Source organism: Elephas maximus, chromosome X (assembly GCF_024166365.1).
Source record: "Elephas maximus indicus isolate mEleMax1 chromosome X, mEleMax1 primary haplotype, whole genome shotgun sequence".
Lineage (NCBI taxonomy): Eukaryota > Metazoa > Chordata > Mammalia > Proboscidea > Elephantidae > Elephas > Elephas maximus.
This window is the reverse complement of record NC_064846.1, coordinates 84,484,288-84,556,376: the sequence shown is the minus strand read 5'-3', so window position 1 is coordinate 84,556,376 and position 72,089 is coordinate 84,484,288. Positions and strand designations below refer to the sequence as shown.

The following is a 72,089-nucleotide window of genomic DNA, read 5'->3' as shown; positions in this document are numbered from 1 at the left end:
AAACAGGGATGGTTTTACTTCTTCCTTACCAATTTGGATTATTTTATTTCTTTTTCTTGCCTATTTTTTTTTTTAATTGCTCTAGCTGGGACGTCAAACACAATGTTAAATAGGATTGGTGATAAAAGGCATCCTTGTTTCTGTTCACAAGGGGAATGTTTTCAGCTCCTCTCTAATAAGAATGATGTTGGTTGTTGGCTTGGTATAGATGCCCTTTTGTATGTTGAGGAGTTTTCCTCCTATGCCTATTTTGAGAGTTTTTATCAGGAATGTGTGTTGCACTTTGTCAAATGCTTTTTCTGAATCGATTGAGATGATCATATGACTCTTTTATTATCGTGGTGGATATGTTGATTGGTTTTCTAATGTTGAACCATTCTTGCATAAAAAAAATTCTTGCATACCTGGTATTAATCCCAGTTGGTCATGCCGTATTATTTTTTTGATATGATGCTGACTTCTATTGGCTAGAAGTTTGTTGAGAATTTTTGTATGTATATCCATGAGAGATATTGGTCTCTAATTTTCTTTTGGGGGGATGTCTTTGCCTGGTTTTGGTATCAGGGTTATGCTGTCTTCTTAAAGTGAGTTCAGAAGTATCCCTTCCTTTTGAATGTTCTGAAATGGTTTGAGTAGTACTCGTGTAAGCTCTTGTCTGAATGCTTGGCAGAATTCTCCAGTGAAGTCATGTGGGCCAGATTTTTATTCGTTTGGAGTTTTTATTTATTATTATTACTTTTTCAATCTCTTCTCTTGTTATGGGTCTGTTCAGATTTTTAACTGCAGTTTGTGTTAGTTTTTATAGGTAGCGTGTTTCTAGAAATTTGTTCATCTCCTCTAGGTTTTCAAATTGGTTGAAGTATAGTTTTTCATAGTGCTCTGTTATGATCCTTTTTGTTTCAGTTGGGTCTGTAAAATGTCCTCCATTTCATTTCTTATTTGGGTTATTTTTGTCCTTTCCCATTTTTCTTTTGTCAATTTGGGCAAATGTTTGTCAATTTTGTTGATTCTTTTAAAGAACCAACTTTAAGTTTTATTTCTTCTTTGTATTATTTTTCTGTGCTCTATTTCATTTATTTCTTCTCTGATCTTTATTACTTACCTCCTTCCTTCTGGTGGCTGTGGGCTTCTTTTGCTGTTCTCTTTCTATTTAAGTTGCATAGCTCATGTTTTGATTTTACTCCTTTTTTGATGTGTGCAGTGACTGCTATAAATTGACCTCTGAGCATTGCCTTTGCTGTCTCCCAAAGATTTTGGCATAACGTATTTTCATTCTTGCTTGATTCTAGGGATTTTTTCATTTCATCTTTGATTTTTTCTATTACCCAGCAGTTTTTAAGCTGGGTGTTATTCAGTTTCCATGTATTTGAATTTTTTCCTTGATCTTCTTGTTGTTAATTTCTACTTTGTTGGCATTGTGATCAGAGAAGATACTTTGTATTATATCAATTTTTTTGTATTTTGCTGAGGGCTGCTTTGTGGCCTAACGTGGTTTATTCTGGGGAACATTCCATGTGCATTGGAAAAGAATGTGTAATTTGCAGCTATTGGGTGTAGTGTTGCATATATGTCTATGAGGTAAAATTGGCTGATTGTGCCCTTTAGATCTTTTGTGTCTTTGCTGGATTTCTTTCTGGATGGTCTGTTCTTTATCAAGACTGATGTGTTGAAGTCTCCTACTATTATTGTGGAACAGTCGATTTCTCTTTTCAGTGCTGTTAGTTTGTTTTATGTACTTTGGAGTTCTGTCTTTGGGTGCATAGATATTTATCATGGTTATGTCCTCTTGGTGGATTTTCCCTTTAATCATTATATAATGCCCTTCTTTGTCTTTTATGATGGATTTTGTTTTAAAATCTATGTTATCTGAGATTAGTATTTCTACTCCTGCTCTTTTTTGTCGGCTGTATGCTTCATATTTTTTCCACCCTTTGATTTTTAACAAATTTATGTCTTTGTTTCTAAGGTGTGTCTCTTGTATACAGCATATTGACAGGTCCTTTTTGATCCATTTTGTCACTCTCTGTCTCTTTGTGAGTGTATTTAGGCCATTTATATTCAGTTTAATTATTGATAGGTATGAGTTTATTGCTGTCATTTTGTAGTGCTTTATTGTGGTGCTGACATTTTCTTTGTTTCTCTTATCCTCTTGCAATGAATTCCTTTTGTTTGTGGGTTTTTTGTTTGTTTGTTTTATTTTTGTAGATTTAGTGTTTACAGAGACTTTATATATTTTTTTCTTTATTTTTATGTGTAGGTTTGTTAACTTTTTTGTGGCTACCTTGAAATTTACCCTTATCTTCCTAAGTTTGAACCAGTCTTTTATTACTTGGCATTGCCTTGACTTCCGATCCATTTGAAAGTTCTGTACCTACACTGTTTATTCCCTCTTTTATTGTTCTGACTTTGTTGTCATTTACAGATTAACCTCTTTGGTTTCTGTTGTAAGTCTTTTAGTTTTGTTTTATCCTTGAGAGTTCATTCCCTAGGTTGGTGAATGGCTGATGTGGACTTGCATCCTAGATTCAGGCTGTTATCTGATGTTGTTGGTTCTCTAACTGAAGGACTCTGTTTATTCTTGTAAGCTGTTTTGGTTTTTATATATTCTCTTAATTTCTGTTTATCTGGAAATATCTTAATTTCACCATCATATTTGAAAGGTAGTTTTGCAGGATATATTATTCTTGGTTTGCAATTTTTTTTCTTTCGAGGTTTTATGTACGTCTTCTCATTGCCTTCTTGTTTGCATGGTTTCTACTGAGTAATTACAGCTTAGTCTTATTGTTTCCTCTCTGTGTGTGACTTTCATTTCTTCTGGAGTTTCAGGATTCTTTCTTTGTCTTTGGTTTTAGCAAGTGTGATTGTGATATGCCTTGTTGGTTCATTTAGCTTCTTGGATGGCCAGCTTTTCATCATTCATAATATTACGGAAGCTTTCTGTCAGCAAATCTTCAATGATCCTGTCTGTGTTTTCCATTTTCTCCTCTTGTTCTGGAACTCTGATCACTCGTGAATTTTTGCTTTTGATTGTATTCCACATCATTCTCAGGGTTTCTTTATTTTTCCTCATTCTTTTCTCTGATTTTTCCTCAAACACAGTGGTATCCAAGGATTTGGGTTAGGTTTTGCTGACCCTGCCTTTCATTGTTTGAAACCTGTTCCTAAAGCCTTCTATGACACTGTCCATTTCTGAAATCACGTTGCTTATTTTTTTTGATTTCTAATTGTTGTTTTTGTATGATTTCTAGTTGTGAGTTTATTTTCACATTTTGTTCCTGTATTATTTTCCTGAATTCTTTCATTGTTTTATCTGTCTTTTCCATGATTTTGTCTATTTTTTCCTTAATTTTGGCTCCTTTTTCCTTCATCTCTTGGATAGCCCTGAATATTAGAGATTTGAATTCCCTATCAGGTAGTTCCAGTGCTTTTCTTCTACTCTAGGGTTATCTGTGTTTTGTTTTGGATGCATATTGGAACCATCCTGTCCTGCATTTTATATGTTTTGATATTGTCTGCATCCTTCAGGACATTCCATAATTATTTTCTTCATTTATTGACAGTAGATTTATTTGTTTCATCCTGCTTCTTAGATTTATTTTGTTATGTCTCAGCAGGCGGCTGTGTGCCCTTTGTTGTTTGCTAGTCTGTGGGCATGATATTTCTCACCACCTTGTCCAATGGTCAGGGCCAGTTGCTCAGCAATGGTTCAGCAGGGCATGTCCAGTAGAGGGGGAGGGGCTGGGATGGGTTGTTTGAAGCACGTACTTGGGCCAACAGGGTGGCGTCTGGGGGCTGTGCACGGCAGGTTCCAGTGGACCATGCCTGGGCTGCTCAGGTATGCAATTCTCAGTGCACAATGCAGATAAGCAGGATGTTTGGGGGATTATGTGGTGTGTCGAGCTATGTCAGTGTGGGAAAGAAGAGGAAGAGGACAAGGAAACAGGAGCTTAAAAAAATTGCTAAGGGAGCCTGCCATTGGAGTTGCATAGACGTGGGGAATCTGTGTGTCAGTGGCTTTCCAGCCAGGCAGTGTGGAACAACCAGTGAAGTGACAGATACAGCACACACAGCTAGATGGGTGGGAGAAAGGAAAGGAAGAAAGGTAGAGAGAGATAAAAAACCTAGATTAAAAAAAGAGAGAGAGAAAGGTACACACTGCCATGTGGTCAGGAGAAAGGAATGGAAGGAAGGTAGAGAGAGACAAGAAACTGAAAAAATAAAAAAATGCAAGGTGGTTGGGAGAAATGAAAAGACAGAAGGTAGAGAGAGACAAGAAATTGAAGGGAAAAAAAATGCCCCAAGTTAGCCCATGGGGAGAGGGTCCCCAACCAAGTGGTGTGGCATAGCCTATCATGAAGCAACAGAGACAACACTCAACATCAGATATTCAGAAGAGTAAAGAAGCAGGTACAGAAAGACAAGTAACTGAGAAAAGAAAAAAAAAGTCCCAAGGTATCCCACTGGTGTGGTGGCACAGATCAGGGAAGGGGCTCCCTAGCCAAGTAGCACTGCACAGCTCATCAAGAAGGAGCAGAGATGTTGCATGGCCCTAGGTGTACAAGTGAGAGGAAAGGAAGGGAGTTAGAGAGAGGCAGTTCTTGGAACATGAGCAAGAGGCTTACCTGCCGATCTTGGAATTCATCATCCTTTGCAGCCTGTGAGCCAGAGGCCTGCTGTTTGACCTGCAAATCTTGGGTTTACCAACCCCTATGAGTCAGGAGCAACCTCCAGCCTGACCCACGCATTTGGGACGTTCCAGGTTCTGCAAACACATGAGCCATTTCCTTGATATAAACCTCTCTCTACATATATTTATATGTGTCACTGGTTTGCTTCTGTAGAGAACCCAGCCTAAGGTATTTGGTACTAAGACTGGTTTTAGTTCTAAATAAACAAAATTGAAAGAAGGACGAGTTTTCCAAATTGGTTCTCAAATCTGGTTAGTCTTAAAAATATTGAGTCTGCTTCCAGTAGTAAAAAGGGCACTGCCTCTCCATGGCATTAGGTGGAAATAGAAATATGCAAAATATCACCACCAATAGATCAGGTATTGGTGAGAGGTTAGGCCCAGTGACCACATGCTTGATACGTTACTATAGTTTTGTCAGAATAAGAAGTATATGGAAGCTGGTTTGTTCATCCTACTTTCACTAGAAAAAGTGGTGAAAGAAAGCGATAAGCTCATGTGTTCAGAGTAGCCACATAAATGACCTCAAAATTTCCACTTGTAGTTTGAATGAAAGCCTTATTTCTTGTAGTAACAGAGCTGATATTGCTGAAAACGAAACCCAGAGTCTTATCATAAGAGTGGGAATTATAATGCCAATTGAATTCACAACTTCAAATGATGTCTGATGTTAAAATGAGGACATTGATTGGGGAAAAATAGGATCCTGAAACTTGGGATGGAGACAGATAGGCAGATAATTAGGAAGCTGGGGTTACTTATCCCCTAAATTCCATTGAATCACTCCTGCCAACATACAACCATCTCATTCCCATTTGATGAGATCACTCAATCTTTGTCTGTTAAGCCACCCTTCCCCAGTAAAACCATTAGCTCCTTCCCCACCCCCATCTGATGAGATTAACCCAGCTGTGTCTGAAGAGGTTTTGTCGGACTTATCCCCTGTGAAGTTTTCTGAGTCATTGCCTGGGGCATAGCCTGAATGTTCTCAGAACACATCCCCACCACTCATTTTTGGTTCTATACCTATATCTTGACTTAAATCCCATTGAACCTCAAAAGGTGATGTAAAAAACATGACCCAGGAAAAGGTAGGGTACATACACTTCAAAAGAACTGCTTTAGTCTTTTTTAATATGTACAAGCAGAAATCTGGGAAATGTGTGTGGGGATGGCTTTTAAGGTTATGGGATAATGGTGCAAGGAACATGAGGCTGAATCAGTCTGAATTTATTGATATGGACCCCCTAAGCACAAATCCGTCATTCAGTGCTTCAGCTTGAGAGGTTAGAAAAGGGTCTAATAGTTTATTTGATTTGTTCGCTGAAGCATGGATTATAAGGTTGCCCACATTAAATCAAATTGCATTGCCAGACCTGCCTTGGTATACTGAAGAAAGAATCCAAAGGTTTAGGAAAATTGGCAAGTTGGAATGGATTTATCAGGTTAGACACACACATCCACATATGAAGTGCAAAGAAGACAGAGTTTCTACCACAACAGTGAGGAACAAATTTGTGAAGGGTGCCCCAACATCCTTGAAGAACTGATGTTATTGCTGTTTTATGTAAGTCAGATTTGACAATGGGAATTGCCATAACTAAATTAAGACACCTAACTACAATGGGGAAACCCTGGCGGCACAGTGGTTGAGAGTTTGGTTGATAACCAAAAATCTACAAGGTGTTCCTTGCAAAACCTATGGGGCAGTTCTACTCTGTCCTATAGAGTCTTTACGAGCTGGAATTGGTTTTTGGGTTTGTCTTAGTCATCTAATTTTGTTATAACAGAAATACCACAAGTGGACAGCTTTAACAAAGAGAAATTTATTGTTTCACAGTCTAGTAGGCTAGAAGCCCAAATTCAGGGTGTCAGCTTCAGGGGAAAGATTTTTCTCTGTGTTGGCTCTGGAGGAAGGTCCTTCTTGTTAATCTTCCCATGGAGTAGGAGCTTCTGTGCTCAGGAATCTCACATTCAGAAGATGCACTCTGCTCCCAGTGCTTCTTTCTTGGTGGTATGAGGTTCCCAACTGTCTGCTTTCTTCCATTTCCTTTTATCTCTTGTAAGATAAAAGGTGGTGCAGGCCACATTCCAGGGAACCTGTCTTTACATTGGATCAGAGATGTGACCTGAGCAAGGGTGTTGTTTTCCACCCTAATCGTCTTTAACCAGAAGCAGAGATTATGATTTATAACACTTAGGAAAATCACAAAATGGAGGACAACCACACAATACTGGGAATCATGGCCTAACCAAGTTGACACATATGTTTGGGGGACACAATTCATTTCCCGACAGGGTTTTTAACTACAATGGGGCGGATTAGCCACCATGATGGTACGGGCCAAGTGACAGCACTCGATCAACAAAGACTAAGTGGGCTTGGTTACCATAATGGACAGTGGAGTCAAAACAGTAATCAGAACAATCTGACTCTTATGTACATATGGCATTGGCTACTTAGTCATGATGTCTGTAAGAGTGAAACAGATGGGAAATCTGCTAAATAATTACTTGATGTGTAAAAGTGGAAGAATTCTGGGTCAAATGGATCGCAGTCTAACTTGAATCTCCAGAAAAGAGAGTCACGGTCCGTCAATAAATTCCCAGACTCGAGCCAGTTTACAGATTTACAACCCCTTCAATAAAGTAGAGACTGGGTCCACTATAGGAGGGACCCTACTAGGCTCTCAAAAATTTATAAGTTAATCTTTTTCCCTGCCTTCCCTAAAGGGATCTGTGGCCTTTTATGAGAGTTACAGTTCACTGGGGAAAAGGAAAAAAAAATAGATTTTCAGGGATTACTGGATTCTGTCTATGAACTGACATTAATTCCAGGAGACCAAAAATGTCACTGTGGCCCACCAGTCAGAGTGGGGGGCATATGGAGATCAGGTTATTAATGAAGCCTCAGCTCATGTCCATCTCACAGTGGGTCCAGTGGGTCTCCAAATTCAACCTATAGAGATTTCCCCAGTTCCAGAATACACAATAAGAATAGACACACTCAGCAACTGACAGAACCCCCATGTTGGATCTCTGACAAGTGGAATAAGGGCTATTATCATAGAAAAAGCCAAGTGGAAGCCATTATACTTGCCTATACCTTGGAAACTAGTAAACAAAAAGCAATACCACATTCCTGGAGTGATTGCAGAGATTACTGCCACCATCAAGGACTTGAAGGATGCAGGAGTGGCAATTCCCACCACATTTCCATTCAATTAGCCTATTTTGGCTGTTCAAAAAAAAAAAAAAAAAAACGGGGAGATAGGGCCAAGGTGGCAGAGTAGTCAGATGCTTCTGGTGGTCCAACTTACAACAAAGACCCAAAAAAACAAGTGAATTGATTATATATGACAACCTAGGAGCCCTGAATATCAAAGGAATCAAACTGAATGGCACGGTGAGGGAGAGATGGTTCAGACGCAGCAAGGAGTTGCCAGAACTGACCCAGGGGAACTGGCACCCAGCAGGCCAGATCGGCTGTTTGCAATGATGCAAGCAGTGGCATTCGGGATGTGTTTTCTGTATCAGGAGAGACTGAGTGGTGAAGAGTCTGCTCAACCCTCCAGAACCAGCGAGAAGTGACCCTCAATTGGCAAAAGATAAGTACATTCTTCTAACCTACCACTTGTTTGGGAAGAACCTCTCTCCGTGCTCCCTCCCTGCTCTGTACCAGGTCCTGGGCCAACTTCTGCAATTGCTGATTGCTGCTTCCCCTGGCCCAGAAGTAGTGCCTGTCATGTGCCCTGAGCCATTCTCCCAGCCTGGGAGAGGGAACAAATTAACAAACAGGGAAATAATAATCTGCCAGCTCCCCTAAGCTGGGAAATCAAGGTAGGTAAAACTCCTTTGTCAAGGTACAAGCATAAGGGGTCCAAGGAATTTGCATACCTTTCACCCCTGCATAGAACTGTGTAGGCTCATTTCAACAGCATAAGCCCTCATTAGTACAGTACAACAGGGTGTACACCTGAAGCCTAAGTTCACTGTATCAACTATATGGTGGAGTGTCAGGTTCATGACATTTCACACTGCTGTGCCTATTAAGCAGGGTCCTCACCTACCCACATCAGGGGCCTGAGGACTGGTGGCTCCACCCACACCACCTAGCCTCCTACAATAGCGGTCCAAGAATGAGTGGTGCCTCTCAGTCCTTAAAGCCAACAGCATTGGGTGCCCATAGTCTGGCTGCAAAACCCACCTACCTATGCACTCTAGGGAACAGGGGCTTGCTTTCTTCCTAGACACTCGGGACAACCATCAGCCCCCTGCCTTGCTCAGCATGTGACCCCCCTATTGCATTCAGATACCTGTGCCTACTCCAATTACCCCTGCCCGTCTTGGACTGTAGATAAGAGACTGCACCACACACTTGGTGACCGACTATCTGGACCCTTGAGCTGAATCCATACAAGAAAAGTAAATGGATTCCTGGGCTCACATACCTAGTAACAAATCTAACCACCAGGTTACAGGAAGTTAGAACTTCAAAGTAGCCAATAATCACACTAGGTCACACGAACAGTCTATTTGGGCATATCAAAACAAGATGCTGGGACACAGTAAGCAAACATAAAATAAATAAATATAATAACTTATTGATGGCTCGGAGACAACAGTCGATATCAAATCACATAAAAAGGCAGCAAGCTTCCAAAACAGAGAATCAAGGAATCTTCCTGAGGAAGATAATTTCCTGGAATTACTGGAGGTAGAATGCAAAAGATTAATGTACAGAACTCTTCAAGAGATCAGGAAGGAGATCAGGCAAAATGCAGACCAAGCCAAGAAACACACAGACAAAGCAATAGAAGAACTTAAGAACATTGTAGAAGAGCACAATGACAAATTTAACAGGCTGCAAGAATCCACAGAGAGACAGCAAACAGAAATCCAGAAGATTTAACAACAGAATTTCAGAATTAGACAACTCAATATAATGTCATAGGAGCAGAATTGAGGCAATGGAAGTCAGAATTAGTGAGACTGAAGATAAAGCACTTGACACCAACTTATTTGAGGAAAAAAATCAGTTAAAATAATTAAAAAAATGAAGAAACTCTGAGAATTATTTGGGACTGTATCAAGAGGAATAACCTTCTAGTGATTAGAGTACCAAAATGGAGGGGGGGAAGGATAACAGAAAATACAGAGGGAATTGTTGAAGTTTTGTTGGCAGAAAACTTCCCTGATACAGTGAAAGATGAGAAGATAGCTATCCAAGATGCTCATTGAACCCCACACAAGGTAGATCTCAAAAGAAAGTCACCAAGACACATTATAATCAAACTTGCTGAAACCAAAGATAAAGAGAGAATTTTAAAAGAGGCTGGGGATAAACAAAAAGTTGTCTACAAAAGGGAGTCAATATGACTAAGCTCAGACTACTCAGCAGAAACCATGCAGGAAAGAAGGCAATGGGATGACATATATAAAGCCTTGAAAGAAAAAAAATGCCAAGGAAGAACTTTATATCCAGCAAAACTGTCTCTCAAATATGAAGGCAAAATTAAGACATTTCCAAATAAATGGAAGTTTAAGGAATTTGTAAAAACCAGACCAAAATTACAAGAACTACTAAAGGGAGTTCTCTGGTTAGAAAATTAATAACATCAGATAACAACCCAAGACTAGAACACAGAACAGAACAACCAGGTGTCAACTCAGAGAGGGAAATCACAAAAATAAATCAAAGTTAAAACGCTGAATAAAGGGAAATAGACACATTATTATGTAAAAAATGACAACATTAAAACAAAACACAACAAAAAAAAAAAACAGGGACTAAAAAATGTAGCTCTTCATCCCACTTTGGTGAATGGCATCCGGGGCCTTAAAAGCTAACAAGAGGCTGCTTAAGTTGCATAAATTAATCTCAACCCACCTGGAGCAAAGGAGAATGAAGAAAACCGAAGACACAAGGAAAAAATTAGCCCAAGAGGCTAAAGGGACCACATGAACCAGACTCCCTCAACCTGAGACTGTAAGAACTATATGATGCCAGGCTACCACCAATGACCACCTTGACTGGGAACACAACAGAGAGTCTCTGACGGAGCAGGAGAAAAACAAGGTGTAGAACTCAAACTCTAGAAAAAGAGCAAGCAGGCTTGGTTGTGTGACTGAGACTGGAGGGACTCCAGGAGACATGGCCCCTGTTCTCTCTGTTAGCCCAGAACTGAAACCATTCCCGAAGCCAACTCTTCAGACAAAGATTAGACTGGACTATAAGAAAATGATACTTATGAAGAGAGTGCTTCTTAGCTCAAATAGCTCAAAAAGATACATGAGACTAAATGCACAGTTCCTGTCTGAAGGCAAGATGAGTAGGCGAAAAAGGACAGAAGCTGGCTGAATAAAAAAAAAAAAGGTTGAATAGACACTGGAAATCCAGGGTGGAAAGGAAGAGTGTACTGTCACATTATAGGGAGAGCAACTAGGGTCACATAACAATGTGTGTATAATTTTTTGTATTAGAAACTAACTTGAACTGTAAACTTTTGTTAAAAGTACAATTTAAAAAAGGGATTCTGGAGAATGACTGTAATATCAAAAACTTAACTAGAGGGTGACTCCAATAGCAGCTGCTGTTACACATGTGACACAATGGTAAAGATCTTGCCTGCTAACCAAAAGGTTGGTAGTTGAAATCCACCAGCCACTTATTGGAAACCCTATGGGGTAGTTCTACTCTATCCTATAGGGTTGCTATGAGTCAGATCAACTTGATGGCAATGGGTTTGTGGTATTACTGTTGTTGTTCCAGAAGTGGTCTCACTGCTTGAGCAAATTAATACATCTACTGGTGCCTGGTATGCAGTTATTGATCTGTCTGATGCTTTTTTCTCCATACCTGTTTTGAAGGACCACTAGAAAGTTTGCTTTCAGGTGGCAAGGGCAGCAATACACCATAATGGTCCTACCTTAGAGGCATCTCGACTCTCCAGCCCTAAGTCATAATTATGTCTGCAGCTAACTTGATCACATTTTTCATCCACAAGGCATCACACTGATTCATTACATTGATGACATAATGCTGCTTGGACCTAGTATGAAGAAGTGTCAATGACTCTGGACTTATGGGTAAAATATTTGCATTCTAGACAGTGAGAATTTAATTCAACAAAAATTCAGGTGCTTTCCACTTCAGTGAAATTTCTAGCAATCCAGTGGTGTGCAGCATGTTGAGATATTCCTTCTAAAGTGAAGGATAAGTTATTACATCTGTCCCTCCCATGACTAAAAAGGAAGCACAATGCCTGGTGGGCCTCTTTGGATTTTGGAGGCAATATATCCCTCATTAAGTGTGTTACTCCAGCCTGTTTATCAAGTTACTCAAAAAGCTGCTAGTTTAGCGTGGAGCCCCATAAAAGAGAAGGCTCTGCAATAGGTTCAGGCTGCTGTGCAAGTGGCTCTGCCGCTTGAGTCATATGACCTGCCTGATCCAGTGTTGCTTGAAGTGTCAGTTGCAGATACAGATGTTGTTTGGAGTCTTTCACAGGCCCCTATTGGTGAATCACAGTGCAGACCATTAGGATTTTGGAACAATGCTCTGCCATCCTCTGAAGATGACTACTTTCCTTTTGAGAAACAGCTTTTGGCTTGTTTCTGGGCCTTAGTAGAGACTGAATGCTTAACCATGGGCCACCAAGTCACCATGTGGCCTGAACTGCACATCATGGATTTGCTGTTGTCTGACCCACAGAGTCATAAAGTCAGGCATGCACAGCGGCACTCCATCATTAAATGGAAGTGGTACGTACAAGATCTGGCCCGAGCAGGACCTGAAGACACAAGTAAGTTGTATGAGGGTGTAGCACAAAAGCCCACGGTCTCCACTCCTGTCATATTATCTACCCTCTCCCAGTTTCTTATGGTCAGTTGGCTGAGGAAGAGAAAACTTGTGCCTGGTTTACAGATGGTCCTGCACGATACGCAGGCACCACTCAAAAACGGAGAGCACTACAGCTTCTTTCTGGGATCTCTCCAAAGTACCTTGCTGAAATAAAATTCTCTCAATGAACATAACTTCGAGCAGTTCACCTGGTTGTTCACTTTGCTTGGAAGGAAAAATGGCCAAACGTGCAATGGTATACTGATTCATGGGCTGTGGCCAATGGTTTGTCTCTATGGTCAGGGACTTGGAAGGAACATGATTGGAAAATTGTTGACAAGGATTTATGGGGAAGGGGTATGTGGGTAGACCTCTCTGAATGAGCCAAAGAAGTGAAGATATCTGTGTCTTATGTAAATGTTCATCAGATGGTTACACTGGCAGAGGAGGATTTTAACAATCAAGTGGATCGGATGGGGCTTTCTGTGAAAATCAGTCATCCTCTATTCCCAGCCACTCCCATCATAGACCAATGAGCTCATGAACGAAGTGTCTATGGTGGCAGGTAGGAAAGTTATGCATGGGCTCGGCAACATGGACTTCCACTCACCAAGGCTGACTTGGCTGCAGCACCTACTGAGTGACCAATCTGCCAGTAGCAGAGACTAACACTGTGTCCCCGATATGCCACACCATTCCTTGAGGTGATCAGTTAGCAACCTGGTGGCAGGTTGATTGCATTGGACCACTTCCATCATGGAAAGGGCTGGGTTTTGTTCGTAATGGAATAGACACTTACTCTGGATATGGATTTGCCTACCCTGCACAAAATGCTTCTGCCAAAACTGCCATCCATGGACTTACAGATTATCTTATTCACCGTTATGGTATCCCACATAGCATTGCCTTGAAACAAGGGACTCACGTGAAGCAAATGAAGTGTGGCAATGGACCCATGCTCATGGAAGTCACTGATCTTACCATGTTCCCCATCATCCTGAAGCAGCTGGCTCAACAAAATGATGGAATGGCCTTCTAAAGACACAATTACAACACCAGCTAGGTGGCAATACCTTGCAGCGTTGGGGCAATGTGCTCCAGGAGGCTATATATGCTCTAAACCAGCATCCAATATATCATCCTGTTTTTCCCATAGCCAGGATTCATTGGTCCAGGAATCAAGGGGTAGAAATGGGAATGTCACCACTCACTATTTTCCCTAGAGACCCAGTCGAAAAATTGTCACTTCCTGTCTCCACGAAGGTCTAGAGGTCTTGGTTCAAAAAGTAGTGTCTAGGAGAATACTCCCACTGGGAGAGAAAACGGTGATTCCATTCAACTGATAGTTAAAAATGCCACCCGGCCACTTTGGGCACTTCATACCTCTAGATCAAAAGACAAAGAAAAGAGTTACTCTATTGGCTGGTGGAAACGCTGGTGATGTAGTGGTTAAGTGCTACGGCTGCTAACCAAAAGGTCAGCAGTTCAAATCCACCAGTCGCTCCTTGTAAACTCTATGGGGCAGCTCTACTCTGTGCTATAGAGCTGTTATGGGTCAGAATCGACTCAACAGTAATGGGATTGGCTGGTGTGATTGATTCTGATTACCAAGGGGAAATTGGATTGATCTTACATAATGGTGGTAAAGAAGAGTATGTCTGGAATACAGGAGATCCCTTAGGAGGTGTCTTAGTACTACCATGCTCTGTGATTAAAGTCAAAGGGAAACTCCAGTAACTCAATTCCAATATAACTGCTAATGGCCCAGATTTTTCAGGAATGAAGGTTTGGGCCATCCCACCAGGCAAAGAACCATGACCAGCTGAGATGCTTGCTGAGGGCAAAGGGAATACGGAATGGGTGATGGAAGAAGGTAATTCTAAATACCAGCTACCACCACTTGACCAGCTGCAAAAATGAGGATTATAATTGTTATGATTATTTGTGCCTTGTATGTGTGCATCAAATATTTTTGTTTTCTTCATTTATAAAATATAAGATGTAAACAGGACTAGTGCATTTTCGGTTGTATGCATGTTAGTTGTATCATGTTAGTGCAATTATGACTTCATAATTTTCTTTATTTAGACATGTATATATATATTTTTTTATGGGTGCCAAGTTTGCAAGGTGCCAAGTTTACAAGGGGTGGACTATGATGGTTAAGATTGTGTGTCAACTTGACTGGGCCATGACTCTCAGTGGTTTGACAGTTATGATGTGGTTTGGCAGCTATGTAATGATGCAATCACCTCCATAATGAGATCTAATATAATGAAATTGTCTCCATGATGAGATCTGTTATGAGCAGCCAATCAGTTGAAAGGGAGTTTCCTTGGTGTTGTGGCCTGCATCCAATATAGGTGGGATTTCTGGCAAAGCTCACTGGCTTTTGCTTGCTCTGGATCTTTCAGCTGGCTCCTGTTCCTCTGATCTCTGATTTTGGGAACTTGAGCTACCATCTTACCTGTTGATCTTGGGATTCACCAGTCTCCACAGCCTGTGAGCCAGAGGTCTGATGTCTGCCTCCCAATCTTTGGTTCACCAGCTGCTGCTGCTATGTGAGTCAGGAGAAGCCTACAGCCTGACTCATGGACTTGGGACTTTCCAGCGTCTAAAATCATGTGAGCCATCTCCTTGTTATCTCTCTCTATATATACATATTTATACGCATCACTGGTCTTGCTTCTATAGAGAACCCATTCTAAGAGAGGGCTCAAATATGGCTCTCTTTCAGTTGGTTGGCCAGCTAGCTGTCTTCCAAATTTCTTGGCATAGATGAGAGCTTCCAGTATTACATCTTCATCTTATTGAGGATCCCTTTTATGTTATAGTAGCCCAGGTGGTGCAGTGGTTAAGCTCTAGGTTGCTAACTGAAAAGTTTGAGGTTCAAATCCACCAGTAACTCTGTGGAAGAAGGGTATGGCATTCTGCTTTCAGCCTTGGAAACCTCATGGGCAGTTCTACTCTGTCCTACAGGGTCATTATGAATTGCAATTGACTTGAGTGTTTTTTTTTGGGGGGGGGGTGTTTTATACTTGGCTTTTCTCTTGCTCCTTTCAGAGCTTTCTTCTTGTCCTTGGTTGTCAGGAGTTTGATTACAATGTGTCTAGGTATAGATTTCTTTGAATTCATTCTACTTGGAGTTTGCCTAGCTTCTTAGATATGCAGGTTCAAGTACTAACTCAAATTTGGAAAGTTGTTTGTCATTATATCTTCATTTCTTTTATTTCTTTCCCTCCATCCAGGATTCCCATAATGCATGTTTGGGTTCGTTTGATGTTATCCCACAAATCCATTTGGCTTTGCTATTTTTTCTTCATTCTTTTCTCTGTAATTTCAAATATGTTGTCCTCTACCTCACTTTTTCTTTTTTCTGTCTGCTCAATTCTATCATTAAACCCCTCTTCTGCATTTTCCACTTTATCTTTCTCAGTCAGAATATTTCCATTGTTTATTTTTTATGTTTTCAATCTCATTCTAGAGATTTTCATATTTTTTCTTTTTTTTTAGTTCCTTGTTTGTGTGTTCTTTAAATCCTTTGATTATATTTAATGTTGTTGATTGACAGTCCTCTATTTTGCACATTATCTGGATTATTTTTTCAATTTTTATTGTGCTTTAAGTGATAAGTTTACAAATCAAGTCAGTCTGTCATGCAAAAATCTATATACACCTTGCTTTGTACTCTTAATTGCTCTCCCCCAGAGACAGCACACTCCTTCCATCCACTCTCTATTTTCCTGTCCATTCCACCAGCTTCTGACCCACTATGTTCTCCTGACAGGAGATGCCAACATATTCTCATGTGTCTACTTGATCCAAGAAGCTCAGTCTTCACCAGTATCATTTTCTATCCCACAGTCCAGTCCAATCTCTGTCTGAAGAGATGGCTTTGGGAATGGTTCCTGTCTTGGGCTGACAGAAGGTCTGGGGACCATGACCTCTGGGGTCTTTCTAGTCTCAGTCAGACCATTAAGTATGGTTTTTTTATGAGAATTTGGGGTCTGCATCCCACTGCTCTCCTGCCCCCTCAAGGGTTCTTTGTTGTGTTCCCTGTCAGGACAGTCATCAGTTGTAGCCAGGCACCATCTAGTTCTTCTGGTCTCAGGCTGATGTAGTCCGTGGTTTATGTGGTCTTTTCTGTCTCTTGGGATCATAATTCCCTGGTGTCTTTGATGTTCTTCATTCTCCTTTGCTCCAGGTGGGTTGAGACCCACTGATGCATCTTAAATGGCCACTTGCTAGTGTTTAAGACCCCAGAAGCCACTCTCCAAAATGGGATGCAGAATGTTTTCTTAATAGATTTTATTATGACAATCGACTTAGATGTCCCCTGAAACCATGGTCCCCAATCTCTCTACCCTGCTACATGAAGCATTCAGTTTATTCAGAAAACTTCTTTGCTTCTGATTTAGTCCAGATGTGCTGAACTCTCCTGTATTGTGTTGTCTTTCCCTTCAGCTAAAATAATTCTTACCTACTATCTAATTAGTGAAAACCCGCCTCGCTCCCTCCTTCCCCCCCTCGTAACCATCAAAGAATATTTTCTTTTCTGTTTAAACTATTTCTCTTGTTCTTATAATAGTGGTCTTATACAATATTTGTCCTTTTGAAACTGACGAATTTCCCTTAGCACAATGCCTTCCAGATTTCTCCATATTATGAAATGTTTCGTGGATTCATCATTGTTCTTTATTGATGTGTAGTATTCCACTGTGCGAATATACCATAATTTATTTATCCATTCATCCGTTGACGGGCACCTTGCTTGCTTCCACATTTTTGCTGTTGTAAACAGTGTTGCAATGAACATGGGTGTGCATATATCTGTTCTTGTAAAGGCTGTTAATTCTCTAGAATACATTCCAAGGAGTGGGATTGCTGAAATGTATGGTAGTTCTATTTCTAGTTTTTTAAGGAAGCACCAAAACAGTTTCCAAAGTGGTTGTACCATTTTACATTCCCAACAGCAGTGTATAAGTGTTCCAGTCTCTCCACGACCTCTCCAACATTTATTATTTGTTTTTTTTTTTGATTAATGACAGCCATGTTGGAGTGAGATGGAATCTCATTGTAGTTTTGATTTTCTTTTTTCTAATGACTAATGTACGCGAGTATTTCCTCATGTATCTGCTAGCCACCTGAATGTCTTCTTTAGCGAAGTACCTGTTCATATCCTTTGCCCATTTGCTAACTAGGTTATTTGTCTTTTAGTTGTTGAGTTTTTGCAGTATCATGTAGATTTAAGAGATAAGATGCCGATCGGAAATGTCATAGCTGAAAACTTTTTCCCAGTCTGTAGGTAATCTTTTTACTCTTTTGGTGAAGTCCTTGGTGGAGCATAGGCGTTTGATTTTTAGGAGCTCCCAGGTATCTAGTTTCTCTTCTGCATTTTTAATAATGTTTTGTATACTGTTTATGTCATGTATTAGAGATCCTAGCATAGTCATATTTTTTTCTTCCATGATCTTTATCATTTTAGATTTTATATTTAGGTCTTTGATCCATTTTGAGTTAGTTTTTGTGCATGGTGTGATGTATGGGTCTTGTTTCCTTTTTTTGCAGATGGATATCAAGCTATGCCAGTACCATTTGTTAAAAACCTTGTCTTTTCCCCATTTAATTGACTTTGGGCCTTTGTCAAATATCAGCTGCTCATGTGTGGATGGATTTGTGTCTAGATTCTCAATTCTGTTCCATTAGTCTATGTATCTGTTGTTGTGCTAGTGCCAGGCTCTTTTGACCACTGTGAAGGTATACTATTGTTGTTAAGTGCCATCGAGTTGGTTCCGACTCATAGTAACCTAATGCACAACATAACCATCCTGAAAATGGTTCTTATGCTTGAGCTCATTGTTGCAGCCACTGTGTCAATCCACCTCATTGAGGGTCTTCCTCTTTTCCGCTGACCCTGTACTTTGCCGAGCATGATGTCCTTCTCCAGGGACTGATCTCTCCTGACAACATGTCTAAAGCATGTAAGACGCAGTCTCTCCATTCTTGCTTACAAGGAGCATTCTCGGAGTACTTCTTCCAAGACAGATTGGTTTGTTCTTTTGGCAGTCCATGTAGAGTCGACCTTAATGACGTGAATGGAGTAAAGCTTTCGGGACCTTCATTTGCTGATTGCACTACTCAAAATGAGAAGAAACAGCTGCAAACATCCATTAATAATCGGAACCTGGAATGTATGAAGTATGAATCTAGGAAAATTGGAAAGCATCAAAAATGTAATGGAACACATAAACATCGATATCCTAGGCATTAGTAAGCTGAAATGGACTGGTATTGGCCATTTTGAATCTGACAATCATATAGTCTACTATGCTGGGAATGACAACTCGAAGAGGAATGGTGTTGCACTCATCGTCAAAAAGAACGTTTCAAGATCTATCCTGAAGTACAACGCTGTCAGTGACAGGAAAATATCCATACGCCTACAAGAAAGACCAGTTAATACGACTATTATTCAAATTTATGCACCAACCACTAGGGCCAAAGATGAAGAAATAGAAGATTTTTATTAGCTGCTGCAGTCTGAAATTGATCAAACAAGCAGTCAAGTTGCATTGATAATTACTGGCGATTGGAATACGAAAGTTGGAAACAAAGAAGAAGGATCAGTAGTTGGAAAATATGGCCTTGGTGATAGAAACAATACCGGAGATCGAATGATAGAATTTTGCAAGACCAACGACTTCTTTATCGCAAACACCTTCTTTCACCAACATAAACGGTGACTATATACATGGACCTCACCAGATGGAACACACAAAAATCAAATTGACTACATGTGTGGAAATAGACAACGGAAAAGCTCAATATCATCAGTCAGAACAAAGCCAGGGGCCGACTGTGGAACAGACCATCAATTGCTCGTATGCAAGTTCAAGCTGAAACTGAAGAAAATCAGAACAAGTCCACGAGAGCCAAAATATGACCTTGAGTATATCCCACCTGAATTTAGAAACTATCTCAAGAATAGATTTGATGAGTTGAACACTAGTGACCGAAGACAAGATGAGTTGTGGAATGACATCAAGGACATCATTCATGAAGAAAGCAGGAGGTCATTGAAAAGACAAGAAAGAAAGACCAAGATGGATGTCAGAGGAGATTCTGAAATTTGCTCTCGAACTTCGAGCACCTAGAGTGAAAGGAAGAATTGATGAAGCAAAAGAACTGAACAGAAGATTTCAAAGGGCATCCTGAGAAGACAAAGTATTATAATGACATATGCAAAGAGCTGGAGATGGAAAACCAAAAGGGAAGAACACACTCGACGTTTCTCAAGCTGAAAGAATTAAAAAAAAATTGAAGCCCCGAGTTGCAATAATGAAGGATTCTATGGGGAAAATATTAAATGACGCAGGAAACATCAAAAGAAGGTGGAAGGAATACACAGAGTCATTATACCAAAAAGAATTAGTCGATGTTCAACCATTTCAAGAGATGGCATATGATCAGGAACCAATGGTACTGAAAGAATTCCAAGCTGCTCTGAAGGCACTGGCAAAAAACAAGGCTCCAAGAATTGATGGAATATCAATTGAGATGTTTCAACAAACAGATGCAGCACTGGAGGTGCTCACCCGTCTATCCCAAGAAATACGGATGACAGGTTCCTGGCCAACTGACTGGTAGAGATCCATATTTATGCCTATTCCCAAGAAAGGTGATCCAACTGAACGTGGAAATTATAGAACAATATCATTAATATCACACTCAAGCAAAATTTTGCTGAAGATCATTCAAAAACGCCTCAGCAGTATATCGAAAAGGAACTGCCAGAAATTCAGGCCGGTTTTAGAAATATGTGGAACCAGGGATAGCATTGCTGATGTCAGATGGAGTCTGGCTGAAAGCAGAGAATACCAGAAGGATATTTACCTGTGTTTTATTGACTATGTAAAGGCATTCGACTGTGAAGGTATAATATGTTTTAAAATTAGGTACTGTGAGGTCTCCCACTTTTTTTGGTTTTCAGTAATGCTATACTTCTCCAGGGCCTCGTTCCCTTCCATATGAAGTTGGTGATTTGTTTCTCCATCTCATTACAAATGTCGGAACCTGAATTGGAATTGCATTGTATCTATACATTGTTTTTGGTAGAATACATATATTTACAATATTATGTCTTCCTATACATGAGCGAGGTATGTAGGTCTCTTGGTTTCTTGCAGTAGTGTCTGGCAGTTTTCTTTATATAGGCCTTATACGTCTCTGGTAAGATTTATTCCTAAGTATTTTATCTTCTTGTGGGCTACTGAAATGGTATTGATTTGGTGATTTCCTCCTTGATATTATTTTTGTTGGTGTAGAGGAATCCAACCGATTTTTGTATGTTTATTTTGTATCCTGATGCTCTGCTGAACTCTTCTACTAGTTTCAGTAGTTTTCTTGAGGGTTCTTTAGGGTTTTCTGTGTATAAGATCATGTCATCTGCAAATAGAGATACTTTTACTTCTTCCTTGCCAATCCGGATGCCCTGTGTTTCTTAATCTAGCCTAATTGATCTGGCGAGGACCTCCAGCACAATGTTGAATAAGACTAGTGATAAAGGGCATCCTTGTCTGGCTCCTGATCTCAAGGGGAATGCTTTCAAACTTTCTCTGTTTAGGATGATGTTGGCTGTTGACTTTGTATGAATACCCTTTATTATATTGAGGAATTTTCCTTCTATTCCTATTTTGCTGAGAGTTTTTATCATGAATGAGTGTTGAATTTTGTCAAATGCCTTTTCTGCATCAATTGATAAAATCATGTGGTTTTTGTCTTTTGTTTTATTTATATGATGGATTACATTAGTTGTTTCTCTAATGTTGAACCATCCCTGCATACTTAGTATGAACTCCACATGGTCATGGTGAATTTTAAATTTTTTTGGATATGTTATTGAATTCTATTGGCTAGAATTTTGAGGATTTTTGCATCTAAGTTCATGAGGAATAGAGGTCTGTAATTTTCTTTTTTCGTGGAGTCCTTACCTGGTTTCGTATCAGGGATATGCTGCCATCATAGAATGAGTTTGGAAGTAGTCAGTCCTTTTCTATGCTCTAAAATACCTTTAGTAGTAGTGGTGTTAACTCTTCTCTGAAAGTTTGGTAGAACTCTGCAGTGAAGCCGTCTGGGCCAGGGCTTTTTGTTGTTGTTGGGATTTTATTTTTTATTACCTTTTCAATCTCTTCTTTTGGTATGGGTTTATTTAGTTGCTCTATGTCTGTGTTAGTTTATGTAGGTAGTGTGCTTCTAGGAATTCACCCATTTCTTCTAGGTTTTCAAATTTGTTAAAGTATAATTTTTCATAGTAATTGGATATGATTCTTTTAATTTCAGTTGGGTCTGTTGTAATATTCCCCATCTCATTTCTTATTTGGGTTATTTGCTTCCTCTCCGGTTTTTCTTTTCTCAGTTTGGCCAATGGTTTATCATTTTTTTCAAAGAATCAGCTTTTGGTCTTGTTAACTCTTTCAATTGTTTTTCTGTTTTCTATTTCATTTAATTCTGCTCTAGTTTTAATTATTTGCTTTCTTCTAGTGCCTGCAGGTTTCTTTTGTTGCTCTCTTTCTATTTGTTCAAGTTGTAGGGATAATTCTTTCATTTTTGGCCCTTTCTTCTTTTTGTATGTGTGCATTTATTAATATAAATTGACCTCCGAACACTGCTTTTGCTGTGTCCCAAAGGTTCTGACAGGAAGTGTTTTCATTCTCATTTGCTTGTATGAATTTCTTTATGCCATCCTTAATATCTCCTATGACCCAGTCGTTTTTGAACAGGGTATTGTTCAGTTTCTAAGTGTTTGATTTCTTTTCCCATTTTTGATTTCTACTTCTACAGACTTATGGTCAGAGAAGATGCCTTGTAATATTTCAATGTTTTGGATTCTGCAAAGGCTTTCTTTATGACCTAATATGTGGTCTATTCTAGAGAACGTTCCATGTGTACTAGAAAAGAAAGTATACTTGGCTGCTGTTGGGTGGAGTGTTCTGTATATGTGTATAAGATCAAGTTGGTTGCTTGTGGCATTGAGATCTTCCGTGTCTTTATTGAGCTTCTTTCTGGATGTCCTGTCCTTCACGGAAAGTGGTGTGTTGAAGTCTTCTGCTATAATTGTGGTGCTGTCTATCTCACTTTTCAATGCTGTTAGAGTTTGTTTTATGTGTCTTGGAGTCCTGTCCTTGGGTGTATAAATATTTAATATGGTTATATTGTCCTGGTATATTGTCCCTTTAGTCATTACATAGTGTCATTCCTTATCCTTTCTGATGGATTTAACTTTAAATTCTATTTTGTTGGAAATTAATACCATCACTCCTGCTCTTTTTCAATTGTTGTTTGCTTGATATATTTTTTCCATCCTTTGAGTTTTAGTTTGTTTGTGTCTCTTTGTCTAAAGTGTGTCTCTTGTAGACTGCATGTAGGCGGATCGTGTTTTTTAATCCGTTCTGCCACTCTCTGTCTCTTTATTGGTGCATTTAGTTCATTTCCATTCAGCATAGTTATAGATAGGTATGAGTTTAGTGCTGTCATTTTGATGTCTTTTTTTGTGTGTGTGTTGTTGATAGTTTCTTTTTCCCACTTAATTTTTTGTGCTAAGTAGTTTATCTTTGTATCTTGTCATTTCCTCTTATTCGTTGTTTGTTGATTTTATTTCTTCTGGGTCTTTTTTTTTGTTCTATTTTATTTTGAAGTGTAGGATAGTTTGCCTTCTTTGTGGTTACCTTAATATTTACCCCTGTTTTTCTAGGTTTAATCCTATCTTTTATTTCTTTTTATCACCTTGTCTTCCTCTCCATATGAAAGATCTATGACTACATTTCTTAGTCCCTCTTTATTGTTTTAATGTTGTCTTCTTTTACTCAATAACATCGCTGTTTCTCTGTTGTGAATGTTTTTGTTTTTTTTTTAATCTTGATTTATTTTTGTGATTTTGCTGTCTGGGTTGGTAGGTGATATTATTGATCTTCTAACCAACGAACTCCATGTAGTATTTCTTGTAGGTTTGGCTTGGTTTTTATGAATTCTCTAAACTTCTGTTTATTTGGAAATGTCCTAATTTCACCTTCATAGCTGAGAGACAGTTTTGCTGGATATATGATTCTTGGCTGGCAATGTTTTTCCTTCAATGCTTTATATAAGTCATTCCATCGCCTTCTTGCCAGCATGGTTTCTGCTGAGTAGTCTGAGCTTATTCTTATTGATTCACCTTTGTAGGTGATTTTTCATTTATCCCTAGCTACTCTTAAAATTCTCTCTTTATCTTTGGTTTTGGCGAGTTTGAGTATAATATGTCTTGGTGACTTTCTTTTAGAATCTACCTTATGTGGAGTTCTACAGGCATCTTGGATAGATATCTTCTCATCTTTCATGATATCAGGGAAATTTTCTGCCAATAAATCTTCAACAATTCTCTCTGTATTTTCTGTTGTCCCTCCCTGTTTGGTACTCTAATCACAGAGCTGCTTCTGTCCTGAGCTTTCCCAGTTAGTGGAGCTGGCAAATTATCTTTTCCACAGTTGTGAATTTATTCCTACTCCAAGGCCAGGAGGATGGCTCTAGGTGCTCAACATGGCCTATCTCAGGCACAGGAAAATCAATAGTCACTGAAGCCAGCTTGGGGTCTGGGGGTGTGGTAAAATACATGCAAGTACGTAGCTTTTGCCAAGAACACTGTCCTTCCCTGGTTCTGGAGGTGTGAGTAGGCTTTGCAGCTGGCTGTTTCTCTCTGAGGAAACTGTGGCTGAATGTTACTACCAGCCCACTGAAGCCTCTCCTGTGAATGGTGCCTGAGGGATCCTGGCAATTCCGGTCTGGTAACTCCTCTCTGCTTCTGAACCATCTCTCCCTCCCCCTGCCACTCAGTCCATTTTCTAACTTTGCCTTTGATGTTCAGGGCTCCTGGCTTATCATAAATATAATCGTTTCACTTGTTTTTTTTAGTCTTTGGTGTAAGAAGGATCACAGGAAGCTTCTGGCTATTCTGCCATCTTGGCCCCACATCCCCAGTATCTGGATTTTTATTGGGCTTATTTGTGTCTCTGTATTGTTGTTTCAATTAGGTCATCATTTCCTGTTTTCTTGTATGTCTTGGAAACCCTGGTGGTCAGCAGTTTGAATCCACTAGACTCTCCTTGGAAACTCTATTGGTGCAGTTCTGCTCTGTCCTGTAGGGTGGCTATGAGTTGGTAATCAACTTGAAGGCAGTGTTTTCTTTTTTGAATGTCTTATAATTTTTTGTTGACTCTGAGGCATCTGAATGTACTACGTGGGTATTTCTGGAACCCAGATTCTTCTCCTACCCAATGGATTGTGATTATGTGTAGGTTTTTCTCTCTGTCTCTCTTCTTACTTCTTTCTCCCCATAAATTTCACTAGAGGATGGCCTAACTCTTTGGTTTTACAGGCACTGACTCAGAGCTATGAAGTGGCCTTATCTCACAAATTGACTTGACCTTTCATGGCACCACTGATCACAACTTTTTTTTAAGAACTGCGGGACCCCCATGCATTGGTGGAGAAGAGGCACGTTTGGTGACAGCTGGCTGTTCAGGGAACACAGGTTATCATTTCCACCTCCACCTCCCTGGCCCCTTAATAGACCAAATATGCATTTCATGAGTTATAGATGGATTTCATCTGCTTTCTAATCCACCATTTTTTTAAATAGTTTAGGGTCTCAGGGGCAGGTTCTTTTCAGAGGTCTAGGATACCTACTGTCATATAATCATTGAATTTAAATAGGTCTCTTTTGTTTCATGGAGGCTGAAGGCAGAAGCAATTTTTTTTCCTCAGTTTTTCCTGGAAGGGAGGGGTAAATGATTTCTCTGCAGCTTTTTTTGCTGCCACCAGACAGCTATGAAAAATATGACACCAAGCAGACCATCAGCAAAAGGTAAGTTCTTTTGCCATTTTCTTGAGCCAAGAGAGAGCAGCTCACAGTTTACATTTTGTGGTTCATGGTCTATGTCTGGGAACTTCGGCCTCACTGCCATGGGGGTTGGGCAGGAGACATTCCCTTGTGATAAAAAAGCTTCCCTACCTTGTCTGCTGGCTTGTACTTCATTCTCCTTTTATCCAGGTGCTTTGTCTCTTGAGCTGGTTTCCAGATTTCAGAATCTGTCTGTTCCACCGTATTATTTACTGTATTATTTTACTTCTTTTTTCTTTAGTTGTTGTCAGGGGATGGAGGCGCTAATGGCCTATCCTGCCATATTGGGAGGAGAGTCCTAATCTTATTTGAGTTGTGACAGTTCATGGCTTTCAAGGAATTTGTCAATTTCTTAGAAGTTGTCACATATTTTAGTGTAAGGTTGTTTGTATTCCTTATTATCATTTGATGGTTGGGAGATTGGAATTAATATCATCTGTTTCATTCCAGATATTGGTGATTTGTCTTCTTTCTCTCCTTTGTCTATCTTGCTAGAGGTTTTTTTTTTTATTATTATATTAACTCTTTGTAAAATCAGTGAAGTGTGTTTTTACAAGAAATTTTATTCTTCTCATTCTTCTGTTTTATGACTGGTTTATGTTCTTCTGCTCTGGTTAGTAGAAATAGCTCTTACTATTAGGGAAGCAGTGCTTCACAATAAAATCGTAATTCGTACTTGTGATTTGGTTGACTTTTTGGTTTCTATTTTTCTGTTTCTTATGAGGATAGCCTGTGCCATACTTATAAAACTCACAATTCTCCACTCATTCAGTCTGATAATGATGTAGTTTTTTTTTTTTTTTAATTATATAGCATGGAAGGATCTCAGGGATTGGACTTTTATTTTTAACTTAAGTGATTAAATATGTGATTCTAAAAAAAAAATCACTACTATGACTACATCTGAGTGAATTATGAAAACTTCAAAATAAAACAGGAAATTCAGAGACTTCCTACTTTCTCTTTTTAAAAGTACGACAACAATTCACTTGACTGGCCATATTACAAATGGCAATATTCTGCATAACTGAGTCTTATAGGTAGATGCAATATTTCTGTCTAAGCAACTGATATTTTTATTTTAACCTTTTGATGGATTTTTAATTACACGCTTCTCTACTTTTTCAAATAAAAGGCACTAAATACAATAGAATATTTTTCTTGATTATTTGATACCACCATCATATTTTCTTTAGTGGACACTTTAGGAAGAGAGTTCTTTGATTTTTTTTTCTATCACTTCAGAGATGGCCCCTGTTTATTGCCCTAAAATTTCCATGTTATATACTTCTTCACAGCAGGTTACATCATTAGCCCAAAGCCTACCAGTGTCAAACTTAAATTCTCATATTTCCATTTACTTTAATCATATTCCAAATAGGTATTCTTTTAGCCCCTTAGAGCCTATCTAAATTATATATCAAGTGAAAATACACCCAGTGTCTGCTAATCATAGATAACACAAACCCTGTATCTCTAGAAGACTTCAAACCACTGAGGTCCTTAGGAGATCTCTGACCAGAGACTCCCCATGTTACTGCTCAGCAACATCATCTAGGCATGCAAGCCCATTCTTTGATTTCCCTTTCTCCTCTGGGAGGTTCCTTGCACTATGCCCCTTCTGGATCGTAGTCTTGTGTTGTTGTCTCTGGAAGTTGTCTTGCTTGGAGTAACTTCCATTCTCATGCAATCCTGTCCAAGTGCTGCCCAATAAAAAAAAGTAGTCATATACTACCGTATACTACTGCCCACCATTTTCCTCTCTTTGATCAACCTCCAAGTCCTCAAATTTACCACAAGTGGCAATGAGGATGAGATTTCAGTAATCATTGATAAATTGGTATGGGGTCTACTCAGTTAGTAGGACAATGAATTGGCAAATCAATCCTGGATGACCTTAAGTGGTTGGGTCTTAAAATTTGAAAAACCTCTGTGACAGTTTGGCATGGCATTGCTCTTTGCCAAACTACACTCTATATTGTTTGTGATCTCCCTCTGTTCCCCAATAGCCTGGGCAAACAGTAGTGCCAGTATTTGCTAAACCCATGCCATTAGAACTGAATTTTGAGGTCAGAGGCACTGAACTTCTTGAGGACAGAAGAATGAACTTGGCTCCCCCACTAAGACTTGTGGCCTAAATAGAAAGAAGGGAGGAGTGCATGCCTCTGTATAAAGGTTGGGCAGCCCCGGCCCAATAAAAAGCTATAGTGAGAGTAGTTTCCCATGGCTGAACCAGTGATTTGGGGTACTCTGAGAGAAGTGGGCATCCTCATTCTTCAGGATTGCTATTTCAGGTAAATGAGCCTATAAGACAGAGAAGTTGGGCTGAGGTTGGTGTTGTAAGCAGAGTTGGGGGAGTTGTCTTTGTAAACAGCTAGCATGTCTCTTATGTTGTGACACTCTGTGAATATAGTCATTCTAGACCCTCCCTGGAAAGATATGGAGTCAAGCTGGCAAAAGCAATACTTACAGTTACTAAAGGGAAGAAAGTTTATATTCTTGCCCTTCCCAAGACTCCAGAGGAGGTCACTGCCTGCCAAAGGAGTGCTCCAAACCACAAGATGCTTTTTGGGCTTTGCTCATGGCTTTGCTCCTGGAGATGAGGTAGGAGCTGAAACTCCTGAGAGAAATGAGACCGTGGGAAGTAATCTAAGGAAGTAGATTGGGACTCTCCAGAGGACGAGGTTGCATGGTATCACCATAATGACTGAGATAATTTACTTTCTGCCTTATCAGTAACCACCTGTAAAGTAATAAAAACTGAAAAGGCAAAAGGGTAGGGACAAGGAGGAAGGGTAGGTTCTTCTTTAGAGAAGGTTCTCCTTTAGAGGAGAAAACACATTCCCTGTCTCACCCAGAGGTTCAGTGTCTCCTTAAGTACCTTGCCAAGGAACCAAATTAAAAAAGGGGCTGCCTGGCTACATAGAATGTGTTTGACCAGGATTGAGCTCCACCTGACAGTAGCTAAAATTAATCAATTTATTACCATAGTTAGGGACAGAAAGATGGCATCCCAGCTAAAAGACCCCACACAAGTGGTGTGGGAACTGACCTTGGAAGGGTGTCTCATAAAGGCCCAGGCAGACTGTCAACAATAAACATTAGCTGAAACCAACAATCTCCTCTGTCAGCTAAGGATGTTAGAGTGGGATTATCCGGCAACAGATGATATGATATGATAACTTAGCAAATCTGGAGAAGGTTGAGTTGAGTACCATGACTAATGCTAAAATAATTCAAGAAGCCATAAATGCCCTAAAATTAATAAAAACCCATGAAAGTAATCAGTCAATTGTTACTTGTTAATTCCACAAGCAATACCCTAAACAAAAATTGTAATCAACAGTTATGCCTTCCCCTTCTAATCCAACCAAACCACCTATAGCCAGGCCACTTCTTAAGCATGAACCTTAAGATGAACAAGACAGGTTATATTGTACCCTAAGGGACAAGGGGGTCACAGATTGAATGATTTCTGGTAAATCAGTAGAGCAATTTCAATACTTAACTCTTGTTGCTGTTGCTGTGTGCTGTCGAGTTGATTCTGACTTACAGTGACCTTATAGGACAGAATAGAACTGCCCCCTTAGGGTTTCCTAGGCTGTAATCTTTATGGGAGCAGATCACCAGGTTTTTTCTCCTGCAGAACCACTGGTCAGTTCAAACCACTGACTTTTTGGTTAGCAGCCAAGTGCTTAACGATTGTGCCAAATCCACGGAAGACTTCATCATCTGAGACAGCCTTCCCTTTTCTGCCTGCCCCTGATATCTGCCAATGGCAAGGGACCCTCTCCCACATAAGGATCAGGTGGTCACAAAAGCAGACCCCCTGCTGGCAGACAATTACCCTTTCACCACACTAACTGTGGTTTGGGCTCCAAAACACACACACACACACACACACACGCACAATAATCTCGGACTCTGTTGAACATGTATATACAAATCTCCCTTATTCCAGGTATCACTTATTGCTTAAAAGGACCTCCCAGCCAAGATGTCACAGGCTTGGGAGACGGATTTATTAAGGAATTCATTCATCTACCTATTAAAATTGGCCCAGTTTTTGCTAAAAAAAAAAAAAAAAAAGCTTCTGTTTTGGTTTTTTCCCCTCGGGATTATCTTTTTATCCTTTTATTGGAATGGACCTGCTCAAACAGCAGGTAATTTCATGGAACAAGCCTAAAGCTTTTATGTTATTGATGGGCACCACCCATTGGGAACTGGTGTCAGTGGTAAATATGCCACAGTACTGGTTAAGGCAAGGAACTGAAGGATTATGGCCTATCATAAACAACTTAGTCAAAGAAGAAGTCCTATTCCCCACAATTTTACGTTTTAACTCCCCAATGTAGCCTGCCCCTAGGTGAACCATCAATGAATTGCAGCTGACTATAGGTTATAGACTATAGGTTATAGACTATAGGGAAACCCTGGTGGTGTAGTGGTTAAGGAGTACGGCTACTAACCAAAAGGTTGGCAGTTCGAATCCACCAGCTGGTTCTTGGAAACTGTATGGGGCAGTTCTTCTCTGTCCTATAGGGTCACCATGAGTCAGAATTGACTCGACAGCAATGGATTTGGTTTGGTTTTGGTACAGGCTATAGGGAGCTCTACTGGCGCAGTGGTAAAGCATTCAGCTGCTAATCAAACTGTTGGCAGTTCAAATCCACCAGCTGCTCCTTGAAAACCCTATGGGGCAGTTCTACTCTGTCCTATAGAGTTGCTATGAGTCAGAATCAATGCAACACCAACAGGTTTGGTTTGGTTTTTATAGGCTATAGAGTATCCCTGGGTGGCACAAATGGTTAAGCACTTGGTTACTAGCCAGAAGTTGGCAGTTTGAGCCCACTCAGAGGTGCCTTAGGAGACAGATCTTCTTTTAAAAGAAACTTTTTAATTGTATTTTTGAAGGTTTATAAGGCGTATTAGGTCCCCATTCAACATTTTTTGCACAAGTTGTTCAGTGACATTGGTTACATTTTTCACAATGCGTGAACATTCTCATTATTTCTGTTCTGATTGTTCTATTTCCACTACTCTAGCTGACCTGCTTCTGAAAGGTCACAGCCCTGAAAACCCTACGGAACAGTTCTACTCTGTACACATGGGGTCACCATGAGTTGGAATTGACTTATGGCAACTAGCAACAATATTTTAGGCTGCAGAAAACTAAACAAGCCTTTTCCTTTTATTACAGAACCACTGCCAGATATTGTCGTCTGGTGAATGATATTAAAAATAACATGGGTAATTGGTTTGGGGTTATTGATTTGGCTAAACTGTTCTATTCAGTGAAAATTTCAAAACAAAATCAACGACAATTCACATTTATCTTTGAAGACCAGACTATGTCTTTACTCAGTTGCCTGAGTAAATAGCCCTGTGATTGTGCATGGGCTTTTCAGGAAAGACTTAGATTCCTGTCTGACGTTCCTACCAAGAATGCAGCTTTGGCATTATATCGGTGATATTCTTGTAACTGACCTGACCAAGACTGTTCTAAAAGCCAACACAAACGTGAGTAAACACCTCCCTGAAATGGAATGGAATGTCACCCTACCCAAGCTACAAGGCCCCTCACAGTCTGTGAAATTTTGGAGTTATGTTTGAAACTCAGAGAATGAATTAATGGAAATTAAAGATAAGCTCCTGTAACTCCATGCACCCATATTGGTAAAAGAGGCCCAACGTGTGGTGGGAATATTTTAATTCGGGTGTCAATACATTCCTTACCTCCAGTACGTACTGGTCCTTATCGAGTCACCTATAAATCCTCCATTTTCAATGGGGACCTGAACAACAACAGGCTCTGGAGAGATTTAAAGAGGTAATCACATTGGTTCTGCCACAAGTGCTTCAAGGGCAAGATTTAAAACTAGGTGCTAGGCCACCCCTATATTTGCCTCTTGGAGCCTCTGAAACAAATGAACAGGTAAAAAATGGTCTATGGGCTTCTGATGTAAACAGCTCCCAGATTAAGCTCAAGGATATTTGCTATTGGAGAAACAATCCTTACTGGCATACTCACTCAGTACTCATTAAAACTAAAGCCTTTACTGGGCCACATAAAATTACCCTATATACCAAGATTCAGTCATGTCTTGGGTAATGGAAAAAGCCCCCTATAACATTGGGACTGCAATAATGGTCTCCTTATTAAAGTGAAAATGGTATTTGCAGAACCGAGTCAAACCTGGCCCTACTAGAATATCACAACTCCTTATAGCCATATATCTTACAACTGAGTTTAAGGTACCAAAGCCCCCAGAAACACCTCCCACTCATTGCACAATGAGGACCAGAGGGAGAATGGTTGGCACTTTCAAAACAATAAAAACTTACCAATGGGGAGAGCACAGAATATAAGGAAGCCAGACAATGGACAGCCACAGCCTATCACCCCTATTCAAATACCCCAATGTCCACATGAGCTGAATTGTGTGCAATACTCCTAGCAATACAGTATGCTTTTGAAAAATATTTTCCTATAGTTCATATCTTTAACAACTTTCTCGGTGGCTAATGGACTAACTACTTGGTTGGGACTCCGGCAAATGCTGGAAAATACAAGGTCAAGATATTTGGAAGATGGGGGAAATTGCTGAACTGATCTTACTCTTCCCGTACTGGTATTCCACACTTCAGTGCACACTAACCAAGACATGGTTGAAGCATGATATGATGGCAAAGCTGACAAAATAACCAAACCATCAAAGCAGCTAAGGAAAGGGGAATGGCTCCAGGACTATGCATAAACCACCCTACCCCTTCTACTGATGAGTACATAAAAGGTGAGATATTTGAGCATCATGGGGCTACAAAAATAGTCAGTAAAGGAGCTGGTCTGACAGAAAGACATTTACACAAAGCCAGTAGGCAGTACCTATATGCCAAAAATACACTTGTTGGTCCTATTGTACGTGGGCATAAGTTCACAGAGGGTAAGGGCTGCACTGTAATTCATTGAGCCTCTCCCTGCAGTGGCAAGAACCACTAAATATGTATTAACAGTGGTAGATACCTGTAGTGATTTCCTTCTGGCTACCCATGCAAAGTGCCAACCTCCGTTAATTTTATAGAGTACTTAAACAACAACACTTATAGCCCTTGAGGTTTCAACAAGTTATACAAACAGATCGAGCTCTCACTTCATTGCAAAGCAGACACAACAATGGACATTACAAAATAATATCGCCTGGGCATTCCACCTTCTGTAACACCCTACAGCCCCCAGTATTATAGAAGGCCACAATAAGGCTTTAAAGCAGGGACTATTGAGAAAACAGGGGTCATCCAAGTAGACAAAATTGCTCCTAATAGTCCTAATCATGCTAAACTCATGTCCCTATGGTATAACCACACTATATTTAAATGCATTACAAGCTAGGAGATCACCGATAGAGATTCTGTGACCCTTGCTGGTGCGTACTCCAATGTTCAACATAATGAAATTACCTGTTTTCACAGACATGGGAACCCTGATATTGCCTCTCACAGCAAAGAAGCAACCACTTTGTACTTTCATGTTTCTTTTCTCCCTTATAGAAAATCCAGAGCCTGACAATTTTTCCCTCAACTTTGAAGGTCTCATATGCACAATTGTTTCTGGGACCATCTTCAGCCTGGGTCCTGTTATCATCCAGTGTAAGCCAGGAAAATAGCCCACCACCATATGGAGAGAAAAAAACTCTCGCTTACATGTTTTGCTCCTTTAAAGGTACTGTGGAACAAAGTGGACCCTGCTCTAAACACCAAAGAGATAGAATTTATCATCCCCAGACCAGGAATCTGGGTGATTCCCAGATCCTTTACTACTGGTTGCTAATGACTTCCAACTTTCACCCTCCCTATTTTTTTTTATACTGTTGAGGTGTCTTTCCTGTACCTGCAGAGGCCATACCTGTAATGAGTTTGAGGGGTTTTGGAGTTGATTTAAAAAAATCTGGCCATGAGGTGGCAATAATACACCATAAGCTTGTGGCACTGACATGTTTCCATGCACAGGAAGTTCATCACAGATCACAGCATGAGACCTTCCAAAGGCAAGTGGTGGGGAAGAGGAAGTATGAAGGGATACAGGGCAAAGTGACTCCCATGGGAGAGGGAGATCAGAAAGAGGGCTTTTGTGTCTATGTGATGTCACTTAGCAACACAGCAGTAAGTCTTTAGGTCAGAAAACTCCAAAGAGCAGCAGCAGGCTTGGGGTCTTTTATAGCTCCAGGGTTTATCTTATCTATGGCTAGCAGATGTCAAATGCAGTTACTGCGGTTATGCAAAACAGGCATGCTATAAAATGCCTAAAAATATACTTGTTTGGGATATATTTAAAACAATAAGATGCAGAAAAATTTGAGTTTGGAACCAGTGGGCTTTTGAGTTAGTGGGTCCTGACCTGTTATGAAAAAATAAATAACCTAGGGGTCAATATCTTTGGCTCATTTATATTGCCAGTGTCAACCACATACACATTAGTGAATTATTCTGACTCTGATAATCTACACCTTATTACTAACCAGTTATGTCTGGAAACACATGCACCTCACAGGGAGATACACCACAAAAGTCAGATTGGGGGCAAAGGGAACCTTGCTTCTTGTTATTCCAGTTGGTAAGCTCTGTAAATACTCTCACCGACATTACCACTAGGGTTAGTGCTTCTCACCCTCTGTCTACCACTGCTAGCAACACCTCTTCCAGCTAAACCAGACTATGATACTGTTTGTGATTCATCAGTATGTTATAACAGCTATGGGTCAACTTTTACCTCATATTAGACAAAAAGCACTAATATTAATTAATGCCATAAAACAAACAGATCAATGGGCTGCTGCTAATCAAGTTTCATTTAAAAACTGCCCCCAAATAGTATTCATCCAATATTGGAATTGGGTTGCTCATGATTGGACTAATCAAACCAAAAGCAGCATAAACCAAAGCCAATACCAGCAGAGCTTATGTGATTACAGGCCTAAATTATTGACCCACACTATCTTAGTCATCTAGTGCTGCTATAACAGATATAACACAAGTGAATGGCTTTAACAAAGAAGTTTATTCTCTCACAGTTCAATACGCTAGAAGTCTGAATTCAGGATGCTATCTCCAGAGGAAGGCTTTCTCTCTCTTTCAGCTCTGGAGGAAGGTCCTTGTGATGTATCAGTCATCCCTTGATCTGGGGGCATCTCAGCGCAGGAACCTCAGGTCTAAATGATGTGCTCTGCTCCCAGTGCTGATTTCTTGGTGGTATGAGGTCCCCAACTCTCTGCTTGCTTCCCTTTCCTTTTATCTCTTATAAGATAAAAGGTGGTGCAACCAATAAAGAGACAGAGAGTCTCAGACTGGATAAAGAAACACGATCCCTCTATAAGCTGCCTACAAGAGACACACCTTAGACTTAGAGACACAAACAAACTAAAACTCAGAGGATGGAAAAAATATATCAAGCAAACAATAAGCAAAAAAGAAGAGGAGTAGCAATATTAATTTCTGACAAAATAGACTTTAAACTTAAATCCACCACAAAGGATAAAGAAGGACACTACACAATGATAAAAGGGACAATTGACCAGGAAGATATAACCATATTAAATATTTATGCACCCAATGACAGGGCTGCAAGATACATAAATCAAATTTTAACAGAACTGAAAAGTGAGATAGACACCTCCACAATTATAGTAGGAGACTTCAACACACCACTTTCGGAGAAGGACAGGACATCCAGTAAGAAGCTCAATAGAGACACGGAAGACCTACTTACAACAATCAACCAACTTGACCTCATTGACTTATACAGAACACTCCACCCAACTGCTGCAAAGTATACTTTTTTTTCTAGCGCACATGGAACATTCTCTAGAAGAGACCACATATTAGGTCATAAAACAAACCTTTGCAGAATCCAAAACATCAAAATATTACAAAGCATCTTCTCAGACCACAAGGCAATAAAACTAGAAATCAATAACAGAAAAACTAGGGAAAAGAAATCAAATTCTTAGAAACTGAACAATACTCTCCTGAAAAAAGACTGGGCTATAGAAGACATCAAGGAGGGAATAAGGAAATTCATAGAACGCAACGAGAATGAAAATACTTCCTATCAAAACCTCTGGGACACAGCAAAAGCAGTGCTCAGAGGCCAATTTATATCAATAAATGTACAAATACAAAAAGAAGAAAGAGCCAAAAGCAGAGAACTGTCCCTACAACTTGAACAAATAGAAAGTGAGCAACAAAAGAATCCATCAGGCACCAGAAGAAAACAATAAAAATTAGAGCTGAACTAAATGAATTAGAGAACAGAAAAACAATTGAAAGAATTAACAAAGCCAAAAGCTGGTTCTTTGAAAAAATTAACAAAATTGATAAACCATTGGCTAGACTGACTAAAGAAATACAGGAAAGGAAACAAATAGCCCGAATAAGAAACGAGAAGGACCACATCACAACAGAACCAAATGAAATTAAAAGAATCATTTCCGATTACTACAAAAAATTGTACTCTAACAAATTTGAAAACCTAGAAGAAATGGATGAATTCCTGGAAAAACATTACCTACCTAAACTAACACATTAGAAGTAGAACAACTAAATAGACCCATAACAAAAAAAAGAGATTGAAACGGTAATCAAAAAACTTCCAACAAAAAAAAGCCCTGGCCCGGACGGCTTCACTGCAGAGTTCTACCAAACTTTCAGAGAAAAGTTAACACCACTACTACTAAAGGTATTTCAAAGCATAGAAAATGACGGAATACTACCCAACTCATTCTATGAAGCCACCATCTCCCTGATACCAAAACCAGGTAAAGACATTACAAAAAAAGAAAATTATAGACCTATATCCCTCATGAACATAGATGCAAAAATCCTCAACAAAGTTCTAGCCAATAGAATCCAACAACACATTAAAAAAATAATTCACCACGATCAAGTGGGATTTATACCAGGTATGCAAGGCTGGTTTAATATCAGAAAAACCATTAATGTAATCCATCACATAAATAAAACAAAAGACAAAAACCACATAATCTTATCAATTGATGCAGAAAAGGCATTTGACAAAGTCCAACACCCATTTATGATAAAAACTCTTACCAAAATAGGAATTGAAGGAAAATTCCTCAACAAAATAAAGGGCATCTATGCAACAGCCAATATCACTCTAAATGGAGAGAACCTGAAAGCATTTCCCTTGAGAACGGGAACCAGACAAGGATGCCCTTTATCACCGCTCTTATTCAACATCGTGCTTGAAGTCCTAGCCAGGGCAATTAGGCTAGACAAAGAAATAAAAGCTATCCGGCTTGGCAAGGAGGAAGTAAAGTTATCACTATTTGCAGATGACATGATCTTATACACAGAAAACCCTAAGGAATCCTCCAGAAAACTACTGAAACTAATAGAAGAGTTTGGCAGAGTCTAAGGTTATCAAATAAACATACAAAAATCACTTGGATTCCTCTACATCAAGAAAAAGAACACCGAAGAGGAAATAACCAAAGCAATAGCATTCACAGTAGCCACCAAGAAGATAAAATGCTTAGGAATAAATCTTACCAAGGATGTAAAATACCTATACAAAGAAAACTGCAAAGCTCTACTACAAGAAATTCAAAAGGACATACTTAAGTGGAAAAACATACCTTGCTCATGGATAGGAAGACTTAACATAGTAAAAATGTCTATTCTACCAAAAGCCATCTATACATATAACGCACTTCCGATCCAAATTCCAATGTCATTTTTTAATGTGATAGGGAAACAAATCACCAACTTCATATGGAAGGGAAAGAAGCCCGGGATAAGCAAAGCATTACTGAAAAAGAAGTGGGAGACCTCACTCTACCTGATTTCAGAAGCTATTATACAGCCACAGTAGTCAAAACAGCCTGGTACTGGTACAACAACAGGCACATAAACCAATGGAACAGAATTGAGAACACAGATATAAATCCATCCACGTATGAGCAGCTGATATTTGACAAAGGCCCAGTGTCAGTTAAGTCGGGAAAAGTCTTTTTAACAAATGGTGCTGGCATAACTGGATATCCATTTGAAAAAAATGAAACAGGACCCATACCTCACACCATGCACAAAAACTAACTCCAAGTGGATCAGAGACCTAAACATAAAGAGTAAAACGATAAAGATCATGGAAGAAAAAATTGGGGCAACCCTAGGAGCCCTAATACAAGGCATAAACAGAATACAAAACATTACCAAAAATGATGAAGAGAAACCCGATAACTGGGAGCTCCTAAAAATCAAACACCTATGCTCATCTAAAGACTTCACCAAAAGAGTAAAAGACCACCTACAGACTGGGAAAGAATTTTCAGCTATGACATCTCAGACCAGCGCCTGATCTCTAAAATCTACATGATTCTGTCAAAACTCAACCACAAAAAGACAAAAACCCAATCAAGAAGTGGGCAAAGGATATGAACACACATTTCACTAAAGAAGATATTCAGGCAGCCAACAGATACATGAGAAAATGCTCTCGATCATTAGCCATTAGAGAAATACCAATTAAAACTACGATGAGATTCCATCTCACTCCAACAAGGCTGGCATTAATCCAAAAAACACAAAAGAATAAATGCTGGAGAGGCTGCGGAGAGATTGGAACTCTTATACACTGCTGGTGGGAATGTAGAATGGTACAAACACTTTGGAAATCTATCTGGCGTTATCTTAAACAGTTAGAAATAGAACTACCATACAACCCAGAAATCCCACTCCTCGGAATATACCCTAGAGAAACAAAGAGCCTTCACACAAACAGATATATGCACACCCACGTTTATTGCAGCTCTGTTTACAATAGCAAAAAGCTGGAAGCAACCAAGGTGCCCATCTACGGATGAATGGTTAAATAAATTGTGGTATATTCACACAATGGAATACTACGCATCGATAAAGAACAGTGACGAATCTGTGAAACATTTCATAACATGGAGGAACCTGGAAGGCATTATGCTGAGCGAAATGAGTCAGAGGCAAAAGGACAAATATTGTATAAGACCACTATTATAAGATCTTGAGAAATAGTAAAAACTGAGAAGAACACATACTTTTGTGGTTACGAAGGGGGGAGGGAGGGAGGGAGGGAGAGGGTTTTTTATTGATTAATCAGTAGATAAGAACTGCTTTAGGTGAAGGGAAAGACAACACTCAATACATGGAAGGTCAGCTCAATTGGACTGGATCAAAAGCAATGAAGTTTCCGGGATAAAATGAATGCTTCAAAGGTCAGCGGAACAAGGGCGGGGGTCTGGGGAACATGGTTTGAGGGGACGTCTAAGTCAATTGGCAAAATAATTCTATTATGAAAACATTTGGCATCCCACTTTGAAATGTGGCATCTGGGGTCTTAAATGCTAACAAGCGGCCATCTAAGATGCATCAATTGGTCTCATTCCACCTGGAGGAAAGGAAAATGAAGAACACCAAGGTCACACGACAACTAAGAGCCCAAGAGACAGAAAGGGCCACATGAACCAGAGACCTACATCATCCTGAAACCAGAAGAACTACTTGGTGCCCGGCCACAATCGATGACTGCCCTGACAGGGAGCACAACAGAGAACTCCTGAGGGAACAGGAGATCAGTGGGATGCAGACCCCAAATTCTCATAAAAAGACCATATTTAATGGTCTGACTGAGACTAGAGGCATCCCGGCAGCCATGGTCCCCAGACCTTCTGTTCGCACAGGACAGATACCATCCCCGAAGACAATTCATCAGACATGAAAGGGACTGGTCAGCGGGTGGGAGAGAGATGCTGATGAAGAGTGAGCTAATTATATCAGGTGGACACTTGAAATTGTGTTGGCAACTCTTGTCTGGAGGGGGAATGGGAGGATAGAGAGAGAGGGAAGCTGGCAAAATTGTCACGAAAGGAGAGACTGAAAGGGTTGACTCAATGGGGGAGAGCAGGTGGGAGTATGGAGTAAGATGCATGTAAACTTATATGTGACAGACCGATTGGATTTGTAAACATTCACTTGAAGCTTAATAAAAGTTAATAAAAAAAAATGGCCAATACCACTCCATTTTAGCTCACTAATTCCTAGGATATCTATGTTTATGTGTTCCATTTCATTTTTGACGATTTCCAATTTTTCTGGATTCATACTTCGTACAATCCAGGTCCTGATTATTAATGGATGTTTGGAGCTGTTTCTTCTCATTTTGAGTAGTACCACATCAGCAAATGAAGGTCCCGAAAGCTTTACCCCATCCACGTCATTAAGGTCAACTGTACTTTGAGGAGGTGTCTCTTCCCCAGTCATCTTTTAAGTGCCTTCCATCCTGGGGGGCTCATCTTCCAGCACTATATCATCAATGTTCCACTGCTATTCATAAGGTTTTCACTGGCTAATGCTTTTCAGAAGTAGATTGCTGGGTACTTCTTCCTAGTCTGTCTTAGTTTGGAAGCTCAGATGAAACCTGTCCTTCATGGGTGACCCTGCTGTTACCTGAATACTGGTGGAATAGCTTCCAGCATCACAGCAACATGAAAGCCCCCACAGTGCGACAAACTGACAGAGTAGAACTGCCCTATACGGTTTTCTTGGCTATAAACTTTTCAGAAGGAGATCACCAGATCTTTCTGCCTCATTGCTGCTGGGTGGATTTAAACAGTCAATCTTTCAGTTAGCAGTCGAGCACTTAACTGTGCTGCCAGTGTTATTGTTCCCCATTATTAACTTTTTATGGACTTTTTTCCACCAAATCCCCACAAACCAGTCTCATCGCACACTATCAGAAATAGAGGAAAAGGCCCTCAGATCTAGAATAAGACTAACCTGGGAGCAAATTTGTTGGTGTAGTCAAACTATAACCTCCCAAGTGGCCACCAATGAAGCTATGAAAAACTATGCAAATAGATTCCGTAGAAACACTCTCCCTATAACACAGACCATGGAACAAGTGGTCCTCCATTGAAAAACAGCAATGTCACAATCAACAATCACAGAAATGAGCTATATGGTTAATACAACTGGTATCTATTTTTTTATTTTTTATTGTGCTTTACACAAATGTTTACAAATCAAGCCAGTCTTTAATACAAAAATTTACACTCACTATATGCTATATACTCCTAGCAGCTCTCCCCCTAATGAGACAGCACACTCTTTCCTTCCACTCTGTATTTTTGTGTCCATTCAGCCAGCTTCTGACCCCCTCTGCCCTCTCATGTCCCCTCCAGAGATAAGCTGCCCACATAGTCTCATATGACTACTTGATTCAAGAAGCTCACTCCTCACCAGTTTCATTTTCTATCCCATAGTCGAGTGCAATCACTGTCTGAAGAGTTGGCTTCAAGAATGGTTCAAGTCTTGGGCTAACAGAAGGTCTGGGGACCATGACCTCCCGGGTCCCTCTGGTCTCAGTCAGACCATGAAGTCTGGTCTTTTTAGGAGAATTTGAGATCTGCATCCCACTGCTCTCCTGCTTTCTCAGGGGTTCTCTGATGTATTCCGTGTCAGGGCAGTCATCAGTTGTAGCCGGGCACCATCTAGTTTTTCTGGTCTCAGGCTGATGTAGTCTCTGGTTTCTGTGACCCTTTCTGTCTCTTGGGGTCATAATTACAAAGTGACTTCGGTGTTCTTCATTATCCTTTGATCCAGTTGGGTTGAGACCAGTTGATGCATCTTAGATGGCCTCTTGGTAGCGTTTAAGACCCCAGATTCTGCTTTCCAAAGTGGGGTATAGAATGTTTTCTTAATAGATTTTATTATGCCAATTGACTTAGATGTCCCCTGAAACCATGGTACCCAACCCCCTCCCTTTATGAATAGCAGCAGAACATTGTCTGATATAGCGCCAGGAGATGAACCCCTCAAGTTGGAAGGCACTCAAAAGACGGCAGGGGAAGAACTGGGTCCTCAAAGTAGAGTTGGCCTTAATAACTTGGATGGAGTTAAACTTTTGGGACTTTCATTTGCTGATGTGTCACAACTCAAAATGAGAAGAAACAGCTGCAAACATCCCTTAGTAGTCAGAACATGAAACGTACAAAGTATGAATCTAGGAAAATTGTAAATTGTCAAAAATGAAATGGAACACATAAACATCAATATCCTAGGCATTAGTGAGCTGAAATGGACTGATATTGGCCATTTTGATTTGGACAATCATATGGTCTCCTACGCTGAGAATAACAACTTGAAGAAAAATGACATTGCATTCATCCTCAAAAAGAACATTTCAAGATCTGTTCTGAAGTACAATGCTATCAATGATAGGATCGTATTCATACACTTTCAAGGAAGACCAGTAATATGACTGTCTTAGTCTAGAGCTGCTATAACAGAAATACCACAAGTAGATGGCTTTAACAAAGAGAAGTTTATTTCCTCACAGTAAAGTAGGCTGAAAGTCCAAATTTAGGGCATCAGCTCCAGCTGGAGGCTTTCTCTCTCTGTCGGTCTACTCATCAATCTTCCCTCAGACTAGGAGCTTCTCCACTCAGGTACCCTGGGTCCAAAGGATACGCTCTACTCCTGGCACTGCTTTCTTGCTGGTATGAGGTCCCCCGTCTCTCTTCTCTCTTTTATATCTCAAAAACAATTGCTTCAAACCTAAATCCAATCTTGTAAATTTAGTCCTGCCTCACTAACACAACTGCTACCCATTCCCCCTCATTAACATCATAGAGGCAGGATTTACAAATTATAGGAAAATCACACAATCCTGGGAATCACGACCAGCCAAACTGATGCACACACTTTTGGGGGAACATAATTCAATCTATGGCAACGACTATTATTCTAATTTACACACCAACTACTAAGGACGAAGGGGAGGAAATTGAAGATTCCAACTTCTGCAGTCTGAAATTGATTGAACATGGAATCAGGATGCATTGATAATTACTGGTGATTGGAATGCAAAAGTTGTAAACAAAGAAGAAGGATAGGTAGTTGGAAAATATGGCCTTGAAAAAGCAAGAGATCCTTAAAAAGACAAGAAAGAAATAAAAAATGAAAATAGATGTCAAAAGAGACATTGAAACTTGCTCTTGAATGTTGAGTAGCTAACATGAAAAGAGGAAACTATGAAGTCAAAGAGCTGAACAGATTTCAACTAGCAGCTTGAGAAGACAGAGTAAAGTATAATAATGACATATGCAAAGAGCTAGAGGTAGGAAAACAAAAGGGAGGAATACACTTGACATTTCTCAAGCTGAAAGAACTAAGGAAAAACTCAAGTCTCAAGTTGTAATATTGAAGAATTCTACCAGGAAAATATTAAACAAAGCAGGAAGCATCAAAAGAAGTGGAAGGCATACAGAGAGTCACTATATCAAAAAGAACTGGTCCACATTCAACCATTTCAGGAGGTAGCATATGATCAGGAACGAACGTACTGAAGGAAGAAGTACAAGCTGCACTGCAGGCATTGGTGAAAAGAAGGCTCCAGGAACTGATAGAATACCAACTGAGATGTTTCAACAAATGGATGCAGGACTGGAGTGTTCACTCCTCCACACCAAGAAACTTGGAAGACAGCTACCTGGCCAGCTGATTGGAAGAGATTCGTATTTATGCATACTCCCAAGAAAGCAGATCTAACTGAATATGGAAATTATTGAACAATGTCATTAATATCACACACAAGTAAAATTTTGCTTAAGATCATTCGAAAGTGGCAGCAGGAGTGTACTGACAGGGAACTGCCAGAAATTTAAGCCAGATTCAGAGGAGGACGTGGAACCAGAGATATCATTGCTGATATTGAATGGATCCAGGTTGAAAGTAGAGTATACCGTAAAGATGTTTACCTGTGTTTTATTGACTATGCAAAGGCATTTGACTGTGTGGATCATAACAAATTATGGATAATATTATGAAGAATACAAATTCCAAAGCACTTAATTGTGCTCATGAGGAACCTTTACATAGATCAAGAGGCAGTCTTTGGAAGAGAACGAGGGGATACTGTGTGACTTAAAATCAGAAAAGGTGTGCATCAGCGTTGTTTACTTTTGCCATACCCATTCAATCTTTATGCTGAGCAAACAATATGAGAAGCTGGAGTGTATGAAGAAACACATGGCATCAGGATTGCAGGAAGACTCATTAACAACCTGCGTTATGCAGATGACACAACATTGCATGATGAAAGTAAAGAGGATGTGAAGCACTTACTGATGAAGATCAAAGACCACAGCCTTCAGAATGGATTACGCCTCAACATAAGCAAAAGAAAAATCCCCACAACTGGATCAATAAGCAACATCATGATAAACGGAGAAAAGACTGAAGTTGTCAAGGATTTCATTTCACTTGAATCCACAATCAACACAGATGAAAGCAGCAGTCAAAAAATCAAAAAACAAATTGTATTGGGCAAATCTGCTGCAAAAGACCTCTTTAAAGTATTGAAAAGCAAAGATGTCACCTTGAAGACTAAGGTATGTATGCCCGAAGCCATGGTGTTTTCAATCGTCTCCTATGCATGTGAAAGCTGGACGATGAATAAAAAAGAGCTAAGAAGAATTGTTGCCTTTGAATTGTGGTGTTGGTGAAGATATTGAATATACCATGGACTGCCAAAAGAATGAACAAATCTGCCTCAGAAGTGCAAACAAAATGCTCCTTGGAGGCAAGGATGGCAGGACTATGTCTCACATACCTTGGACATGTTGTCAGGGGGAATCAGTTCCTGGAGAAGGACATCATGCTTGGTAAAGTAAACGGTTGTCAAAAAAGAGGAAGACCCTCAACGAGATGGATTGACCCAGTGACTGCAACAATGGGCTTAAGCATAACAACAATTGTAAGGATGGTGCAGGACCAGGAAGTGTTTCGTTCTGTTGTACATAGGGTCGATATGAGTTAGAATTGACTCAGTGGCACCTAACAACAACAACATGGAATCTCACCGATGTTATTTACTACTAACAATCAACTCAATCACCAGTACACGCTAATCCAAACGAAAAGAGGTGTACAATTAAGCACCAAACCAGACATGCATATAATCTTACCCACTAAAATAAACAAGATGGCATGCTGGACATGCTTGCCTCTGTCAATTCATTTTTAATACACAAATCATAAAACCTCCTGCATCCCCTGTCATTCTTTTCCATAACCTCACTTAGAAAGATGAGTCTATTTCCCTAACTATTGACATTCAACAACAATATGCAAAGGCTAATATGTGGGCAATGGTGGGATAAGGCCATAATGAATTTAGTTTACCCAGGTGATGAAAACAAAGTGAATAACATGCCAGCTTCATTGACTATAACATTATGTGCTCTTATCAACATCGCCTAGAATTGCACTCCCCCACGTGTCAGTTTGTTGTACCGTGGGGCTTGCTTCTTGCTGTGATACTGGAAGCTATGCTGCAGGTATTCAGATACCAGCAGGGTCACTCACGGTGGACAGCTTTCAGCTGAGCTTCTACACTAAGACAGACTAAAAAGAAGGACTTGCCAGTCTACTTCTGAAAAGAATTAGCCAGTGAAAACCTTATGAATAGCAGCAGAACACTGTCTGATATAGTGCTGGAAGATGAGCCCCCTAGGTTGGAAGACATTCAAAAGATGACTGGGGAAAAGCTGCATCCTCAAAGTAGAGTTGACCTTAATGACAAGAAGGGAGTCAAGCTTTCGAGACCTACATTTGCTGATAGGGCATGCCCGTGAGAAGAAACAGCTGCCAACATCCATTAATAATCAGAACGTGGAATGTACGAAGTATGAATCTAGGAAAATTGGAAATTTTCAAAAATGAAATGGAAGGCATAAACATTGACATCCTAGGCATTAGTGAGCTGAGATGGGCTGGTATTGGCCATTTTGGATCAGATAATCATGTGGTCTACTATGCCAGGAATGACAGGTTGAGGAGGAATGGCATTGCTTTCATCATCAAAAAGAACATTTCAAGATCTGTCATGAAGTACAACACTGTCAGTGATAGGATAATATCCACACACTTACAAGAAAGGCCAGTTAATACAACTATTATTCAAATTTATGCACCAACCACTAAGGCTGCAGATGAAGAAATTGAAGATTTTTACCAGCCTCTGCAGTTTGAAATTGATCAAACATGTGATCAGGATGCATTGATAATTACTGGTGATTGGAATGTAAAAGTTAGAAACAAGAAGGACCAGTAGGTGGAAAATACGGCCTTGGTGATAGACATGATGCCAGAGATCACACAATAGAATTTTGCAAGACAAACATTTTCTTTATTGCAAATACATTTTTTCACCAACAAAAATGGCAACTATACATGTGAACCTCATCAGATGGAATACACAGGAATCAAATCAACTACATCCGTGGAAAGAGATGATGGAAAAGCTCAATATCATCAGTCAGAACAAGGCCAGGGGCCGACTGGGGAGCAGATCATCAATTGCTCATATGCAAGTTCAAGTTGAAGCTGATGAAAATTAGAACAAATCGACGAGAGCCAAAGTAAGACCTTGAGTATATTCCACCTGAATTTAGAGACCAGCTCTAGAATAGATTTGAGACTTTGAACACTAATGACCAAAAACCAGATGAGTTGTGGAATGACATCAAGGACATCATACATGAAGAAAGTAAGAGGTCATTAAAAAGACACAAAGAAAGAAAAGGCCAAAATGGATGTCAGAAAACTCTGAAACTTGCTCTTGAAAGTCAAGTAGCAAAAGCAAAAGGAAGAAATGATGAAGTAAAGGAAAATGAACAGAAGATTCCATAGCGTGGCTTGAGAAGAGAAAGTAAAGTATTATAACTACATGTGCAAAGAGTTGGAGATAGAAAAAACAAAACGAAGAACACGCTGGGCGTTTCTCAAACTGAAAGAACTGAAGAAAACATTCGAGTCTCAAATTGCAATAGAGAAGGATTCTATGGGGAAAATATTAATTGACGTAGGAAGCATCAAAAGAAGATGGAAGGAATACGCAGAGCTATTATACCAAAAAAGAATTGGTTGACGTTGAACCATTCCAAGAGGTAGCATGTGATCAGGAACCAGTGGTACTGAAGAAAGAAATCCAAGCTGCACTGAAGGCATAGATGAAAAACAAGGCTCCAGGAATTAACGGAATATCAATTGAGATGTTTCAACAACCGGATGCAGGGCTGGAATCTCTCACTTGTCTATGCCAAGAAATTTGGAAGACAGCTACCTGAACAACTGACTGGAAGAGACCCATATTTATGCCTATTCACAATAAAGGTGATCTAACCAAATGTGGAAATTATCGAACAATATCATTAATATCACACACAAGTAAAATTTTGCTGAAGATCATTCAAAAGTGGCTACAGCAGTATATAGACAGGGGACTTCCAGAAATTCAAGCAGGATTCAGAAGAGGATGTGGAACCAGGGATATCATCTCTGATGTCAGATGGGTCTGGCCGAAAGCAGAGTATACCACAAAGATGTTTACCTTGTTTTATTGACTGTGCAAAGGCATTTGACTGTGTGGATCATAACAAATTATGGATAATATTGTGAAGAACGAGAATTCTAGAACTTTTCCTGATGAAGATCAAAAACCACAGCCTTCAGTATGGATTACACCTCAACATAAAGAAAACAAAAATCCTCACAACTGGACCAATAAGCAACATCATGATAAATGGAGAAAAGATTGAAGTTGTCAAGGATTTCATTTTACTTGGATCCACAATCAACACACATGGAATCAGCAGTCAAAAATCAAATGACGTATTGTGTTGGGCAAATCTGCTGCAAAGCAGCTCTTTAAAGTGTTGAAAAGCAAAGATGTCACCTTGAAGACTAAGGTGTGCCTGACCCTGGCCATGGTGTTTTCAATTGCCTCCAATGCATGTGAAAGCTGGACTATGAACAAAGAAGATGGAAGGAGAATTGAGGCCTTTGAATTGTGGTGTTGGAGAAGAATATTGAATATAACATGGACTGCCAAAAGAATGAACAAATCTGCCTTGGAAGAAGTACAACCAGAATGCTCCTTAGAAGCAAGGATGGCGAAACTATGTCTCACATACTTTGGGCATGTTGTCAGGTGGGATCAGTCACTGGAGAAGGACATCATGCTCGGTAAAATAGTGGGTCAGGGAAAAAGAGAAAGACCCTCAATAAGATGGATTGACACAGTGGCTGCAATAATAGTCTTAAACATAGCAACGATTGGGAGAATGGAGCAAGACCGGGCAGTGTATAGTTCTGTTGCACATAGGGTCACTATTAGTCAAAACCGAGTCCATGGTGCCTAACAACTACAACTCCTTAAACTCGACTGTGTTTCTTTTGTTCAGTGTTGTCCTGCACACACAATGTTCCTACTGTCCCAGTAATTAGTGATCCTAGGGTAGATACTACCAAGGGATCCACTGGAAGATCTTGTTTGTGGCGTTGGGGAGTTATGGCTAGTGTGTTTTCTTGGTGCAAGTGCTTGGAGAGCTCTTCTGCTGAGTAAAAATCTGTTCAAATTCTGAGTTAAACCCAAGTTCAGGAAATATTGTCCGGGGTAAGACTATGGGATGATTGTGGTAGAGGAAGTCATTTAATTTCCTTACAGGCTCACCAGGCTCCCTATGATGCCTGTATTCCTTATGTACCTAAAAAGGTAAGTTTGTGCGGCTTAGTGCAATTTTATTGTTGTTGTTGCTGTTAGGTGCCATCAAGTAGGTTCCCACTCATAAAAAAAAAAAAACCCAGTGCCATCAACTCATAGCGACCCTATATATCGCAGAACGAAACACTGCCTGGTGCTGCTCCATCCTCACATTCGTTGTCATGCTTGAGCCCATTGTAGCAGCCACTGTATCAATCCATCTTGTTGAGGCTCTAACTGTTTTTCACTGACCCTCTACTTTACCAAGCATGATGTCTGTCTTAGTCATCTAGTGCTGCCATAACAGAAATACCACAAGTGGATGGTTTTAAAAAAGAAAAAATTATTTCCTCACCGTAAAGTAGGCTAAAAGTCCAAATTCAAGGCATCAGCTCCAGGGTAAGGCTTCCTCTCTCTGTCTTCTCTGGAAGAAGGTCCTCGTCCTCAATCTTCCCATGGTCAAGGGAGCTTCTCAGGCACAGGAACCCCGGTCCAAAGGACGTGCTCTGCTCCTAGTGCTGCTTTCTTGGTGGTATGAGGTCCCCCACTCTCTGCTTGCTTCCTTTGAGAGATAAAGGGTGATACAGGCCACAGCCCAGGGAAACTCACTTTATATTGGATCAGGGGTGTGACCTGGTTAAGGGTGGTGTTACTATCCCAACCTAATCGTCTCTAACATAAAATTGCAATCACAATATGGAGGACAACCACGCAATGCTGGAAATCATGGCCTATTTACTTTAAATAAACCACAAAATCACACCCAACATCTGCTAACCATGCATAAGACAAACCCTATAGCTAGAAAATACCCCAAAACCACTGCTACTCTTTGGAGCTCTCTGATCCATAGACTCCTCACCTTGTTGCTGTGCCACATCGCCTGGACAGAGAAACCCACTCTCTGATTTCTCCTTCTCTGGGAGGTTCTTTGCCCTATTCCTCTTCTGGATGGTGACCTTGCACTGCTGTCTCCAGAAATTCGCTTCCTGGGGGACACCTTTCCTCTCATACAACAATATCCAAGCACTGCCCAATAAAGCTTGTTGTGTGCTCCTGCCAGTATCTTCCTTGATGGACCCTGAAATTCTTGAATTTATATAAGGTCATTATGAGTCGGAATCGACTCAACGGCACTGGGTTTGGGTATTCCCAAATACTTCTCATAATATCAAGAATTTTATACTTCCTATAATATCAAGAGCTTCTCTTGCATTTACCATGCCTGCCTACAATCCCTTAATCTCCTCTTCTGATTTGCTACTTAGCTTTGGCAAAATGTAGCTTGTTAAAATTGTACATTAAATAAGATCCAGGGCTATAAGAAAGTGGAGGATTTATTATAGCCATTTCAGATCCACAGAGTCCTGAGAGGTTGTATTTTAAATGCTGGAGGTAATTGCAAAAGTGAGACAGTTCTCTAATATTTGTTGAAAACACATAGTCACATGGTCATTCCTAATCCCCAAATTAATATTCACTATGCTGTATCACATGAATCAGAATCGACTTTACTATAACTAATGGCAACAACAACATATTGTATCACACTTCAGGAATGTGTGAATTACTTGACTTCTAAGGGTATGTTGTATAATGCTCAATATTTGCTGTGGAGATTTACTTGAAGATCTTATTAATAGAAATGAGACTTATAGAATGGTTTAAGAACTTTTTACTATATGTTAAGTAAATAATAATGATGATCGCATGTAGATATTGAAAAAACCCTGAAGGAGGAATTTGAATGACCTAAGAGGAAAACATTGCTCCATTGTACAGAATTTACGTTTCTAAATTTTCTTTAGTATATATAGACAAATTTCTACCTAGTTAAAATTATTAAATGTCTAAAAGAAATCCTGATGGTGAAGAGCAGTCTGAGGTACTTGAACATGACCGATTAGCACATTTTCCCGTCTCTTTCTTTCAGTTATGACACTTATATCCCTCATCTTCTTATTTGTTAACAGCTATTTTGTCTACTAAGATAATTATTACGAATTTTTGCTCACTTGCTAATTAGTATTCATGTAACCCTTCACCTTTCCTCCCCAGGTTATGAAATTAATTCTATATCGATCCTTATAAAAGTAATGATAAGACCCCACGAACTACACAATAAACTAGGAGGTAGAACAGAAACTCAAACACATTATGAGGCCAATTAACTGTGATATCCCATGAAACCATGACCCTAAACATCCAAACCAAAGAACAAAATCCTGTAATTTGTTTCGTTGTATATGAGCAGCCTCAGCAGCTACTCTTTTTTTTTTTTTTGAGTTGTAAATATTTTTGTCACACAACTTTTGCCAATTTTTACAGGTATACAACTTATGGACTGCACATATGATAGTTGGCTGTGCAATCCTACCGTTAATCAATGCAGTTATTGCTCCATAGCAATAACCCCACTTTCCCACTCCCTCCCACCCTTGGTAACCACTAAAAAACTTTGGTCTCTGTATATGTTTTTTTCTTGTCTATATAACTGATGCCGTAAAATATTTGTCTTTTTGTGATTGACTTATGTCACTCAGCATGTCTTCAAGCTCCATCTATATTGTAGCATGTATCAAGACTAAAAAAAAAATTTTTTTTTTTTTTTATCGAGACTATATTTCTTGAGTATTCCATGTCCACCCCTTTTGGGTTCCATGTTCCATTTGTGCCTCCCTGATATCTGAGGAGAAATCCAGAAATCCTGCCGGAAAGATGGGAGGTGAAGAGAAGCCGGTAGGTGCTGAGGAGAAGAACTGAAAAGAAGAAGGGAAGAAGAAGAATAACGAAGGATCTGGGGATGTAGGTAGAGCAGAGTTGAATCCTTAGCCTGAATATATTAACACACTTCTTGAGATGCGTAATAAACTAAAAGCAGAGCGTGATTCCATTCTGGCAGAAAAAGACAGCAAGCCAACTAAAGTCACTCTACCTGATGGCAAACAGGTTGATACGGAATCTTGGAAAACTGACAACACTTACTACTAAAATGAATAAAGTTGTTTGGGACCTAGACCACCCTCTGGAAGAAGAATATACCTTGGGGCTTTTCAAGTTTGAGGATGAAGAAGCTCAAGCAATATATTAGCACTCAAGTGCTCACATAATGGGTGAAGCTATAGAAAGAGTCTGTGGTGGATGTTCTTGTTATGGTCCACCCATAGAGGGATTCTATTATGACATAAGCCAAGCCAAAGCCAGTGCCGTCGATACACCTTGAAAAAGGAGGTGTGTCCAGCAATGATTTTTCTTCTTTGGAAGCTTTATGTAAGAAAATCATTAAAGAAAAACAAACTTTTGAAAGATTGGAAGTTAAGAAAGAAACTTCACTGGAAATGTTTAAGTATAACAAATTCAAATGCTGGACGTTGAATGAAAAAGTGAATACTCCAATTACCACAGTCTATAGGTGTGGCCTTTTGATAGATCCCTGCCGGGTCTTCATGTCAGACGCACTGGTAAAATTAAAACTTTAAAAATGCACAAAATTCCTCCACATATTGGGAAACAAAGCAGATATGGAAACGTTCCAGAGAATTTATGGCACTTCATTCCCAGATCCTAAAATGTTGAAAGAGTGGGAGAAGTTCTAAAGGGAAGCTAAAAACCGAGATCATAGGAAAATTGGGAGGGACCAAGAGCTATATTTCTTCCATGAACTCAGCCCTGGAAGTTGCTTTTTCCTGCCAAAGGGAGCCTACATTTATAATATACTTACCGAGTTTATGAGGAGTGAATATAGGAAATGAGGATTAAAGGAGGTGGTCACCCCAAACATCTACAACAGCCAACTCGGGATGACCTCGGAAACTGGCAGCACTACAGTGAGAAAATGTTTTCCTTTGAGGTGGAGAAGAAGCTACATGCTCTGAAACCCATGAACTGTCCAGAACACTGCATTATGTTTGATCATCAGCCAAGATGCTGGAGAGAGTTGCCTCTGTGAGTAGCTGATTTGGGGGTACATCATAGGAATGAGATTTCAGGAGCACTCACAGCACTCATCCCTGTGCAAAGATTTCAGCAGGGTGATGCTCACATATTCTGTGCCATGGAGCAGACTGAGGATGAAATAAAAGGTTGTATGGATTTTCTATGTACAGTGTGTAGTGTATTTGGATTTTCTTTTAAACTGAACCTTTCTACTTGCCCAGAAAAATTCCTTGGAGATATCGAAGTACAGAATTAAGCTGAGAAACAACTGCGAAATAACCTGGAATTAATTTGGTGAAAAGTGGACGTTAAACCCTGGAGATGGAGCTTTCTATGGTTCAAAGATCGACATACAAATTAAAGGTGCAATTGGTCTATACCACCAGTGTGCAACAATCCAGCTGGATTTTCAGATGCCCATCAGATTTAACCTGACTTTTGTAAGCCATGATGGTGGTGATAAGAAAAGACCACTGATTGTTCATGGAGCCATCTTGGAATCAGTGGAAAGAATGATTGCTATTCTCACTGAAAACGATGGAGGCAAACGGCCCTTCTGGCTGTCTCCTCACCATGCAATAGTAGTTCCTGTGGGACCTACGTGTGATGGCTAGGTCCAAAAGATACGGCAAAAACTCCATCATGCTAAATTCACTGCGGATGTTGATCCGGATCCAGGCTGTACCTTGACTAAGATCAGAAATGCCCAGTTGGCACAATATAACTTCATTCTAGTTGTTGGTGAGAAAACAGAAAGCCAGTGGCATTGTGAACATCCGCACAAGAGATAATAAGGTCCATGGAGAGCATACTGTTTCTGATACCAATGAGCGGTTGCAGCAGCCCTAGCAGTCCCACAGCAAACAGGCAGAGGAAGAATTTTAATGAAGAACTTCTCCAGGTGGGTCGCTGGATAATGGTGACCAGTGTTTCCCTAACATTCAGTTTGTATTCAAGAGAACATCCATTCATACTGAACTGGGAACACTTTGACCACGTCTGTGTAGGTAACTGTAGGATAAATCTTTTTTGACACACAGAAATTTTGGACAATGTATTTGAAAGAGCTAATTTTTTTTAATCAAAAGAGACTCATTAAAATGATTTCATTCGTTAAGTGTCTGAGCATTGGAAATAAAATATGAGGAATGCTTTGATGTGATGTGGGAGAACTTTTTGTAAATTTAATGCAGTAGAAAATAAAATTTTCCAATTTACAGTAACAGAGATTAGAATTGGATTATGACAAAAAAATAAAAACTTTTATTAAAAAAAAAAGACTTCATTTCTCCTGTGGGCCGAGTAGTATTCCACTGTTTATGTATGTACCATATTTTGTTTATCCATTCATCTGTTGAAGGGCCTTTAGGTTGAAGTCTTCTTAAAACCAAGCAATAGTTTAACTTAACTAGTAAAAAATGTCTGCGTCGAACATTATATACTTTTGAGAACTATCCATATGGGATCAAATTGACAACAGCAACTTGAAAAATCAGATAGGAATCTTAGAGGGCAGTGAGTTTGTGTTAATAAGGGAGGAACAACTCAGAAAATGAGGGTGAGAGTGGTTGCAAAACTCAAAGAATGTAATCAATGTCACTGAACTGTACATGTAGAAACTGTTGAATTGTATGTTTTGCTGTGTATATTCTTAACAACAACACAATAAATACAATTATTTTTTTTAAATGTAATGGTAAGGGTAGTCAATGCCAAAAGAAACCAAAACACCTGGTAAATGTGTTATATACATTAGGTGTTTATGTGCATACATATGGAAACACTAGTGGCGTAGTGGTTAAGAACTATGGCTGCTAACCAAAAGGTCGACAGTTCGAATCCACCAGGTGCTCTTTGGAAACTCTATGGGGTAGTTCTACTCTGTCCTGTAGGGCTGCTATGAGTTGGAATTTACTTGATGGCAACAGATTTTTTACTGATGCATATATATGAATCCCATTACCATTGGGATGAAAAAAGAAAAATAACATTAAAATAATGGATTATTAAGAATTTGCCCTAGTTAAGACATTTAACATAAGATGGGAGAACAGTATAATTACCTGGACTCTTATTTGGCCACTCAGACATAAAACTTGGTGGGAACCCTGTGCGTTGATGACTATTTCCTGGATTCACCTGGACACAGAAGTTGTATTTACAGCATACTCTTATTTTTTTTTTCTTATTCATAGTCATCTTTTTAGTAGAAGTTATTAGGTCTAGCACCTATCCATTTAAAAATTAAAATATTAAATGAACTGGTGGTTTCAGTCATAATGAAAAACATAATAAAACCAAGTATCAGACTAAAAAGATTAAATTTTCCCTTTCCTTTATACTCTGCCTGCTTCTTCTACTTTTCTGATATCCACATATTCTTAGTCCCGTCTATGGTAAAAAGCCCCTCTGACAATACCGTTAATGGTTCCAGTTTAAATGAGTGAATTCTGCAAAATATTGAGCTTGGAGTTATGCTGGTTTTCTCTGCAAAGACCTTCTAATAATTTAGTAGAGACTGAAAATCCAGGAGGACTATGAGTTTCTCAGTTTGATCACTGTCTCATCTGTGACCATCACATGGCATAATCTTAGTATAGCAGAAATTGTTTGCAGTCAAAGAGAAGTAAATTGTTTTCTAGCTTCACTAGCTATGTGACCTTGTGTAAATTGTGAAACCTCTCTATTCTATAAATATCATCAAATATTATAATCATAAAGTGCCTTCAAAATCACAGAGTAATCATTCACTCTCAAACAATAGTCTCTATATGTAATAGCAATGGGGTTCCTTAAGTTTAATTTTTTTTCTATTTATCAAATAGCCCAATGGATGAATCATATTTAACGTTCATGAAATCACACAGGCTAAATTAACCTTTTTGTTTGACTTTTTACTAGAATTCTTTGAACCTGGTGGGTATGCCTTAGATCAGAAAATGAATGCAACTTTTTTATAAGCAAAATATTTCAGGATAAGGATCTATGGGGGAAAATGAAGCAATGAAAAGGATTATCAGTGGTTAAAATATTAAAAAAAAATTTAGATATCACTAATTTAAAGTAATCTGGGGGCAAGACAGTGTAGTGGTTCACAGCCAAGACTTTGTAGTTAGATTGACCTGAGTTCAGCTTCTAACTACCTTTGAATGATCCATTTAATTTCTGTAAGATTTAGTGTTCCTAAAATTACAATAAATAAAAACTACTGAGGACTAAATTATGTGCATAAAAGTGTTTGTAAAGACTAAAATACTACAAAAACTTTAAAATATATATATATTTTTGTTTTCTTTCTTAAGGCTTTTCCACCACTCTGAATCTTCTGCAGATGTGACATCAGAATTTCCCAATTTGTCTTGGTGTTACATCATAATGGACTTTGTTCTTTAACACTGCTAGAAGTTTTAATTTTTCCAAAATTGGTGTGATACTGTGGTAAGCTTGTTCGTTCACATTTCTTGTGTTGATCCAACTTGGTCAATAATATAATATCTATTCATAACTAGCTAATGGAATTTGACTAAATTCTACAAGTAATTTTCCTTGAGGCTCTTTCATCTTTTGTATAGAATTTGCTGATTTTTTGTAAAGATATATTTTCATTCAGGAGCTTTAATTGAAAACAATCTTTACAGAATTCCATTAGGATTTGGTAAGCTAAAGGAAAAGCCTCTTTTATAGTCCTGAGGTGGCTGAAGGAATTCTTTATATCTATTTCAACAATAGCTTCACAAACTATCAGAATACATTTTTGAAATTGGATCGTGATAAAAGTTACCTTGATATTCTAATTCTCAAAGTTCATAGGCACTGCTGATGAGATCTGTAAGTAGGGCCAGGCTTTGATAGCTCAACCACTTTGTAGAAAGTGATTTTTATTATCACTATTAGACAAAGACTGGTTTTGGGGGTGAATGGGACTGGCAGGCAAGGGTTTTAGGGCCTTCATGATGGTACTCAGACCTCACAACCACGTATTTTCAGAGAACTGCGATGTCTCATAGAAAGAGGATGCATTCATGCTCATTAAATGAACAAAAAAGATTGGAAGGACATGCATCAGAATGTTACCAAGGGTTATATGTCTAGATAATGGGATTAAGGTGATTTTTATTTTCATCTTATTGTTTTTCTGAATATTTCCAAATAATCTGTGTCAAGCATGAATTATTTTTATAATAAAATAAAAGTAATAAATTCTACTTTTTTAATGAAATAGTTATCTACCAGAGCAAGTTTCTCACTTATTTTTGTAGGCTTCAGGATGTGGAGTCTTATTTTACTCCTAGTTGTAGGTTATACAGGCACTGTAGATGATAGCACTACAGTAAGTATTTTCTTCCTGATTAATTCAAGGGAAAGATGCCCTGCCTTTTACTATTATAACAATTCAATTTAATTTGAATGTGCAAATTGCTTGATTGTTTAATGACCTCTTTGTCTTCCTGTTCACAGGGCCCTCTAACCTTCCTATCTGGAGCCACTTAACCCTTGCCCAGACATCCCTGTTCCATTTCTTCCTCTAGTGAAGATGGGGTGGGGAATCTAAGATTCTTTAAGTCAGGAGCTGGCTGTCTTAAAATCAAGTCATACGCTGTAAATTTGGTTCTATATTGATTGAGTGCTAGAAGGTTTAAGAGCTTTGGAACTAGAAAGGCTTAGGTTCATAAATCTTGCTGCCCAATATTGGAGTTGTGTTAATACTGGCAAGCCACATAAAATCTATGAGACTCATTTTCTTCTCCTATAAAATAAGAATAATAATAATACTTATTTCACTGGGTTTTGAGAAATAAAAGAAAAAATACTTATGTAGTATTTTGTCTGGCCCTTAGTACATAGTAGGTGTTTAGTAAGTGATAGCTTTTTCAATTGCAATATTTAAATAATTAATAATTATAATTAATATCATCATTTTCTAATCCCAGATCTTTGAGGCTAAAACCATCCCTGTCTGGCTTGTCCCGCTGCTGCCTAAGCTGGCGCGTCTTAAAATATTTTCTTCGTAAACTCTTTCTTTATTTTTTTGTATCATGTGTCTACTTAATATGTTTCAATCTACTGACACGTGACTTCCTGGTTATGTGTACTTTTTTATAACCACCAACAGTAATTCTTCTACTCTACCACCCATTCTCGCCTCATTAGTGTCAATTTTCCTGCATCTTCCTACCCTTTCCTCATTTATCCTTCAAACTACATGTCCTTTTCTTTTTTAACTCAAGTGTGAACATCTCTGATATAGTTAAGTTCTAAGAAGTATGCAGTAAAGGTTAGGTATGTATTGAATGTTGGTATAGCTCCAAGATGATATAACCTAAACCAGGTTGTGCATCAGATTCACATGGGGAGCTTCTCCCTATTCAACCTTCTACTTTGAATAAAAAAAATAGGAAAGTAGAATGTATGATGGTTAATGTTATGTGTCGATGTGGCTAGGCTATGATTCTCAGCAGTTTGGCAGATTAGACTGATTACTCTTCCATAACGTAATATAATGTAATCATTGCCATGAGAAGATCTGCTATGATCCGCCAATCAGTTGAAAGGGGAGTTTCCTTGGGACAGTGGCCTGCCTCCACTATATAAATGGATGTCCTGGCAAGACTCACAGTTGCTCTGGATCAAGCATCCGACTCATCATCATCTGACCTCTGGTTCTTGGGAAGTGAGCCAGCATCTTGCCCCCTGACCTGCATATTTTTGGATTCACCAGCTCCAACAACCCCGTGAGCCAGCAGCCTACTTCTGACCTGCTGTTTTTGGGTTCATCAGACCCTGCGAACAAGTGAGTCAGGAGAAGCCTCCAGCCTGACACGTGATCCTTGAATTTGGGACTTATCAGCCTCCACAATTGCATGAGCCAATTCCTTGTATTAAATCTCTCTGTCGCTGTTGTTAGGTGCTGTCAAGTGGGTTCCAGCTCATAGCAACACTATGTACAACAGAACAAAATGCCGCCTGGTCCTGCTCCATCCTCACAATTGTTGTTATGCTAGAGCCCATTGTTGTAGCCACTGTGTCAATCCATCTTGTTGAGGGTCTTCTTCTTTTTTACTGACTGTCTACTTTTCCAAGCATGATATCTCTCTTTCTCTATGCTTATAAATACACATTTCACTGGCTTTGCTCCTCTAGAGAAACCAGTGTAACCAACAGTGGTTCTAGAGGAACAAAATCATAAGGATTAGTTTTCTGAATTCTTTCTCAAGTCTGGCTAGTCTTAAAGGCATTGATGACTCTGCCTCCAGAAGTAAAGAGAGTACTGCTAATCCATGTTTTGAGGTGACGATAGAAATACACAAAATATCACCACCAATGGGTCAAATATTTGTGATAGGCAAAGCTCTGAGTGATTGCATATTTGATACTTTTCTACAATTTTGTCAGAATGAGAAGTATAAGGAAGCTGGTTGGTTGGTCCTACTTTTGCTAGACAAATTGGTGAGAAAAAGAAAGACATGAGCTCAGGGCTTCAGAGTCATAGCTCAAGCAACACAAAAGATCTGAAAGTTGCCACTTGTCTGAAAGAAAGGCTTATTTCTTAAACTAACAGAGCTGATATTTCCAAAACCAGACCCAGAGTCTAATCATAAGAGTGGTTGAATTACAGAGTCAGTGAATTCCCAACCATGAATGGTGTCTGAAGGTAAAGTGGAGGCATTGACTGAAAAGAAATAGTATCCTAAAACTTGAGATGGGGCCACATGGGAAGATAATCAGGAAAATGGGGACATTGGGCCACTAAATTCCATTGAGTAATTCCTGCCAACAGAACTAGTCCTCTTACTCCCATCTGAAGAGATTATGCCATCTTTGTAGCCTAAGCCACCCTCCCCAATAAAACCATTATCCCTTCCATGCCCACCTGATGAGGCTAATACAGCTGTGCCTGAAGTTTTTCTGAGATATTGCCTAGGGCAGGAAATGGGATGTTGCCTGGGGCATTGCCTGAGGCAGATGCTTTACAAGACATTGTTGAATGTCCCTATGACCTACTCTTTCCACCCATTTTGTCTTCTAGGCATGTAACTAGACTTAAGTCCTATTCAGCTCCAAGAGGTGAATTACAAAATATGACCCAGGAGGAGGTACCCTACACTTCAAAAGAACTGCTTGTCTTTTCTAATATATGGAAACAAAACCTGAGGAATATGCGTGGGAATGTCTATTAAAGGTGTGGGACAATGTCTATTAAGGGTGTGAGTGCAAGGAACATAAAGTTGGATTATTCTCAATTTATTGATATGTGCCCACTAAACACAGAGTCTTCATTCAAAGTTTCAGATCAAGAGGTTAGACAAGGATCTGATAGTTAATTGCTTGGTTCACTGAAGCATGGATTAAGCAGTGGCCTACACTAAATCAAGTTGAATTACCACACCTGGCTTGGTATACTATAGAAGAAGGTGTCCAAAGGCTTAGGGAAATTGGCATGTCAGAGTGGATTTATCAGGTTGGACAAAAAGACCCACCCATAGTGTGCCCAGAGGACACACATTTTACCACAACACTGAGGAACAAATCTGTGAAGGGAGTCCCAGTGTACCTGAAGACTGCTGTGATTGCTGTTTTATGTAAGTCAGATTTGACAATGGGAAATGCCCTAACTAAATTCAGACACTGAACTACAAAGGAGAAACCCTGGTGGCATAGTTAGAGCTTTGGCTGCTAACAAAAAGGTCAGCAGTTCAAATCCACCAGGGGCTCCTTGGAATGTCTATGAGGCAGTTCTACTCTGTCCTATAGGGTTGCTATGAGTCAAAATTGAGTCGATGACAATGGGTTTTTTAATGGAATTAAAATGGGGCTGATTGGTTCCCCTGGTAGTAGGGGCCAAGTGGGAGGCACTTACTTAATCCACAAAGACAAGATGGGTGTGGTTACCATAATGGACAGCAGAAAAGCAGTAATCAGAATAGTCTGACTCCTGTGGACTTATGCACTGGCTACTTAGTCATGGTGTCCCGAGAAGTGAAATAAATCAGAAACCTACTAAATATTTACTTGTACAAGCAGAAGAATTCTAGGTCAAGTGAATGGCAGTCTAATTTGAATTGCCAGAATAGAGACTCATGGACCCTCAGTCAATTCCCTGACTTCAGCCGGTTCACAGCCCCACAGCTTCCTGAATGAGGGGGAGGGCAGGTCCCTTTGAGAAAAGACCCCACTACACTGTCAAATGGGGCCCTGGCAGCTTAATGGTTAAGCAATAAGTATGCTAAATCCAAAGGTTGGAGGTCCAAATCCACCAGCTGCTCCTTGGAAACACTTTGGGGCAGTTCTACTCTGTCCTATTAAGCCACTATGAGTTGAAATCAACATAATGGTAAGGATTTTTTTTTTAACACTGCCAAAATTTATACTGTTAATCTTTCTCCCAGCCTTCCCTAAAGGGATCTTGGCCTTTTACGAGAATGACAGTTCATTGGAGAAAAGGAAATAATCAGACCCTTTGGGGATTACTGAACACAGGCTCTGAACTGACACTAATTCCAGGAAGCCCAAAAGGTCACTGTGGCCCACCACTCCAATTAGGGCCATATAAGGTCAGATTATTAATGGATTCTTAGCTCATGTCTGCCTCACAGTAGGTGCAGTGGGCTCATGAACACATCCTGCAGTGATTACCCCAGTTCCAGAATGCATAATTGGAGCGGGTATACTCAGCATCTGTCAGAACTCCCATGTTGGATCCCTGACAAGTTTAGTAAGGGCTATTATGGTAGGAAAAGCCAAGTGTAAGCTGTCAGAACTTCCCCTATCTAGGAAAATAATAAACCAAAAGCAATACTGCATTTGTGGAGGGATTGCAGAGATTACTGCCACCATCAAGGACTTGAAGGAAGCAAGGGGTTGATTCCCACCACAAGCCCATTCAACTCACCCATTTGGCCTGTACAAAAAAAAAGATGGATCTTGGAAAAAGACAGTGGGCTATTGAAAACTTAACCAGGTGGTGACTTCAACTGCTGCTGGTGTTCAAGATATGGTTTCATTGCTTGAGCAAATTAATACATACCCTGGTACCTGGTACGTAGCTATTGAAAAAAATACCATTTTTAATAGCCCTAAAAAAATAAAATACTGGAGGCAGGGCCAGGATGGCTGACTAGGCAGATGCTAACTCGGATCCCTCTTGCAACAAAGACTTGGAAAAACAAGTGAATTGATCACATACATGACAATCTATGAACCCTGACCATCAAACACAGATCTAAAGAGTTGACCTGAGTGACGGGTGAGCGAAAAGCTGCGCCCTGAACCAGCGACCGCTTCTGGAACCCACGACCCACCCCACAGCCTTGAGCCCCCACGGTTCCCTGGTACCGAGTGGCGGGGCTGATTGCAGCTTGCTGAGGCAGGGCAGGCACGGGACACAGCCCTAACCCCTAGCCCACTGGGGTAACCTCCGTAGAGACTCAGTCAGTGCAAGCAGGCTGCACACTGACAGGGCTAATGAGAGAAAGAACAACCATGGGGAAGCAGCGACTGTTTTCGGAGCCTGGAGCCAGCATCCCAGTCAGAAAACCTTGGCACTGGGCTTTGGACTGGGCGCAGGGGAGCTGAGCACGGCATCCTAAGATGGCGCAAACACGGGGTGCAGCCCTAGTCCCCTGAAATGACCCTGGGGGAAGCCCAGCCAGTGCATGCAGGCAGCGCAGTGATGCGGCTGACAGGACGAGAAGTCACTGGGAGGCAGCAACTGGTTTTGGAGCCTGGAGTGCAGCATCCCAGACAGGGAACCTTGGCGCTGGGCTTTGGACTGGGAGCAGAGGAACTAACCACGGCTTCTGGGACAGAACAAGCTCAGGACATGAGCCTGACCCTCAGGGGCAATCTCTACCCAGCCAGCGCACACAGTCGACAAGCCCCTCAGGAATCTCAGGTAAAACAGTCATCCCAAGCAAGATAAGTAGCTTTGTCTATATTCCTGGGTGTACTCTCTCCTATCTATCTGATCCCTCCCCTCCCCTTCCCAGGTGGCTTCATTAACATTGGAATTTCCTGGGCCAGAGAGTGAAATGCTCGACATTTTCTTCTTTCTTTCTTTCTTTGTTTTGTCTTTTCCGAAACCCATTCTCCTGGCCTGAGAGAAGAAGCTACAAAAAACCCAGGGACCAAAAATCTCTCCCTGACTTCCCGAAATTGGACTAAAAATACAGAACCAGAACCAGCCAAGTATTTGTGATCCACAGTCTTGGGCTTTCATCCCTACAGGGAACAAGGTGGCTATTATAATGCAAAGGCAATTCTGATAGTGACCTGACTGTAATTGTTTTAGCTGATTACTGGAAAGACAAGTTTCCCAGGTTTGATATCTCTGCATATTCAACAGAGCCCTCACTGACCCACAATGGGCAACTGAAGGCTGAAGCTCCACCCAAGCCACCTAACCTCCTGCCATAAGGGTCTGAGGATAGTGACATCTACCAATCTGTAGAGGTACATACATTGGGTGCCTAAGGTACAGCTGCACAGCCCACCCACCAAAGTGCTTTAGGAATAGAGACACACCGACCTCACTGCCACTTGGGGGAAGCCTGTCAACATCCTGCCCCCCCAAAATGTTACCCCCTGCTGCTACTAGAATCTGGTGCACACAACTGTCACCACTACTCCTCTAAGCGAATAGGTGACAGTTTACCCCACACACTTGATGACCCAAAATCAGATTCTACACAAGAATAGTGAATGAGCTCTTTGGCTTATATTTCTGGTACCGGCCCAAACCTGCTGGTAAGAGGACATAAGTGATTCAAAGCCGACAACAATCAAGACAGTCCAATCTAGTAGCCAATCTACGTATATTGAAAGAAAACAAAACAAGATAAGACTCAGTGAGCAAATATAAAATAAATCATTGCATATCTGATAGATGGCTCAGAGACAACAGTTGATATCAAACCACATAAAGAAGCAGACCATGATTGCTTCTACAACTACCCAAACTAAAGAATCAAATTCTTTCCCAAATGAAGACTCAATCCTGGAATTGCCAGATGCACAATATAAAAAACTAAATTACATAATGCTTCAAGACATCAGGGATGACCTCAAAAATGAAATAAGGCAATCTACACAAAAAGCAAAGGAACACACTGATAAAGCAGTTGAAGAACTCAAAAAGATTATTCAAGGACATAGTGGAAAAATTAATAAGCTACAAGAATCAATGGAGAGACAGCATTCAGAAATCCAAAAGATTAACAGTAAAATTATAGAATTAGACAACTCAATAGGAAGTAAGAGGAGCAGACTCTAGCAACTGGAATGCAGGGTGAGGGATCTGGAGGACAAGGGAATTGACACCAATATAGCTGAAGAAAAATCAGATAAAAGAATTAAAAAAAAAGAAGAAACCCTACGAATCATGTGGGACTCTATCAAGAAGAATAACTTGCGTGTGATTGGAGTTCCAGAACAAGGAGGGATAACAGAAAACACAGAGAGAATAGTTGAATATCTGTTGGCAGAAAACTTCCCTGACATCATGAAAGATAAAAGGATATCTATACAAGATGCTCATCAAACCCCATATAAGATTGATCCAAAAATAAAATCACCAAGACATATTTTCATCAAAATTGCCAAAGCCAAAGATAAAGAGAAAATTTTAAAAGCAGCCAGGGATAAAAAAAAAGGTCTCCTATAAAGGAGAATCAATAAGAATAAGCTCAGCCTACACAACAGAAACCATGCAGTCAAGAAGGCAATGGGATGACATATATAGAGCACTGAAGGAGAAAAACTGCCAGCCAAGGATCATATATCCATCAAAACTCTCTCTCAAATATGAAGGCGAAATTAAAACATTTACAGATAAACACAAGCTTAGAAAATTTGCAAAACCAAACCAAAAAAAAAATTTTTTTTTTTTAAGCTACAAGAAATACTAAAGGAAATTGGTCAGAAAATCAATAACATCAGATAACAACACAACACAAAGACACAGAACAGAACATCCTGATATCAACTCAAATAGGGAAATCACACAAAAAAATTAAGATTAATTTTAAAAAGAAAAAAAATGCTCAAAACAGGGAATCATTGAAATCCATATGTGAAAGATCACAATAATCAAAAAGAGGGACTAAATGCAGGAGGCCTAGAACTGCCATATGGAGAGGAAAACAAGGCGAAATAGGACAATACAAGTTAGGTTTTTACTTAGAAAAATAAGGGCAAATATTAAGGTAACCACAAAGAGGTCTAACAATTCCATAACTCAAAATAAAAACCAAGAAAAATATAACAACACAGCAAACATAAATTTGACTACTATGAAAATGAGGAACACACAATTTACAAAGAAAAACGACTCAGCACAAAAAAGTAAGTGGAAAAATGAAATTGTCAACAACACACACAAAAAGACATCAAAATGACAGCACTAAACACATTCTTATTTTTAATTACACTGAAAGTAAATGGACTAAATGCACCAATAAAGAGACAGAGAGTCTCAGACTGGATAAAGAAACACGATCCATCTATATGCTGCCTACAAGAGACACACCTCAGACTTAGAGACACAAACAAACTAAAACTCAAAGGATGGAAAAATATATATCAAGCAAACAACAATCAAAAAAAAGCAGGAGTAGCAATATTAATTTCTGGCAAAATAGACTTTAAAGTTAAATCCACCACAAAGGGTAAAGAAGGACACTACATAATGACTAAAGAGACAATTGTCCAGGAAGATAGAACCATAATAAATATTTATGCACCCAATGACAGGGCTGCAAGATACATTAAACAAACGGATAGACACCTCCACAATTACAGTAGGAGAATTCAACACGCCACTTTTGGAGAAGGACAGGACTTCCAGTAAGAAGCTCAATAGAAGCACAGAAGACCTAATTGCTACAATCAACCAACTTGACCTCATAGACTTATACAGAACACTCCACCCCACAGATGCAAAAAATACATTTTTTCTAGTGCGTAATGGAACATTCTCTAGAATAGATCACATATTAGGTCATAAAACAAACCTTTGCAGAACCAAAACATCGAAATATTACAAAGCATCTTCTCAGACCATAGGCCATAAAAGTGGAAATCAGTAACAGAGAAATCAGGGAAAAGAAATCAAACACTTGGAAACTGAACAATACCCTGCTCAAAAAAGACTGGGTTATAGAAGACATTAAGGAGGGAATAAAGAAATTCCTAGAATGCAACGAGAATGAAAACACTTCCTGTCAAAACCTCTGGGACACAGCAAAAGCAGTGCTCAGAGGTCAATTTATATAGATAAATGCACACATACAAAAAGAAGAAAGAGCCAAAATCAAAGAACTGTCCCTATAAGTTGAACAAATAGAAAGTGAGCAACAAAAGAATCCATCAGGCACCAGAAGAAAACAAATAATAAAAATTAGAGCCAAACTAAATGAAATAGAGAACAGAAAAACAATTGAAAGAATTAACAAAGCCAAAAGCTGGTTCTTTGAAAAAATTAACAAAATTGATAAACCATTGGCCAGACTGACTAAAGAAATACAGGAAAGGAAACAAATAACGCAAATAAGAGACGAGATGGGCCATATCACAACAGACCCAACTGAAATTAAAAGAATCATATCAGATTAATATGAAAAATTGTACTCTAACAAATTTGCAAACCTAGAAGAAATGGATGAATTCCTAGAAAAACACTACCTACCTAAACTAACACAATCAGAAGTAGAACAACTAAATTGACCCATAACAAAAAAAGAGATTGATAAAGTAATCAAAAACCTCCCAACAACAAAAAAAAGCCCTGGCCCGGATGGCTGTACTGCAGAGTTCTACCAAACTTTCAGAGAAGAGTTAACACCACTACTACTAAAGGTATTTCAAAGCATAGAAAATGACAGAATACTACCTAACTCATTCTATGAAGCCACCATCTCCCTGATACCAAAACCAGGTGAAGACACCACAAAAAAAGAAAATTACAGACCTATATCCCTCATGAACATAGATGCAAAAATCCTCAACAAAATTATAGCCAATAGAATTCAACAACATATCAAAAAAATAATCCATCACGACCAAGTGGGATTTATACCAGGTATGCAAGGTTGATTTAATATCAGAAAAACCATTAATGTAATCCACCATATAAATAAAACAAGACAAAAACCACGTGATCTTATCAATTGATGCAGAAAAGGCATTTGACAAAGTCCAACCACATTCATGATAAAAACTCTCACCAAAATAGGAATTGAAGGAAAATTCCTCAACTTTTTTTTTTTATACAAAGCCAACAGCCAACATCGTTCTAAATGGAGAGAGCCTGAAAGTATTTCCCGTGAGAACGGGAACCAGACAAGGATGCCCTTTATCACCGCTCTTATTCAACATTGTGCTGGAGGTCCTAGCCAGAGCAATTAGGCTAGACAAAGAAATAAAGGGCATCCGGATTGGCAAGGAGGAAGTAAAATTACCTCTATTTGCAGATGACATGATCTTATACACAGAAAACCCTAAGGAATCCTCCAGAAAACTGCTGAAACTAATAAAAGAGTTTGGCAGAGTCTCAGGTTACAAGATAAAAATACAAAAATCACTTGGATTCCTCTACATCAACAAAAAGAACACCGAAGAGGAAATAACCAAATCAATGCCATTCACAGTAGCCCCCAAGAAGATAAAATACTTAGGAATAAATCTTACCAAAGATGTAAAAGACCTATATAAAGAAAACTACAAAGTACTACTACAAGAAACTAAAAAGGACCTACTTAAGTGGAAAAACATACCTTGCTCATGGATAGGAAGACTTAACATAGTAAAAATGTCTATTCTACCAAAAGCCATCTATACATACAACGCACTTCCGATCCAAATTCCAATGACATTTTTTAAAGTGATGGAGAAACAAATCAACAACTTCATATGGAAGAGAAAGAAGCCCCGGATAAGTAAAGCATTACTGAAAAAGAAGAAGAAAGTGGGAGGCCTCACTTTACCTGAATTTAGAACCTATTATACAGCCACAGTAGTCAAAACAGCCTGGTACTGGTACAACAACAGGCACATAGACCAATGGAACAAAATCGAGAACCCAGATATAAATCCATCCACATATGAGCAGCTGATATTTGACAAAGGCCCAGTGTCAGTTAATTGGGGAAAAGAGAGTCTTTTTAACAAATGGTGCTGGCATAACCGGATATCCATTTGAAAAAAATGAAACAGGATCCATACCTCACACCATGCACAAAAACTAACTCCAAGTGGATCAAAGACCTAAACATAAAGACTAAAACGAGAAAGATCATGGAAGAAAAAATAGGGACAACCCTAAGAGCCCTAATACAAGCCATAAACAGAATACGAAACATTACCAAAAATGATGAAGAGAAACCAAATAACTGGGAGCTCCTAAAAATCAAACACCTATGCTCATCTAAAGACTTCACCAAAAGAGTAAAAAACCACCTACAGACTGGGAAAGAATTTTCAGCTATGACATCTCTGACCAGCGCCTGATCTCTAAAATCTGTATGATTCTGTCAAAACTCAACCACAAACAGACAAACAACCCAATCAAAAAGTGGGCAAAGGATATGAACATACACTTCACTAAAGAAGATATTCAGATGGCTAACAGACACATGAGAAAACGCTCACGATCATTAGCCATTAGAGAAATGCAAATCAAAACTACAGTATGATTCCATCTCACTCCAACAAGGCTGGCATTAATCCAAAAAACACAAAATAATAAATGTTGGAGGGACTGCAGAGAGGTTGGAACTCTTATACACTGCTGGTGGGAATGTAAAATGGTACAACCACTTTGGAAATCTATCTGGTGTTATCTTAAAAGGTTAGAAATAGAACTACCATACAACCCAGAAATCCCACTCCTCGGAATATACCCTAGAGAAATAAGAGCCTTTACACGAACAGATATATGCACACCCATGTTTATTGCAGCACTGTTTACAATAGCAAAGAGCTGGAAGAAACCAAGGTGTCCATCAATAGATGAATGGTTAAATATATTATGGTACATTCACACAATGGAATACTACGCATCGATAAAGAACAGTGAGGAATCTGTGAAACATTTCATAACATGGAGGAACCTGGAAGGCATTATGCTGAGTGAAATTAGTCACAGGCAAAAGGACAAATACTGTATAAGACCACTAGTATAAGTTCTTGAGAAATTGTATAAACTGAGAAGAACACATTCTTTTGTGGTTACGAGAGGGGGGAGGGAGGGGGAGGGGGAGTGGGAGAGGTTTATTTACTGATCAGTTAGTAGATAAGAACTACTTTAGGTGAAGGGAAGGACAATACTCAATACAGGGAAGGTCAGCTCAACTGGACTGGACCAAAAGCAAAGAAGTTTCTGGGATAAACTGAATGCTTCAAAGGTCAGCAGAGCAAGGGCGGGGGTTTGGGGACTATGGCTTGAGGGGACTTCTAGGTCAATTGGCATAATAAACTCTATTATGAAATCATTCTGCATCCCACTTTGAAGTGTGGTGTCTGGGGTCTTAAATGCTAACAAGCAGCCATCTAAGATGCAGCAATTGGTCTCAACCCATCTGAATCAAAGGACAATGAAGAACACCAAGGTCACATGATAACTAAGAGCCCAAGAGACAGAAAGGGCCACATAAACCAGAGATTTACATCATCCTGAGACTAGAAGAACTAGATGGTGCCTGGCCACAACCGATGACTGCCCTGACAGGGAGCACAACAGAGAACCCCTGAGGGAGCTGGAGAACAGTGGGATGCAGACCCCAAATTCTCATAAAAAGACCAGACTTAATGGTCTGACTGAGACTAGATGAATCCCGGTGGTCATGGTCCCCAAACCTTCTATTGGCCCAGGACAGGGACCATTCCCGAAGACAACTCATCAGACATGGAAGGTACTAGACAATGGGTAGGAAAGAGATGCTGATGAAGAGTGAGCTACTTGTATCAGGTGGACACTTAAGACTGTGTTGGCGTCTCCTTTCTGGAGGGGAGATGGGAGGGTAGAGAGGGTTAGAAACTGGCAGAACGGTCACGAAAGGAGAGACTGGAAGAAGGGAGTGGGCTGACTCATCAGGGGGAGAGTAAATGGGAGTATGTAGTAAGGTGTATGTAAGGTTATATGTGACGGACTGACTTGATTTGTAAACTTTCACTTAAAGCACAATAAAAATTATTTAAAAAAAATAGGAATAAATCTAACCAAGGATGTAAAAGACCTATACATAGAAAACTACAAAACACTGTTACAAGAAACCAAAAAAGACATAAATGGAAAAACATACCATGCTCATGGAAACATTGTGAAAATGTCAGTTCTATCCAAACCAATCTACAAATACAATGGAATTCCTGTCCAAATACCCACAGCATTCTTCAAACAGATGGAAAAACTAATCATTAACTGTATATGGAAGGGGAAGAGACCACAAATAACTAAAGCAATATTAAAGAAGAATAAAGTAGGAGGATTCACACTACCTCACCTCAGAACCCACCATACAACTGCAGTAGTCAAAACGGCCTGGTTCTGGTTCAATGACAGACACATTGACCAATGAAACAGAACTGAGAACCCAGATGTAAATCCATCCACCTACGGTCACCTGATTTTCGACAAAGTCTTAAAGTCCACCAAATGGGGAAAAGACAGTCTTTTTAATAAATGGTGCTGGCAAAACTGGATGTCCATCTGCAAAAAAATGAAACAGGACCCCTGCCTCACACTATACACAAAAAATAATTCAAAATGGATCAAAGACCTAAATGTAAAACCAACAACTATAAATACCATAGAAGAAAAAATAGGATCAACACTAGAGGCCCTCATTCTCAGCATAAATAAGATACAAACCATAACTAACAATGCACAAACATCAGAAGATAAGCTAAATAACTGGGATCTTCTAAAAATTAAAGACTTATGCTCGTCAAAAGTCTTCATCAAGAGTGAAAAGAGAACCTACAGCCTGGGAAAATATTTTTAGCTATGACAAATCCAACAAATTCTAATCTCTAAAATCTATAGAAAAACCCAACACCTCTACAATAAAAAGGTAAGTAATCTAATTAAAAAATGGGCAAAAGATATATAAATGGACATTTCACCAAAGGAGACATTCAGGTGGCTAACAGACACGTGAGGCCATGCTCCTGATCACTAGTCATTATAGAAATGCAAATCAAAACCACAATGAGATATCATCGCACCCTGACTTTACTGGCAGGAATAAAAAAACGGAAAATAACAAATGTTGGAGAAGTTGCAGGGCCATTTGAACACTTATGCTCTGCTAGTTGGTACATAAAATGGTACACCTATTTTGGAACACAATATGGCACTTACGTACAAAGTTAGAAAGAGAAATACCATATGATCCTGCAATTCCACTTCAAGGGATATATGAAATAAGAGCTGACGCATGAAGAGACATAATCACAGACATGTTCAGTACAGCATTATTCACAATAGCAAAAAGATGGAAACAACCTAAGTGCCCATCAACAGATGAATAGATAAACTATGGTACATACACACAATGAAATAATATGCAATGATAAAGAACAATGATAAATCTGTGATACATCTCACAACATGGATGAATCTGGAGGGCATTACACTGCGTGAAATAAGTCAATCACAAAAGGACAAATATTGTATGGGATCACTATTATAAAAACTCGTGAAAAGGTTTACACACAAAAAGAAATAAACTTTGATGGTTATCAGGGTGGGGAGGGGTGGAGAGGGAAAAGTATTAATTAGAGGATAGATAAGTGGTAACTTTGGTGAAGAGTAAGACAGTACACAATACTAGGGAAGCCAGCACAACTCGACCAAGGCAAGGTCATGGGAGCTTCATAGACATATCCAAATTCCATGAGGGACAGAATTATTGGGCTGAGGGCTGGGAACCATGGTCTCGGGGAACATGTAGCTCAATTGGCATAACGTAATTTGTAAAGAAAATGTTCTACATCCTACTTTGCTGAGTAGCATCTGGGGTCATAAAAGCTTGTGAGCATCCATCTAGGATACTCATCTGGTCTCACCCCATCTGGAGCAAGGGAGAATGAAGAAAACCAAAGACACAAGGGAAAGATTAGTCCAAAGGACTAATGGACCACAACTACAACAACCTCCACAAGTCTGAGTCCACCACAACTAGATGGTTCCTGGCTATCAATACTGACTGTTCTGACAGGGATCACAATATATGGTCCTGGACAGGGATGCAGAAAAATGTAGAACAAAATTCTAACTCACAAAAAAAAAGTCTTACTGCTCTGACAGAGACTGGAGAAACTCCAGGAGTATGGCCCTTGGACACCCTGTTAACTCTACTGAAGTCACTCCTGATGTTCATCCTTCAGCCAAAAATTAGACAGGCGCATAAAACAAAATGAGACCAAGTGGTCACACCAGCCCAGGGGCAAGGAGAAGAAAGCAGGAGGGGACAGGAAAGCTGGTAATGGGGAACCCAAGTTTGGGGAGAGTGCTGACATGTCGTGGGGTTGACAACCAATATCAAAAAACAATATGTGTATTTATTGTTTAATGAAAAACTAATTTGCTCTGTAAATCTTTATCTAAAAGACAATAAGGATTGGGACCATTCCTAGGGGTGATTAGCAAGCTGCTGGCAGGTTGGTTACGTTGAACCACTTTCATCATTGAAAAGGCAGCATTTTGTTCTTACTGGGGTAGACACTTACTCTGGATACTGATTTTCCTTCCCCGGACTCAGTGCTTCTGTCAAGACTACCATCCATAGACTTACAGAACACCTTATTCAACATCATGGTATATCACACAATATTGCCTTGGATCAAGGAACACACTTCATAGCAAATGAAGTACGTACGGCAATGGGCCCGGGCTCATGGAATTCACTGGCTATACCATGTTCCCCATCATCCTGAATCAGCTGGCTTGATAAAATGATGGAATTATTTTCTAAAGACATGATTATGGCACCAGCTGGGTGGCAGCACCTTGCAGGGTTGAGGCAATGTTCTCCAGGAGGCTGAATATGCTGTAAACTAGAGTCCAATATGTAGTGCTTTTTCTCCCAAAGCCAGGATTCATATGTAC

The 72,089-nt window shown here is 39.6% G+C and overlaps 1 pseudogene; it reads left to right on the top strand.

The window, feature by feature from the left end:
- The first annotated feature begins 12,350 nt into the window (after nt 1-12,350).
- LOC126068740 (threonine--tRNA ligase 1, cytoplasmic-like) lies at nt 12,351-52,870 on the top strand (annotated as a pseudogene).
- The last annotated feature ends 19,219 nt before the right edge of the window (nt 52,871-72,089 follow it).